Source organism: Ipomoea triloba, chromosome 11 (assembly GCF_003576645.1).
Source record: "Ipomoea triloba cultivar NCNSP0323 chromosome 11, ASM357664v1".
Taxonomy (NCBI): domain Eukaryota; kingdom Viridiplantae; phylum Streptophyta; class Magnoliopsida; order Solanales; family Convolvulaceae; genus Ipomoea; species Ipomoea triloba.
The window spans coordinates 12,732,507-12,793,454 of NC_044926.1; the positions used below are offsets into that span (position 1 = coordinate 12,732,507).

General features: G+C 36.0%; 2 protein-coding genes across 2 annotated transcripts; one reads left to right on the top strand and one right to left on the bottom strand.

Annotated features, from left to right (window-relative positions):
• Positions 1 to 13,135: 13,135 nt before the first annotated feature.
• On the top strand, positions 13,136 to 13,702 carry LOC115995932. The gene has a single exon (XM_031235081.1). The coding sequence runs from the start codon at positions 13,136 to 13,138 to the stop codon at positions 13,700 to 13,702; it is 567 nt and encodes a 188-aa protein (XP_031090941.1).
• A 10,003-nt stretch (positions 13,703 to 23,705) lies between these two features.
• LOC115996631 (ADP-ribosylation factor GTPase-activating protein AGD4-like) lies at positions 23,706 to 44,129 on the bottom strand. The gene is made up of 20 exons (XM_031235960.1): positions 43,892 to 44,129; positions 43,703 to 43,779; positions 42,894 to 42,994; positions 40,973 to 41,043; positions 40,450 to 40,512; positions 39,913 to 39,957; positions 37,183 to 37,248; positions 34,453 to 34,500; positions 34,258 to 34,353; positions 34,119 to 34,160; positions 31,954 to 32,160; positions 31,621 to 31,752; positions 30,301 to 30,510; positions 28,714 to 28,797; positions 28,359 to 28,631; positions 27,682 to 27,803; positions 26,641 to 26,719; positions 25,699 to 26,141; positions 24,735 to 24,876; positions 23,706 to 23,929 (listed from the first exon to the last, which is right to left on the bottom strand). The coding sequence occupies exons 1-19, from the start codon at positions 43,937 to 43,939 to the stop codon at positions 24,762 to 24,764; spliced, it is 2,322 nt and encodes a 773-aa protein (XP_031091820.1). The 5' UTR covers positions 43,940 to 44,129; the 3' UTR covers positions 23,706 to 23,929; positions 24,735 to 24,761.
• Positions 44,130 to 60,948: the final 16,819 nt, after the last annotated feature.

Genomic DNA, 60,948 nt, shown 5'->3' on the forward strand with positions numbered 1-60,948 from the left:
GAGCTGGAGTTATAACCAAGTCCGGTTCGACTCCCTGATGGTCTTTGATCATCTACCATTCGATCCATTAGTTTGGATGAATTTGTAAATGTCGCAAGTACCGCACGTAAGTTTTGCTCTCTATCATCCTTTGCTTTACACTCTTCCTCAAGAAGATGAACTTGCTTCTCAAGCTGGCTTATAGACTCAAGCATCTCAGCATTTTTAGACCTTAAGTCTTCGAGATCTTGTCTTTCTGCCAATAGCTTAGCATTCTCTTCTTTGAGTTTTAAGTGTGAATCCTCAATACCATCAAAACTCTTCATCATTCTTTCGAATGCTTCCCTAGGGTTTTCATGATATGTGGATTCGGAGCTATAATTAGAAGAGTGGTTTTGTGAAGTTACCTCTTCTTCATCTGCCATAAGACACATTTCTTCATCCGAGTCCTCTTGACTGAAAAGACACAGTAGTCCCTTCTCATCTTCCGAACTCTCGCTTTCTGAACTTGAGCTGGAAGTACATGACTCCTCGTTCTTTTCTCCTGACTTCTCTTCTACTGACAGAGCCTTCCTTCGTCTATCGTTCTTCTGGTTTCTACTTGGCTCTTCATCAGCATCATTTGATGCACTCTTCGGGTGGTGATATTTTCCCGAATTCTTCTTGTAGTTGTGCTCATCCTGATGTTTCTTGACGATGGGATATGGACATTCGGCTTTGAAGTGTCCAGGTTTTCGGCAGTTGTAACACAACATTTGCGATTCATCCTTCTCATGAGTTCTGGATCCGCTAGTCTTGTCATTGCCTTGATACTTCGTTCTTCTCATCTTGTCCGAGTTGTCATATGATTGATTCTTTCGCATGAATCTTTTGAACCTTCTTACAAACAGAGCCATCTGATCATCAGTGAAAAAATCAAATGAGGGATTAGTGTTGGACCTTAGTATTGATGATGAAGGTTGATCATTTGCAACTAGAGCTATATTTCTTGTTTCAGGTTCATCATCATTCTGTGCTTCCTTTTCGAACTCGTAGGCCTTCAGATCACTGAAGATCTGTGTTGTACTCGTTGTTTTGAGGTCTCTATGATCCTGCATGGCTACTACTTTCATTTCCCAGCTTTTGGGCAGTCCTCGGAGAATTTTCAAGCTTATCTCCTTTTGTGTCAGCTTTTTCTCATCAAGATCATTTATCTCCATTAATAGCTTTATGAACCGAGCCTCCATTTCAGTTATGGACTCCTTCGGGTTTAGTTTGAAATCTTCAAACTTCTTCATGGCAATGGTTAGCTTGTTCTCCTTTTCTTGCTCATCTCCATCACCTATCAGCATAAGCACATCCCAGATGTCTTTAGCGGTTTTGCACTTTCTCACTCTTGGAAACAATGATTCGTCCAGAGCTTTGTAGAGTATATCCTTCGCTATATTGTCAAGATTTACTCGAGTTCTCTCTTCGGTAGTAAGTAAGGATTTCTCCTTTGGTATCATCTCTGGTGAAGTTGGATCGGTGGCAACACGATTGGGGTTAACTTGTAGTATCTGAATGGGTCCATCAGTTATCACGTCCCACATCTCATCATGCATGGCAGACAAGTGAGCCTGCATGCGCACTTTCCAATCATCAAACTTATCCAGGTTAAACATAAGAAAATGCATATGATGTTCCATTTTAGACATAGTGCAAAGTTTTGAAAAATTTTGATGAAATTTTCAAAGAGGATCACCAGGCAATATACACAGAGTGTTCACCGTTCAGGGTAACTAGCTCTGATACCACTTGTTGGTCCCGGTGGTAATGATATGAGTCTAGAAGGGGGGGGGAGGGTTGAATAGACTCAAGGGTTTTTGAAAACTTTTTGAACAAGAGAGTTAAACGCAGTGGAGAGATTATATCAAATTTTAGTTTAACTTTGCACTTAGGTTTTTCTTGTAAAAGATGTTAGGTTTGAGTGGTGTATGCAATGCAATACGTAAAATAAAAGGAGAGAGAGAGAGAGAGAGAGTTTTTATAGTGGTTCGGCTGTTAACTAAGCCTACTCCACTCTTCTTCACAACACGTGAAGGTTTGCACTATAAACTCCTTTATAGTACAATCTCCGTTACAACAAGCTCCTTTGATCACTAAGCCCGGCAGTCTTGTTGTTGTAGGTTTTTCAACTTTCTCCAAGTTTACTCCGCCTCTTTCTACTTTACTTGTAGAGATGGTTGAAAAGTTGTGATGATTCTCCAACTTGAAATTCTTGTGATTTGCTTCCTTGATCAGCTTCTTAATCACACAAGAACTTTCAAATAAATCTGAATATCACTTGATAAGCTTATGAATATCACACTGAAAATTTTTACTTGAATGACAATATTTCGCGTGTTCCAACCCCTTTTAAAGTGAGATGGGACAAGGGTATTTATAGGTGGAATTTCAGATCCGTTGGAGGGAAAGTGAAATTCAAAACCTATTGTTCAGTGTGTAATATCCAATGGGTATTGTTTTCTCCTTTTTCAGAATGTCAGTACTTTCTAGCCGTTTGTCCACTTTTGTGTGAGGACAAAGTGTCTTTTGTTCCTCAAAAAGGTGACAATCATTAAATGCTCCTTGGGATCGTTGCATGTGACCCAAAATGACATTCAGCTATACCCATTCTCAAGGCAGTAGATAAGACAACTTATCAGAGAATGTCTTTGCCTTGGTTGTGAGAGAATGATTGTCCTTATCATTTCTCTTAAACTCCTCGAGTCAATCATACTCTTGATTGCTCGGTTATAAGAGCTTGGCCCTTCTAGATTTCGGCCTAAGATCTTAGTCTTCGGTTTTTCAACTTTTCATGTCTTCGAGTCTTCGAGTCTTCGATCGAAGTCTTCATGACTTCGGTATGTAAGACTCAAAACCCTTCGGAAACTAAGGATTCGGTTACCTTTTAAGACTAAGATAAACGCATACTCATCTAAGAAAAATTGGGGGTCTCCTCGTATAGTTTGGTATCATCAAAATCAACAACTCGGGGTTCCTAACAGTTTCCATAAGGAACAGAGGAAAAAGGATATATGTTTAAGGGTTCTACACATGCCCCTTTTCCACACTTAAAAGTGTGAACTGGGCTAAAACAGTTCTAACAAATAGACTACATCCAACACAACAATTTTAAGCAGCTCTTCATTTGTGATTCTAGAAAATAAAGCAAGCCAAAACAGCGCATTGAATCAGGATAAAAGAAATACTTACAATTTGTATCCTTATAAAAGTTTTGCAATCTGAGTTCGCCCTTTAAACACGGTTAGAGTAAAGGTAAAGAAATAAATTAGGAATTGAAATTATACCTTTCAAGATTGGTCTTTCATGGTTGTTGGTGGAGTGGTCCCTTCTTCTTCTTATTTGTGGGTTGCCTCCCATAAGCGCCACGTTTAACGTCTTTGGCTAGACGAAACGTGCAAGATAAAACATAAACAGAGTTGTTTGTAAAAATATAAACAAAAATAAAGAGATTGTCCACAATCAATTGTTCAGAATTATTAGATCACAAGTTAACATCATAAGAATTTGTCTTTTCTCTTCTTCAGTTTCTTCTTTCCTTCATGCTCTCTTGATTTCCTTGATCTCTTTTGAAATCTCATTCAACTTTTGCATTTGCTCCAAGTGCAATTGGTATTGGAAATTTTGGAGGGATCTCCAATCAGTGACCGGGGTGAACCAGCTCGGAATGTTGAAGGTAGAGGAGTTGGGGTCTTGCTCTTCAGGTTGTGGTGGAGGTACAGACGGTCCGGGCTCTTTCAGTGGTGGAGAATACATTGAAGAATCCAACGGCGAGTACATTTCCGAAAGAGACGGGGAATTGAATGACATCGGAGAAGGAGTGAATCCTAGGGATGTCATAGGTGTGTTAGTATGATCTTCCGCCATCTCCTCATCTACCCTTGTTCGCACTAGCTGTCTCAAGTGAAGTTTTGCGATGTCCTCGGGAGATAAAGGAACTATGTGTGCTCCTGGAAGCCGATGTTCAAACCAATTCATTTTCATTTGATTGCCCAGAGAGATGCATAACCTCGTCACCAAGGGGCCTATAAAGATTGCTCTGGCGGACTCTTGTTGTTGCGCAACAAGCAAGTTCCTGCAAATCGCGCTCATGTTCACCGAGTTCCCGGTGTCCATACTCCACAGCATGAACAGCTCCGCCTTTGAGACTCGGTCATATGTCTCAGGCCTTCCTTCCCATGAATGAGCGATCACCTTCCATAAAACCTTTAAATCCTCCCTTACAATCTGAGAGACTCTCACTCTTGACCCTTCCCATTCGACTCCTTGTCTTGCGATCATCGACCAATATTTTCTTGGAATGTCCCTGTCTCCAAAGTCATGTCTCAATCTCCTATACCAGTGCTTCGACTGGTCTTCCTCATTGTAGAATCCAAGGAGAACACCCAAATGGTTGGCCGATATGTTATAGTCCTGGTTGAAGAGTCTAAACTTAATGGTGGGGCTGTAGAGATCTCCAGCTATTCCATCAACTTTCAAGCTTGCGATAAACTCATGTACTAGAGGGATAAAAGTATCCTGTCTCCAGCTTAGCAGGTTGTTCCAATATGGCTCTGCAATCAACCTTTCCAGTCCATATTTGCACTCATAATCCTCCAATACTCTCAAGTCTACATATCTCCATTGCACAATAGGGTAGTTTAATAACTGCCTGTACCGCCCTAGCATGGTTGCTGTCATTAGCAGAATTTGAGTTCCGGTGGGTACTTCTATGTAAGAGTTAATTCCAGCAATAGTCCTCCGACTATTGTGATTTTCCAAATTTGGTCCTCGTCTTTTAATTTGGATGAAATAAACCCTTGACTATCAAAATTATTCCACCATTAGTCCTTCCGTTAACCAAGAGTTAAATAGACGTTAAATTAAGGGGTAAAATGGTCCTTTCCATAGCTAGTTCTCTTCTTCCCCTTCCTTGTTCGACGAGTTAACTCTGTAGGAATAAAACTAACCCTTTAAAAATTAGAGACCTCAAATCTATAATGCCTAACATCTAAATTCTTAAATTCCTAATTAATTTCCCTATCTCTATGCATTTGTGATTTGTCGCTCCTCGAAACTCAACCAAATTTGACAGTCAACGACAAAGCCAAGTCCATGGCCGACGAGTTGACGTCGCCGCCGCCCTCCCCTACGAATCTACGAAGAAGACGACAGCCGGCGACGAAGCTAGAAGATGACAGCCGACGGCGAAGCTAGAAGATGATAGCCGACGATGAAGCTAGAAGACGACAGCCGACGACGTCGATGCCGCAGCCTCCTGCCCTCCCCTATGAATCCGAATCTAGGTATGTCTTCTTCATTGAGTTTACTCACTATTCAACATCGTGACGGCTCCCATTTTTTATTCTTCAGACTGAAATATACGATATTTGGAAATTTGGATTGTGAAGGTTTCAATTTGTTCCATCTAAAGCCGCGTGAGGTCCAGCACTGTAGCAGTCAGTGTGAATTTGGAATTTTTGGATTGTTAATTTGTTATTGAGGTGCAACATTGTAGCAGTAAGGTGTAGCACTGTAGCGATGAGTGTGGATTTGGAATTTTTGGATTGTTAATTTGTTATTGAGGTGCAACATTGTAGCAGTGAGATGCAGCACTATAGCACTCTGCAAATTGGGCGGCCGGCCAAGGTTAGAGAAAGGGTAGTAGTGTTTTTAGTTAAGACTGGGTGGCCTTGAAAAGGGATTGAATAAATTAAAGCGATATATAAATGGGTCCGACAGGGCGGCTGATCGGAAAGTAGATCGGAGTGGCAGATCGGAGGAGGAAGCCGGCGAAGGAAATGGTGGATCTATGGGCCTTTCAGGAAGAAGAAACCCAACAGAGGAAATGACATTTTTACCCTTAATTTAACGTCTGTTTAACTATTGGTTAACGGAAGGACCAATGGTGGAACAATTTTTATAGTCAAGGGTTTATTTCGTCCAAATTAAAAAACGAGGACCAAATTTGAAAAATCACAATAGTCAGAGGACTATTGCTGGAATTAACTCTTCTATGTAACGAGTGTTAGCGTCCTTGGCACTGTTTTCATCTGCTGGGGCTTTCCCTCTTTGGAGCCTTTGAACAATCTGTTGTGCAAGGTCATATGGCGAAGACATCTTTCCTATAACATAGGTAACCAAAGCAACACAAGGAAAAACACTTGCCAATCTTAAATATTGATTATGAACAATATTGCACATATCTGAAGAAAAATCATAAGAATTCAGTGCATGCAACCATCATTTTGATATCCATCAACAATTCTATCCTATACATGCAAGAACTAGCTCATACCATTCCATACTCATTTCATAGTCAAAAGGTCAACATATGGTCAACTTCATCTTTTACCTCTAGACTAGCTCAAGGTTGAAAAATGGAAGCAACATGAAAGTTAAAATTGGACCAACTAACTAGTAGAATATAGCAATGGGGTGCCTATAGAGTAGGAAAGTTGCAAACTTTACCCACCATGCTCACTATATCAACAAGGATCTCATCATGACAAGAGAATACCCAAATCAAGCAATTTCAAGATCTAGTCACAAAGAGATGTTAAAACATGAAATTTCTAGTCTATAGAAGCAATGTAGGCTCAATACAAGTCTATCAAGTCATCTCATAACAATATATCTCAAGAAAAATATCATACAAGAAAAACCCATGGAGATATTCTTCAAAAATAGAACAAGTTCTTCATTAAACAAGTAGATAGCAAAGAAGAGTATGTTCATACCTTAGAAATGACTTAGAATCTTTGAGAAAAGTTGAGAGACTTGGAAGGAAATGCTTAGAAAGTGTATATTTTCAGCTTGGGAGAGTTCTTGCTCGTGGTGGGGAAGAAATGAAGCAAGGAAAGGGTTTTAAACCACTTCGCGCGAAAATTCGCGAAAAATCTGGTGCCCGTCCACGCACGCTACCACGCGTGGTGGTAGGCGTGGGAGCTCTCTGGTTTATTCCCACGCCTGCTCACACGCGTGTGGGCGGCGTGGCGGCCCTCTGGAAGTTTTCCACGCCTATCCACACGCGTGGTGGTGGCGTGGAGACGTGCTGTGCAAAGTTTACCTTGGTTTCCCTTTCTCCTTTTGCTAGTGATGATGTTTGTCAATTGATTGCGGGCAACTTATAACTCTCGGGTGCTTAGTCTGTATTTGTTAGCTCAACCGAGATTATAGAAACATTATTGAAATAAAACTAAGTAAAACATACTACATAAAACAAGAGAATCTTAAAGAAAAAGTAAGATAACATTGGAACTGCCTCCCAAGTGCGCCATGGTTTTACGTCTCCTGGCCAGACATGGTGTGGCCTATCCTTCAAGGCACACAGACTTTGGGACCCGACCTAGCGTCCTGTGAACCTTAGCTTCAAGGAATGTCCCAAGGTGTGAAACATTCTTGAATACCCACAAGAATAAAGGAAGAACAACATGCAAGGTTGGATGAATTTTAACATTAAACACCCTCCTTAACTCTTCTAGGATGGTGTCTACTTCCATTTCTTTTTCCTCTCTTTTCCCCCTAAAGATTTTCTCGTTTGTTTCAAACCATATCTCCTCACTCCCTTCCTCAATCTCGAGTGTGGTCAACTCTCTCCACTAAACTCTCTCCATAAGATCAAACGTGAAAGACCTATCATTTCCCACCATCTCTTCCTCACACTCCTTTTCTTCATCACTCCACTCTATTGGGTTAGAAAAATCACTCACACTCTCACACGAATAGAATGAAGCATCATCCCTTTCACTCACCAACTCACTCTCACCCAAGACAAAGGATTCATCTTCTAAAAAGTTAAAGCAATCATACTCATATTTAAACAAAAGAGAATCCTTACAATCATTAATCAATATATCAAAATTTTTCATGGAATCATCCTCCCGAAATTTAAAGCAATCATAATCACATGTAATGGAAATATTAATGCAAAGGGAGTCATCCACACAAGTGTCAAGGGTGTTTGCAATAAGAGCACAAGGATTGTCAAGAAAATTAGCACAAGAAAGATTAGAAATTTTACCATATTTTGGCTCTTCATCTTCCCACACTAGCTCAATGTCATCATCCTCACTTTCCATCTCTACCTCCTTTTGATTTTCAATTCGAAAATTGGAACTTCTTCAAGCACCGGGGCATAACAATCCACTTTCTCTTCAACATTCTCCTCTTCCCTAGCATTTTGCGCATTTTCGACCTCTTGTACAATCCTTGGACGGGCTTCCAAAGTGGGGATGTCATCTATGATAGTGGAGTTAGCTCGGGACTCATTCATTTTCATGAGCTCCTCCATCATAGATAGCATCTTCGTTTCAACTTTTTCTAATGGAAGTCCTTCCTCCCGAAGGGTAGCGAGATAGTCTTTCAATTCGCTCTTGATTTCGGCCTTTAGTTTAGCCGTATCCTCCTTGGCCATCCTCGTGAATTCATCAATTTTTGCTTTTAGGATTTCAATTTCATCGGTGGCCAGTGGGGTATAATCACAAGGATTTGTATGGGTATTATATAGGAAAGAGGGTGGTGTTTCAAAGGAATAGGTAGTATTGTTTTCTTTGTGAATTTGTGATGGAGGTGGGTAGTAGGTGTTTAGGTGGGAATTGGGGAATGAATTTGACTCATGAGTATAGCTTGGGTCGAGTTGTTTCATCATTTGCACAAGCTTACTCTCTATGTTTTGGGATATTTCTTTGGAGCTTAACGAGTCATTTTGATGATTGGAGTATTGTGAAGGGTAATTTTCTTGGAAAGGTGGAGGTGGTGTTTCATATGGATATGGGTGATGATTGGGTGTATGGAATGGATATGGATAGAGAGGTGGTAAATGGTGGTGTGGAAATGGGTAATGGTACGCTGGTGGAGGGTAAGTATAGGTGGAATGGGGGTAATAGGGATATGGTTGGGGTAGAGGATTTCTATAGGATTGTCCTCCATGATGTGGGTGATCATGGAGATTCATTTTAGTACTCTTTGGCAAGCTTACAAATGAATTTCAACAAGAATTTCCTGCACAATAGCTTAGCCAACAACAATATTTGCAACTAAAAGTAGTTGCAAGTGAGCACAAGATATACAAGGCAACTTAAGCTCACTTTCTTAAACAAGGAACAAAAGTAAGTAAATAAAATAAAAAAAAAAACAAAAAGAAAGCAATTCAAGAACTCTTAAAATTCTACTTCTAAGATGTCAACACTTTTCGAAACCGTTTGTCATCCCCAGCAACGACGCCATTTTGATGCTGTGTATATGGTGAGTGTGAGGGTGAAGGTGGTAAAACGAAGAGTCAAGACTCCTCGAGTGTCGTGTCTCTCAAGGATGGCGAATGGGAACCGAATTGGTGTGTTGGCATCTAGGAGGTTGAAGGAAAAGAGTTACAGGAATGGCTAGGAGTTGGATTCATTGGTAAGAGGGTAAGGTTGATAAAAGTTGTGTAAAGTAAAGAAAAGTAAAGTGGAGATTGGGGCTTTAGGCTTTTCCATGTGGTTTATCTTTGGTTGGTTTTGCGAGTGCAAGTTGTTGAATAGACTAGGGAGTTCATGGCACACTACCAAGTGGCGTCACACTTTGGACTCCCACATCCTCATTCGGTTGGGGCATTTCATCGAACACTTTGTCTACCACTCCTCTCGGGTCTTGTCGTTTCAGACTAAGAGTGGAGATGTGGGTGAGTTAGACTCGTGGGTGGCCGCTATCGCGCGCACACTCACTTCCTTTGGGTTTGCTACCTAATGTGGCCACAAAAGGCACAAAGCTTAAAGAACATCATCCACACAAGTTCAACATCCAACAAGCAAGCAATTCACAAATCAAAGCAATAATATTAAACATCCACATAGATCTACCATGGGGCCACCAATCCCCTATCTAATCTACTCTAGCATACTAAGAAACAAGAAAAGGAAAAGGAAATTCAAAGAAACAAGTATTGAATTAGAAATTGAAGAGAATGGTTACCACCCCTTGAAAAAGGGGATCTTACAACCTTGATCTTAATCCCAATCTTCCTCCTTGCCCTTGATCTATACTAACTATTAACGGAAGGAATTTTCTCCCAAGAGGGGAGAAAACCCTCTAGATCTATCTATCCTATTCTATCAATTTTCTGATCTATCCCCCTCTCCTTAGGTTTTGGGCAAAAAGGGATTTATATAGGTGACAAAGAAAAGGAACAAATTTCCCAAAATAGCCCTTGGCCCGACCACGCTTGCTCACACGCGTGTGAGTGGCGTGGTGGCTCTCTAGAATAATTCCACGCCCAGCCACACGCGTGTGAGGCTACATGGGGCATTACTGCATGTTGACTTGTTCGTCTTGTGCTCCATTTTAGCTTCAAATCCCTCTTCAACCTGTGAAATACTTCAAAACTCTTTCTAGGAAATGTTGTTAGAAGAAATTGATCGCATTTGAGCTGAAATGCATGCAATTGTTGTAATTGGATGTCAAAATGATGCGCTTTTAATCTAATAAAGACCCTTTATAAGTGCTATTCTTGGTGCTTATCAATATCTGATAAATCGGCTTCCCACACCAATTCTCAATAACAAATCTCCTTTTGAATGTCTTTTCAAAAAATTACCAACCTTTAAAAGGCTAAAAAGTTTTGGCTGTCTTTGCTTTCCTTGGTTACGTTCTTATACATGAACAAAGTTAGAACCAAAATCGATACCTTGCATTTTTTTAGGATATTCAACGTCGCAATCTGCATATAAATGTTGGGATTATGTTTCTAAACGTATGTATGTGTCTAGACACGTCAAGTTTATTGAAAACACTTTCCCTGCGCAAACCCACTTCCAGCATGAAAATAATTCTCAATCTGCAAACTTGTCCCAGTATAACACCACTCCAATTTTACAGCCTGTCTCTCCACCTCATGCTTGTCACAACATGTCAGATTCTGATAGAAATAACCCTTCTCCACAACCACGGTGTAGTCCGCACCAGTTAGCGTCACCGGATTCCGGCTCGTTTGCTGCGTCACTGGCAGCACCGTCCGAGCCTTCCTCTCCGGCGTCGAAGTCGGCCACCTCAGCGTCGAGTTCAGTCCCTTCGGTGTCGCAGTCCACCTCCTCCGAGTCACAGTCACCCTCTTTCGTGTCGTCGTCTGCCTCTTCCGCGTCTGTTCCGGCTGCAGCAAGTCCACCATCACCACCTCCCAGTCTAGTTCAGAACCCCACTGTAATTCCCAAACGATCTGCTCGGCTTCGAACAGTGAATCCAAAGTATTATGGTGAATACTTTGTGAACTCCACCACTGTGCATCCATTACCTGTTTCTCTTGAACCAAATAATATTACGCAGGCCTTGAAAGACCCTTTGTGGCGTGGCGCCATGGATGATGAGTTTGCAGCGTTACAACGAAACCAGACATGGGTCCTTGTTCCACGAGATGGTCACAATCCAATAGGTTGTAAGTGGGTTTATCGAATCAAACGAAAGCCGGATGGCGCGGTGGATCGCTACAAAGCGCGGTTGGTAGCGAAAGGCTTCTTACAACAGTCAGGGCGGGATTATTTCGAAACGTTTAGTCTTTTCATGAAACCTGTCACCATTCGGATTATTCTTACAATTGCCTTGAGCAGTAGGTGGACTATCCGGCAGCTAGACGTTAACAATGCATTTTTGCATGGTACTTTGTACGAAGATGTGTATATGGAACAACCGCCTGGTTACCTTGATGTCCAGAACCCATCCTATGTCTGTAAGCTACGCAAGGCACTATATGGCCTTAAACAGGCACCCCGTGCATGGTACTTAGAGTTGTCGCAGTTTCTGATCTCTGCAGGTTTTACACGCTTGAAAGCGGACACATCCCTGTTTATCTATGCCTCTGATGGTGTTCTTGCATATTTCTTGGTGTATGTTGACGACATCATCCTCACTGGCAGTAGCGTTGCATTTCTGGATGCCTTTGAATTGCAGTTAGCCAACCGGTTTTCAATCAAGGACCTTGGTCCTCTTCATCACTTTTTAGGAGTTGAGGTCATAACTACTTCATCTGGTATGTTTTTATCTCAGGGGCACTATCTAGAAGATATTCTAACTCAGTTCAAGATGGATGGAGTGAAACCTGTAACCACACTGATGGCTATTGACTCGGTGTTGCAAGTTGATAATACTACTCTAGTGGTAGATGCCACGAGCTATCGTCGACTAACTGGCCCTTTGCAATACCTTCTTATTACTCGACCGGATGTGGCATATGCTGTCAACAAGTTAGCTCAGTATATGCATGCACCAAACGCAGGTCACTAGCAAGCGGCAAAACGTATTCTCCGGTACCTAAAAGGTACAGTTCATCTTGGCTTGTGGTTGAAGTTTGGTGCTCCTCTACAGCTAACTGCTTTTTCTGATTCGGATTGGGGGAGCTTACGAGATAAAGGACGGTCTACTACTGCCTATGTCATTTACCTAGGGACTAACATTATTTCATGGAAGTCTACGCGTCAGAAAACAGTATCTCGGTCTTCAATAGAAGCTGAGTATCAGGCATTAGCTCATGCTGCAGCTGAACTTATTTGGATTCAGAACTTGCTACGGGAGGCACGTATTCGTCTGCGACAACCACCGTCTCTGTTGTGTGATAACTTAGGCGCTACGTATGTGTGTAAGAATCCAGTCTTCCACTCCAGGATGAAGCATCTTGCCTTGGATTATTTTTTCGTCCGTGACATGGTGGCTGAGGGTTCGTTATCTGTTCGGCACGTCTCTTCCTATGACCAAGTTGCGGATGTCTTAACTAAACCGTTGGGACGTGCTCTGTTTCAGAAGTTCAGGTCCAAGATTGGTGTAACCGATGGTTCCTCCATCTTGCGGGGGCGTATTAAACATTAATATTATTCACATGTTTAGTTTGTTGATTTAGTCTAGATGGTTATATTTTATCTCCTTTAGAATTGGTCTAGAGTTGTTGCTAGTATTTCTTCTATTTATACCTTCTCTGTACAATAGTTTGAATTATCATAATATACAGACTTTTCCCATTCTCACATTGCATAGGGCTGCCTACTACGCTGCATGACCAAGGTAATGTGTTGAATGGTTCTTTGAGTTACTATCTACGCTTAATGAGGATATGAAATGTTGGGGTTTATGGGGAAGTAGGAATAGTAAAGTTTGGAAAGGAACCCCCTTTGCATGCAGTACTATTACGGACATGGCCCTTTCGTATCTAACAAATTGGAAATTTGCGAACGAGAAGGTGATGGGGAGAATGGAGGAGGGAGTTGAGATGTTGAAGTGGAAGCCGCCGTGTCTTGGTCGTGTAAAGCTGAATGCATATGCTGCTTTTGATGAAGGAAATAATGTGATGGGCTTAGGTTGGGTCTTACGAGATGACGATGGTCGGTTCTTGGCGGCAAAAAGAATGTGTGTCCTGGGAAAGTACGAGGTTAAAGAGGCTAAGGCGGTTTGTGTTCGTGAAGCTCTCAGTTGGATGAAGGGGACAAGCATAGGGGACGTTGATGCGGAGACAGACTTACAGCTGGTTTATTATGCTTTATGTTCGGACTCTTTTAATTCTGTTTTTGGTTTTATTATTGACGATGTTAAAGATGTTGCATCCATGATAGATGGTGTAGACTTCTATTTTGTGAAGCGATCTACGAATCGTGCTTCCCACACTGTTGCTCGGGAAGTCGTTTCTATGTCAAGTTGCGGGCAGTGGTTCGACGACCCTCCTCTTTATCTTGTTGATTGTTTTCTTTCTGATTTAACGAATTAAGTTCTATTTTTCAAAAAAAAAAAAAAAAAAAAAAGCCAGTTAGGGGACATATAGCCCTAGCCCCTAGCAAGCTTATGAGTTACGAGATTGGCAGTCCTTTTAATATGAAAAAAAAAGAGAGATATTGTTAAAAAAAAAAAAAACTAGGCTTATGCAATCTTTAAGGCAAATTATATGGTCCACACGGTATTGTAATTATTTTTAATATACTATACGTACATTTTTAATATACTAAAAGTAATTATTTGTTTATTAAATGTACATTATACAAAATGTGTACTTTTCTTGAATACAAGATACACTTTTAATAAACTAAAAGTACATTATTTGCGTACTAAATATACATTATTTGATAGTATGCAAAATAATATATTTTATGTACACAAATAATGTACTTTTTATTTATGGTCCACGTAATAATGATTGAATCCTTGACTATCCGAGTGTGGGCTTCGTATTTGTGAATTTTAAGAAACACAAGTCAGATTACTTTTGTCATGAAGTTGGGAATAAATATGGGATTCCAATTTACAAGGGAACCTATGCAGAAGGTGTCCTATAATCTGATTCATTTTCACTGTGTTGCTGCCTAAGGGGGGCTTCAACTCTTACGTCCTATACCGGGAAAAAATGCGTGAGGTTCTCAGAATCGCCTCACCCCACATATTTTGAGGCAGTCCTGAACTTATAAGCATCGCATTCATCATCTATTTCAATGTATTTCATTTGGCAACATCGTTCAATTGAGGTGCATAAGGTGTCATACGCTCGTGTATGATACCTACACTTGCACAGAAGTCACCAATAGGTGCTTCGTACTCACCACCTCTATCGCTTCTGACCTTTTAATCTTTTGATTAAGTTGGTTTTCCACTTCATTCTTATAAAGAATGATTTTTTCCATGGCTTCGTCTTTGCTCTTTAGCAAATACACATAGCAAAATCGTGTGCAATCATCGATAAACGTGATAAAATATTTATTAGCACCTCTCGTTTGTATCGATCTAAAATCGCACAAAGCACTATGAATTAATTCAAGTGGTTCAGTCTGCTTTTCAACCGATTTGGAAGGTGCTTTCGTTAGTTTTGCCTAAACACAAATTTCACACTTGTTATTTGTGTCTATTTGAAACGTTGGAATATGGTCCATGCTAATTAATCTACGCATAGAATTAAAATTAACATGACCTAGTCTACCATGCCACAAATTAGAAAACTCAAGCAAGTAAACAAAATTAACTTTGCTTTTATTAATAACAGGCATTACATTGAGCTTAAACAGCCCATCAGTTACATACCCCTTACCAACAAACATTCCTAGTTTCGACAAAACTACTTTGTCTGACTCGAAAGCCATCTTGAAGCCATGCTTGTTCAACAACGAGCCAGACACCAGATTCTTTCTCAGGTCCGGAACATACAACACGTTATTCAACATCAGTTCTTCCTGAAAGTCATCTTCAGAATCACTTTGCCCACGCCCTCCACAGTGGACTGAGCAGAGTTTCCCATCCAGACCTTCTCGCCCTCAACGGTCTCAAAGGTAATGAACATCTCCCGGTTGCAACACAAATGCCTTGTTGCATCGGTGTCGATGAACCACTCAAGCGGGTTGGAGCCCACGAGGTTCACCTCCGTCACCATAACCGAAAGGCTAATCTCGGCCACTTTCTGGCTCACATCTCCAATTATGTTGGCTTCAGAACTCTTGTCTTCTTCCTTGGAGCCTTGCATTCAGAAGACTTATGGTCAAGCTTGTCACAATTGAAGTACTTATCGTGGAACTTGCCCTTGGTAACGCCACCTTTCGGACCTAGCTTCTGCTTGTCCTTCTTAGCCTTCTTGGAGCTTTGACCGTGCTCCACCACGTTGGCTTTAGCGCCACCAATGACAGGAACTTTCCCACCATTCTTCTTGTTCCCTTCCTCGACTCTGAGTCGCTGGATTATGTCCTCCAGGATCATTTCCTTTCACTTGTGCTTGCGGTAGTTCTTGAAGTCCTTCCATCTTGGAGGCAACAAGTGGATCATAGATGCCACTTGGAAGGTTTCACTAATCACTATGCCCTTGTCACAGATTTTTTCGAAAATCAACTGCAAATCCTCAACTTGACTTAGCACGGTCTTTGAATCAACCATTTTAAAGTCAAGGAACCGATCAACAACAAATTTCTTTGTCTCGGCGTCCTCGCTTTTATACTTATGATATACATCGTAAAGGGAATCGGCGTCCTCGCTTATATCCCACAACGTCTTTGTTGTGTCAATTTTACGATATACATCGTAAAGGGAATCGCAAAACCCATTCAAGATGTAGTTGCGGCAAAGGAAGTCTGAGTCCTTCTAAAACCCAACCGCCATCACGGATTGAGGATCATGTTCCTTTAACTCAGGAACCCTCTCGGTCAAGAACCGTGACATGCAGAGAGTTGCAAGGTAGAACAACATTTTTTGCTCCCACCACTTAAAGTATTATCCCGTGAATTTCTCCGGCTTTTCGGCTGAACCACTTGGTACCCGAGGTACCTTTATTGTGGGGATATACCCCTCAGAATTGACACCACCTTGTGAACCAACGTTTATTGGTGCCTAGGAATGTGCAATGTTATTGCCGTTCCCAGCATTATTGTTCTCAAAAACATTTGCATTTTCGTCCCCAACATTGACCATTGGTAACACAGGGTTCTCCTTTTCTTGAAATTCGAGAAAGAAGAAAAGGGATGAATAACGTTTTAAGACTGTAGGAAGTAGCTTCGAATTTCCCTGAAAAATGGAGAAAATAATAACCCACGAAAGGTTAAATAAGGAGAAAATAACCTACGAAAGGTTAATCAACAAGAGGACGAAAGAGGATGATATTTGGGTAGGTTGAAAGTACGACTTGAGTTGCCTCTCCTTAAAACCTTATTTACCGCCTCCTGGGGTGCTAGGAGTGTTGCGGTCTAGGTTTTCCAGGATAAAACATACTACGGTTCTAATGTTTGAGCACTCAAACTTAGAACCTGGCAAACGAGGATGCGGGATATACACAGATGGCTAAAAAGAAGGAGGAACAGAGTTTCGAAGATGAAAGCAAGTGTTTCAGTTGTGTTGGTGTACAAATCTGCTGCTCAACCTGGAACATATATAGTGGAGGAGAGGATTAGTAGCATTAATCATATGGAACATATATAGTGGAGGAAAGGATTAATAGCATTAATCATGGCATTCAAAACTTTGTTTAAACCAAGGTGTATTGAGTCGACTTTGCGGGAGGTCACTCAAGTTACGTGCGCTTCTTCAGCCGCGAAAGATCAATTAGTTCCATACTCATTTTGAGATTTGATTTGCACCCCCCCCCCCTTGCGGGGGAGAGAGAGCCTCTATGCTATACAAGTCAATATGCCATAAAAAGGCCCTTGTATAAATAGTGGTGCAAACCCACTTTCCCAACCAATGTGGGACAAAAGCTTCAAAGCTTTCCCACATGAATTTCCAACTCAAACGGGTTTACTTTGAGAACCAAATTCTCATTCACCCATTATCCATTTTGAGCGTACAATATATCAATCTCTTCATCTAACTACGAAGAACCCGAATCCACTTTAACCCGACCCAAATCGGATATGGACCTCACTTATATTTGTACCACAAAATGACCACTTAAAATGTCAGTTTTATGCTATTTTTTTCCAACATAACTCTCCTCCTTTCCTTTTTATCTTTCTCCTCAATTACGCCCCATTGCGTGCATCTGTTAGGGATTTCGGCGCAATTGAACTACATTAATTTCATCATAATATATTAAAATATATCACGGGTTTTAATTGAAGTTCCACGCTGAATTGCATTTTGTTTGAACTTATCCATGTATAGAAAAACAAAAATAGAGGTTTAATAAATAAATAAAAAAACCCCAAATAACTTTATAGATGAAAGATTGAATTTTATAAAACAATAACTCATCTCTTTTTCTTCTTCATGATGATTTCGAAAACTCGATCAACTGTAGATTGTATACCACAATGAAGTGTTATAATTGACAAACGAAAGAATGTGTTCATCACATTATGTGGTGTCGTATTTATAGTGGAGCCAAACGCAATTGTCATTTTCGTTTGACAAAAAAAATCAGCTTTGACAACCTAGCGCCAAACACAAATGGCAGTTGCATTTCACCTTGTTGGACAAACTAGTTAGACACGTCTAGGCAGCTTGTTCGATTAGAGATATGAGTATCAAAAAAAAACATCAAACGCATTTGGAAAACACAGTGGATGTATGATGTTTGTCAAACGCAATTCCCAAGTGCGTTTGACTTTTAAAATTTTTTTAAAATTAGAAAGCCAAACGCATTTGGGAATTGTGTTTGGTATTTTTTTTAAAAAAATGTCAAATGCAAATAAAAATGCATTTGATGTACAGATACAGTAAACGCATTTTTGAAATATGTTTGTGTATTTCGTCGAAATACCTCAAACCCATTTCAGAAATGCATTTTGGATTTTTTTAATTTTAAAAAGAAAATCTCAAAAGTGAAGATGCATTTGGAAAATGTGTTTTGGGTCTACTGGTCCAGTCGAAGTCAAAAATACATTATATTTTTCAGAAGTTTTCTTTGTGTGTGTGTGTGTGTGTGTAATTTGATTCTAATTCTTATATACTACCTAACAAAGAAACTATTTTTACTAAAACTCATTCTAATTACGATTCTAATTAATATTCGAACCTAACGGCTTAATTGTTCCAATTCCAATTGAAAATGTCACATGCATGAACAAAAGCCTATTTTGTTAAGTTAATTTTTAATCTTTCACGACTTGAACTAGCAAACAAGGTTACAAACTAATCCCTCTTGTCTATTAACTGGTGGTTTGATAAAATCTCTAATGTGTAATGAAAATTTTTTCTAATTGTATTCTACCGAAAAAAATTATCATAGTTGAATAGATCTTCCCTCCAAATTATCCAACTAGGGGTGTGAGTTTTGGGTTTTGGTTCGGTTTTTTTCGGTTTTGGTTTTTCGAGTTTAAAAAAAAAATTAAACCATTCGGTTTAATATTTGAGTTTGGTTCGGTTTGAAACGGTTTGGTTACGATTCGGATTTAATTCGGTTCGATTTATGACCCCCAAATTTCAATATTTCCTAATTTTCCGAACATACGCTAACATAATCACATAATGCATATCCAAAATCTAAACATTATATAACAAAATAGCAATTCAAAGTTCAAATATACTACTAAGTACTAATTGTGAGGTAAAGAACAATTGCGGCAAACAACAAAAATGCAAAGTAGAGAGCAAGCTATAAAGGAATCAAACAAAAAATTTAAGAGAGATGCAAGTTAGAATAGGAATTGAACGACAGAGTAGGCATCAAAAGACTTAGATTTACTTCTTTATTGTTGTTGTTGTTGTTGTTTTTATTATTATTATTAAAACTTAATAGCATTCGGTTCGGTTCGGTTTGTTTAAAAACCGCACCGTTCGATTTACACTCGGTTCGGTACAGTTCGGTTCAGATAAACCTAACCGAATTGCCCACCCCTATATCCAACAATTTATCATATAACTCCTTAAAGTTAACGTTGTGTTTATTAGACTATATGTCCATACAATATATACCATAACAATGTTCACATTGTATGAAATAATAATTTTATTATACAAAGATGTTTAATAAAGGGCTTTGAACTCTACACTATATAAGATGCTTAAACTTTTAATCAATTACTTGTGCAAGTCATTAGATTGTCTTGGTAAATTAAAAAAAAAAATCAATCGAAAAAAAGAGTCAAATATAATCATGAACTTTATATGAGAAGTCAATTAGACTCTCAAACTTTTAAAAATCGCAATTAAGCACATCAAGATGTCATTTTAGTGCGTCAAAATCTAAAAATCAGTTAGTGACCAGTGATAATAGACCATTAGGGTTCCAACGATGCTCCGGCTACCTCCGGGAGAAAAACCAGCGACTGGCTAAAGGTCGTCAATCACCTTCTCCGCCAAAGAACACGAAAAAGGTGACCAGTGGTTACCTTCTTCAAAAGAGGTGATAGATGATTGTTCGTCGATTTTTCTCCCAGAGGTAACCGAAGCATCGCCAAGACCCTAACAACATGGTATCACTGATTACTAACTGATTTTTGGACTTCGATACACTAAAATAGCATGTTGATGTTGTAAACGCGAAAAAATTGAATTGTATATATATTCAAAATTCAAATTATCAGTTACAAGTAGTATATATCAAATGAGAGGGGTACAATCTCTGGATGTAAGAAGTACTCTGATTCTCTACTAGAAGTATGCCAATTGGAAGTGTGCTGAATTCGGAGAATGCCGAATTATATTGGACGTATGCCGAGTTCAGAGTATGTTGAACTAGAAGTATACCGAGTTCAAAGTATGATGAACTGGACGTGTGCTGAGTTTGGAGTATGCCTAATTGGACGTATGTCGAGTTTAGAGTATGTTAAACTGGAAGTATGCCGAGTTGGACATATGCCGAATTCAGAGTATGTTGAACTGGAAGTATGCTGAGTTCGGAGTATGTCGAGTTGGACGTATACCGAGTTCAAAGTTTGGTTGGGTATTCACATGCATAGCATCCATGTTTTCGTATTTCTTAAAGGGTTTGCCCCCATTTTCAACATCATGATTCTTGTCCCCATTGTAGAAGCTTTGGATGGGTATGTTTTGTCTACCATTAGCTACTATGCTTAAGTCCATATCATGGGTGCGACTAGATAATTCCTCGAAGGTCTTAGGCTTGAGTCCTTGGAGGATGTAGGAGAGCTCGAAGTGCATGCTTTGGATGCACATTTCAATCGCGGAGCTCTGTGATATCTTTTCCTTGTAATTTAAGCACAACTCCCTCCATCTTTCAATGTAAGAAACCACACGCTCACCCTTCTTTTGGTTGGTGGTAGTGAGTTCTAAGAAGCTGACGGTCCTCTTTGTGTTGTAGAAGCGGGTCAAGAACTCACGCTCCATATCATGCCAGCTATCAATGCAGCTGGGCTCCAAGTCGGTGTACCAATTGAATGCAGTGCCTTTCAAAGAGCGAACGAACTGCTTGACAAGAAGATCTCCATATGTCCCATCGTTGTTGCATGTTTCCATGAAGTGGGCAATGTGTTGTCTTGGATTGCCTTTCCCATCGAATTGTTGAAATGTGGGAGGTTGATAGCCAACGGGGATTTTTGCAAATCCTCTATCCTTTGGGTGTAAGGCTTGGCGTAAGTGTATGAGGGGTGTCCTTCCACGAGCTTGCCTTTGATAGCTCTCATGATGAACTCCTTAAGCCGATTTACTGGTATCATGCCCCGGTGACTAGAATGCTCATGTCCGAAGCTGGTATGTGCGAAGTTGATTCCTCGTGTACTATAGTTCGCCCAATGCTAGTTGGTGAATGTGAGGTCTCTTCTCCTCGAACCTCGGGTTGTTTCCCAGGAACTAGCTAGTTTCGCCATTCCTTATGCTCTCGACCTTTTAAGCCAAGTCGTTGATTTTCTTTTCTTGATTATGAAGGAGGGTGGTCATCCCTTCAAGAGCCCTAGTGATGCACGCAAGCTGGTCCTCTACAAATGTCGCGCTTGTTGTTATAGCTGGCATGACAGTATAGGCATGCGTCCATTCAGGCGTAGCCTTCCATAATGGATTTAGCGGAGATACAAGGGAAGTACTCTTGCTTCTAGCATTCCCTTGCATAGATCGGTAGCTCCCTTAACAGAAGGTAAGCTTCCAGCATGAATAGTTGCTTTTGGGGCAATTGGGGCATTATCGAGCCTTTGAACCACTCTTCGTTCCATGGCATGAGGTTCAAGTAGTTGGACCCCCAAGCTCTTTGCGCGATTCTTAGTCAATGGGCCTTGCGTTTTCTGAGTAGCGCCAGAGCTAACTAGAGGTGCAGACTTGGAATTGGTAGCTTGGGCATAGGTCCTCCTGAACATGGAGTTGTTCGATGTCATTGGATGAGCAAGTAGAGGTAGTGGGTATAGGTAGTTTAGTAGTAGAGAGACGAGAGGTAGAGTTGTCCCATTGGGCGTGCCAAAATATGTAAACGCGAAAAACTTGAATTGTATATATATTCAAAATTCAAATTATTGGTTACAAGTAGTATATATCAAATGAGAGGGGTACAATCTCTGGATGTAAGAAGTCCTCTGATTCTCTACTAGAAGTATACCAATTGGAAGTGTGCCGAATTCGGAGTATATCGAATTGGACGTATGCCGAGTTCAGAGTATGCTGAACTAGAAGTATGCCGAGTTCAGAGTATGTTGAACTAGAAGTGTGCCGAGTTCGGAGTATGCCGAGTTGGACGTGTGCCGAGTTCAGAGTATGCTGAACTAGAATTATGACGTATTCCTCGACGCAGATATATTGCAGGTGTGTTCTTGGCGTAGATATACTGCGGGTGTATTACTCGGCGTAGATATACTGCGAACGTATTCTTCAGCGCAGATATATTGCAGGTGTGTTCCTCGGTGCAGATATATTGCGGGCAAGATGCAGATCTTCAGAGCTTCAAAGTCTTCAAGGGGTGATTCAAGATGACAAATGAGGGTTCTATTTATAGTGGAAAATGTAACCACTATCCCTCAACAAACTCCCTAAACATTTATCTAACTTAATTAATTAAGAATATGAACCTTGCTAAAATCAAGTCCAGGTTCATCTCATTCAAATTCGAATAAAACTATAATTATCAAATTTAAATAAATTATATTTAAATTATAATTATAATTAAATTCAAATATGAATTGAGATTGGACCAATTAATTAATTAATTCAATAACCCAAAATCAAGTTTAATTGGGCTAATTAAATCATTTTAATTATCATGACCAATAATTAATTCAATAATCAATCCCGAAATTAAGCCCAATAATGATTTAGTCGACCCATTTTTCGACCTCGAATTTTCTGTGTCTACAAATGTACTTAATTTCAACTTCTAAAAGTTTAAGAGCTAATATACTTTTCATATAAGGTTCAGTGGTGTATTTGACCATTTTCTTTTTTTTTTAAAAATCATATTTTTATGTTTCGTAACAATTTGTGACCAAACTTCTTAAATTTATATAATTTTAGTAATATGGGTAGAAATTAAAACTACACCCTCAACTCGTTTTCCATCAATCTTCACGTGTTTGAGTCTGTTGATAAAATCCAACCACAACCAATTACGAACTGTATCGGTGTAACTAAACCAAATACATGTAAGCGTGTTGCACGTATGAATCGGAATATAAATCAAATACTTGGTAATTGTATAAATTTTTGTGAAACTGTGAAAGTATTTTGCATGTTTGATAGTATGGTAAAATTAGAATGATTACTAATATTGATATTTGGTTATGTATAACGTGACGTTATAATGGGAATAAAGGTTTTAAAAATTAAGGCAATTGATCATAATATAATGGCATCCAAAGTACTAATATGAATAGAAAAATCAAAACAAAAAATCTAAAAGCACTAATTCAAACTTAAAATCATAATACCAATAACATGGAATGATACATTTTTAATTAGAAAAAAAGGTTTTTAATTGAAGGGATAATCAAATCACATAATTATGTTTTAAAAAATTGTCAACCAAATACAACTATGATTTTTTATTCCCATTCTTAATGTGTAAATCCATGAACCAAACACACCCTAATTTACAAAAAAAAAAAAAAAAAAAAAAAAAAAAAACCCTAATTTTGTTGCTTCTTTTCCTTTAATTTAAAACTTCGAAATAGAATTTGTGATTACTTGTAAGGATAGCCCAAGTGGTAAGTGAGTTACACTTGCAATTGAGAGGTCGAGGGTTCAAACCTCAAGTCCTTGGGTTTGAGCCGGTCCTTTGTCGGCGAGGGTTTACTCATTACGCACATAGTCAAAAAAGAGAAATTATATTATGCATCATTTAATAGTTGAGTAGTACAATATAATCTTAAAGGTTTTGGGGTAAATTAAGAAGCAAGATGACATACTCTAATGCCACGTGAAGGTTTAGTCAAATATCACTCTAAAATTTCTTAGCTTCAAAAAATATATATATATATATATCATATAAGATATACGATGTTTACAACATTGAACTATGTTTATATTCAGAATTGCAATACAATAATGAGGGGGAAAAAGTAAGGCAAAATAATGATGTATCATTACAAATAATCTCACTTCGAGTTGGCTAAAAATTAATTCTCTCTTCCAGCCTCAAACTGCTTTGGAGAAGCGGGACCTGAACAACGTGCAGACTTAGTTTTAATAAAAATATGTGTGTGCATGTTCCATGCAGACAATAAGGATAAAGGCTAAAAATATATTGTCTAGCATTATAAATAAAATAGAACTAGTCTTCAAAAATAAAAAATAAAAATAAAAAAATAAAAATAGGACTAAGGACTATTGATATTTTTGTAAATAAAATGAAAATTATTTATAAAATGTAACTATTCTTTTTATTTATAGAAATAGACACGATGACTTTTTGTTAAGATTTTATAAGAATTGAATCAATTGATACCATTTTTTATGCTTCGACCGACATTTCTTTTCTCCCAAAAGATTAAATCCCCAACCCTAAGGTTCCCCCACACCCCGACTGACAGAGCATGTGGGAGAAGGTAAATTACGGTAACTCAATGGCTCAACAAACAGAGCCAAAGAATCTGCCCACTTCGAACATAATTCTCACATTGTCGCTGCCGAGTTTCAATACTGCCTGCTAAACTACTAAGCTAAGTCCGTGCGGACTTCGACTAACATTTCTATTGTGCGGGCTTCGACTAACATTTCTATTTTTAGTTCTTGACAATCTATTTGACTAAACTTATTCCCTTACACATTTCGTTCAAGATGTTCAAAATACCCCCAATTTTTGGACATTTGGAAAGAATTGAGTTTAGTCAATTCAAAAAGTCAAAAAACCAAACTAATAGTTAAAAGACTAAAAAGTAATGATTGCACTATGATGGAGAGATCAAAAATAGTACTGTATTTATACATAATAGGAAGTGAATGATAGGGCATAAGAGGAAACTTACAAGTCCACAATAGCAATCGCGCCCATTTCAATCACTCTCAGCAAGCAAGACAAAGAGTTCTTCATCCTTGATCGCACCCGTCTCCATGGTTCTTTCCAGTATACTGAATCCCCCAGCATCCTTGATTGACGCTCGGGCACCCCTGGATAAGGATAAACACATGTTATGGCAAGGCAAAGGCTGGGTATTCGTGTAGGAACTAAGTCCTTCAGCTTTCACTATTAGCTCATTGGTTCGATCTTTATTAGAGTTTACGACCTAGCACTTACATATGCAAGTTTAAAAGTTAACAAAAAACATGGAAAATCCCAGTCAAGATGGCTAAGGATACAAACTTGTAACCACAAGGTCACAAGTTCGAATCCCAGCCTTCTTGATTTGAGCTGGTCAGTTATGGTCTATGAACAACTTAGGCTGGTTTACCTCCTTGTGGAGTTGTGGTGGCTACAGGTTTCCCTTGTCACCCCAAAAGTTAACAGAAAAACATATTGACTAAGTTTAATGTTCATAGATTAGAAACACAATGTCATACATTGGTTTGAGCTGGGGATCCTTTGTCGGCTAGGATCACAAGGCGGGGTAGCCTGTGCACACCCTCAGGTAGTGGCTGCAGGTTTCCCTTGTCACCCCAAAAGTTAACCGAAAACATATTGACTAAGTTTAATGTTCATAGATTAGAAACACAATGTCATACATTGGTTTGAGTTGGGATCCTTTGCCAGCTAGGGTTATAAGGCAGGGTTTACCCAACGAACACCACCCTCGGATAGTAGCTGCGGGTATCCCTCGTCACCCCAAAAGTTAACAGAAAGCATATTGACTGAATTGAATGTTCATAGATTAAAAACACAATGTCATGTGCCATCTCATCTCAAGTGTATAATAAATAGGGTAAAAAAGAATATTCAAACATGATTTGCTTCATAGTAGTTGAATGCTCATTTGAGGTGGATATAAGATTTACCTTCTAAGCAAAAATTTTGCCAATTTGTTGTTCCCTGTGGAGACGCAATGCTGCAGAGCGGTCCTTCCATGGAAGTCACGCTTGTTTATATTCGCACCGAATTGCAGCAGCAGTTCAACAATTGTAGGATTGTCAGTTTGGCATGCCAGATGTAACAATGAACAGCCTTGAAGACACAACTTGATATTCTCACAGGTTGCTGGATCATGCTGTTTCTTTTCAGAATCTTGAAATCCTATTTGAGGTTCATGTTCGGTAACGTGATGATACAGTGTCATACCAGCCACCTCATCGTAAGTGGCATTGACTATGTTAACATCTGACACTACGATGAATCGATAGACTTCCTTTAAATCGTTTGCCTTCACTGCTTCCCAGATGCTTGTTACATCATTTGTGTTATATGCAAAAGCTTCTTTGTTGATGAACAACTTTTCTACATACTGGATCACAATAAGCTTGAATCAATGTTTTCCAATAACTTTTAAGTGTCAATCTAAGGAACAGTTACGTGCCTTTTGTTGAAGGTTTCCATAATGCAAAGCATGCATACTATGAAGGCGAAGTAACTTGTAATAACAAAATCTTTGAATTGAATTCATTTAAAGAAATATCTTGAGAACCGCTATCATATTCCATGCTTGGCATTTTATATAATATGTCGTTGATCTCGATAAAAGCATCACTCACATATTCATTCCATACTCTTCATATTTTGTTTTACTGAAAAAATTGCAGAAAACTTATGTATCCATTATCCAAAATCACCCCTTCTTAGGATATATTTAGAACAAGGAGCTACATAAAGATATAGGAAGTCTCTACAGCAGAAATAATAGAATCAATTTAGTTACTTCAGGATCTGGGAAATATTGGCCAAGAGATACAGAATGGATATCAATATAGAATATAAAGAATAATTTTCAGGAGAAAGATATGCACCTTCGCCAGAATGTACTTCTCCTTTTGGTGAAAAGCATCAGCTGGGTTTGGTTTAGAAACAGAAACAGTGCTCGTCGTCCTGAATGGATGATAATTTAGAAATAGAAGGGGCAAGTAGTACTTCAAAATTGGAAATGCTATGTATAATTTCTTTCAACCACTGCACTATTAAGTATGGAATTTAACATAATAAGCAGGTTAGCAGGAAATATAAATTTTCATTTGTTAGAATGGAATTACCAATAAATACAAAATAATAATTAAAACATTCTAATGCACAGAGTTCCCTATTTTGATTAAATTTAGCCTGACCTAAAAATTTATGCATATTAGCTGGACTGTTGTTCAAATATGAAATACAAACTAAGGGTGTGTTTGGTTGGAACATGGGAATCGAAATCGAAATGGGAATCAAATACTTGGTAATTGGAATTGGTTTTGGTGGAAGTATTTTGCATGTCTGGTAGTAGACTAGATTTGGAATGATTACCAATATTGTTGTTTGGTTATGTATGACCTTATAATTGGAATAAAGGTTTTTAAAATACAAAAACAAAAAATCAAGGTAATTGATCCTAATATGATGACATCCAAAGCACAATATGAACAAAAAATCAAAACAAAAATCTAAAACCACTAATCCTATGTAGTGAGGAGACGATAAAATGAGGGATAAGGTTGAATTAATGGAATGATACCTGATTTAAATTAGACAATGAGTTTTTTAATTATAGAGGTAATCAAATCCTATACCTGTGTTTTAAAAAGTTGTCAACAAAACAATGTGTATGACTTTCATTCTCATTCCTTGTATCTAACCCCATGAACTAAACACACCCAAGTTTATTACTTCTTAAAAGAATTCCCTGATGAGAAATTATTACTTTTTTCATAGTACCTGTTCAACCTACATAAAAATGGTTGGCATCAACACCCTTCAACTTATAGATTACAAGTATATGACAATAAAGGCATAGCAAATAGCAATAAATGCCAAAAAATAGCTTGCTAGAATAGTAAGTATTTCACAAGGAAACATACTCATTGTTTGGAAGTGCAAGCCGCTCCTCCCACACGGAGTTACAATAAGAATTACCCAATGTTTGAAACAAGTCCACTACAGTAGGTTCCCAAACTCTGACATCTAAAGTTATGGACCTTACCTGCAGTTAGTAGAGTATCTTGACAATCAATCAATATCAGAGATTGAGAGCAATTTAACTACTTTCATTACAGTCATGCATTCATTGCAGGTATCAAAGACCAAAATGTAGTATGAAAGATGTTTGAGGGGGGCAAAAAACATTCACCATATAATGGTTACCACTTGGGGTGCATTTGGTTCAAGTAATCTGGTAATGTGAGGAGGGTAATATACTAATATGATATAAAAGGTTATCAAGTAATCTCAAATCGACGGAAATATTATATTACTGCCACATACGAAACAAGGTAATATTAATGACATTGTTCTTAATCCTGCTTGCTCAACTTACACTCTTAAAATAGCCAACTGTTATCAGATGTATTATGCTTTCAGTGAGATGTATAATAAATATGAAATATGAAGGCTTGAAACATGGTATTTAAACATTTTTAAAATGAACCTTGACACACATCATCTACATACCAGCAGGCAAACAAGTGTTATAGCAACCTCAGCCAATTGCATTTTTTAAGTCAACTGGATTAATTGGGTCAAACAGTAATTTGTGTACCTTAGAGATATGAACACCGAGATTTCTATGAATGCCAGAGCACTCTATGCAAATCAAAATGCCAAGATTAAGAGAAGCCCAATTAGGTTCAGAAACCCCACACTCTGCACACTTGTCATTCCCAGGAATTTCTCTAAGAATACTAGACACGGAATCAACTTGACCGACTCTCATGCTAGGCAGTGAACTTTCAATGTTTTCAAGTGACTTATCATTGATGCAAGCACCATAACTGTCAATGCCAATCTTGACATCACTTTGAATGGAATCTAGCTGCAGCAGACAAAAGAAATCTTAACAGACTTTATCAGGTAAGTATTTTACACAAGAGAGATGAGGTTTTCAAGAAATCAACCTGATTTAAATGAGAATTCAAGAGGGAAGCAATAACTCCTGTGATTTTATTCATCCAGTCAAGCCTATCAGCTTCATTTTCAGCCTGCCAAAATCAAGGAGAGAGTTTGAACAATTACTAGAAACACATGGATCATTACAAATGTTACAAATTTTTACAGCAACACACACACCAAATCTAGAACAACTTTAGCAAACAAAAAAGACCTTATTGCTAGTTTTAATAAGATCAAATGCAACCATAAATGATAAATCTTTTGAAACAATGCCTACTAAAGTCTAAGTGCATGTCTTTTAAAACAATGCCTATTAAAGACTTCACTCCAATAATTAAATGCATAAAAAGGTTTTGAAGTTTTTGCAACATAAATTATTCCTTTTACTACACCATTCAGGTAGGCAGATTTAACCTTTAATCAATTAAGTTCAAAAGTTATAAATCTGGCATGCCTTAACAACAGATAAAGCATAACTAACAAGCTTAGCACAAAGCCACCTGTTCTTCACTCACACGACTTGCCCAAAAGTATACAAACCAAAATATGTATTTCCTATATTTACAACAATATCACTGCATATCATATCTTAGCCAAAAGTGAAACAAAAGTGTTCTTTTATGCATGCTGATTGCTGATTTTCACAGCAGGGCGTTGGTGGATGGAATATATAATCTTCCACATAAATGTTACTGCTTTTGTGTCACAAGTAAATCTTTAATTTCAAAGTATTCAGGCTAAAACTTTAATTTCAAAGTATTCAGCCTATCATCAGTGATGTGAATTTGTAGAGACATGTTTGTTAATTGAGATTGAAAAGGGGAAATTAGGAAGAGAAATCTTCAATTTTCTTCCCAGAAGAAATTTGTATGATGCTTTGTTGAACCGATCAGTTTTTCAATTTTATTAGTTAATAGAGGATCTATACAGTTCACAAGTCTAACAAGGCACTCGTGGCACAAACACAACTGTAATGTGCATAACAGGGCTACCATATTTGTTCTGTCAATCAGCTATAAGGCAGAAATTGCATGATACTCCCTCTGCCCCACTATTTTGTCTTGCTTTCTATTTTTGGTAGTCCTTTTAACTTTTCTCCTTTGATAAGTTACCATTTTGTTTTTGTATATTAATTTTCCTATTGTAATCTTCTACCATTTAAAGTGACAAGACAATATTGGTGCACCTTAAACCACCAAAAAGGACATCATAGGCACATCATTCACTGCTTAATAAGGGAATTGATTTAACTCAAATTTGGAGGCAAAAAGGAGGATAATAAATTGCAATGGGCAGAGTAAAAGAAAAAGTTTATTGATAACAGCCACAGATAGAGTTCTGTTTTTAACTGGGTTGCAAGTAAATGGCCCCAGCCAAATTCTTCAAAAATACTTTTTGTTTTATTAATTTCCAGTGATTTACTGTATTTGTCATTCTCTTCCTTCAGTAAAACCCCAAGTACACAAATCATATTCATATACAGTAAAATAATTATAATTATAATAATAATAAAAATAGTAGTAGTAGTAGTAGTAGTAGTAGTAATAATAATAATAATAATAATAATAATAATAATACATTTGTATTTTCACCTGCAACGTGTAAGTTTTTGATGGTGATATTATTCTGAAGCATAGCCGCAAATCTGTATCTTCAGCATCAACTTTTATTATTGAAGTGCGAAGATCAACAGTACGAAATCCCAAACTGTCTTCACCAAGAGATGGTGACTTCTGATACCTTGCCCTAAATCTACTAAATACCCTACTATTGTGCTCTGTGCCAGGGGGTGGTGGAGATCCCTGGGAGAATAACAACAATGAAAAGTTGATTCAAAAGATTAAAGAAGACTAACAGTTGAATACCCACAGCATGCATAAGCATTATATCAATGATGAAAGGAATATTAAAGGATTTAAAGCTGGTACAAACAAATATGACATCCTTTATCAGAACAGTTAAACAAAAGATCCATGGAAGGATAACTATTAGAATTTTCTCAAAACAAGGAGACATAATCTTTGGGTAAAAATGCTTTTTAATTAACCAGAAATACTATTTGGCAATTCCACCAATGAACAGGAAGGTTTCAGGTAGGAATGCGACTAGCCTTGAATCTAACAGATGTGGAAAGAAATCATTTGAACATAAAAAGGTCAGACTCCATGTGCAAGGCACCCACATCATGCAGATCAGAGGAAGGAAGATGCATGCAACCTTAGCTCTAGTTTTAGAGAGGTTCATTCCGACACTTGAACTTGTTGGCTAAACAGTCAACAAGTCAACACTAGGCCAATTACCAGGCCCAAGTTTATATTTTAAGGTGTACCAATTGTTAAGGTAGTTAGACTGTCAGAAGTTGAAAGACATCTAACAAATATTGCAACATTTTACATTTGTACTCATTCCATACATGGTGCAAGCACACAACATGAAAGCACAATTTTCCATTTTATTTGCCTGCCATATAGCATGCATTTAATCACCATGTGATGAATTGAAGGAGTAGACTAGACTAGTAGTATAACTGAAGTTGTAGGAACCATGGGAAAGGCTGCAATTAAAATTAATTAATACAGGACTTGATTTCAGAGATGCAGTTGAGGGTCCTCTTTCTTTTGAAATCACAAGAGAAACAGATGTTAGAAACTAGGTTTCCAATGGCCCCAATTGCTTCCTAGAGGAATAATTAGTTGGGCATCACTTCTCAACGTCACCCAGCAGAGGGGTCAAATGCAAAGCTACATACAATAATTCAACTTTACCAATAGGAAAATCTTCTGCAGAAACATGATTCATAGAGAACACCCTCTTCCTAGACAAGGAATGGCTAATTGATCAAGTAGTCTCAAATTTTGTTGGCATATCTATTCAGTCATCATATAAGATAGCAAAAGGAATAATTAGTATACCCCAGATCTGGGACCCCTGTGCCTATAATAATATAAGTTGCCAAGACTGTCAAGAACAAAAAATCTCCTCTTCCAATCAGCCCTCAAACTTGAAGATCTTTTCAAAAGATAACCCTGCTTGATTGTTTGAACCTGAAAGCATAGAGCATATTCAATTTTCAATGCAGAGGGGCCAGTGTTCATAGTCTAGCATAAATGTAGTTTAATTGAAGTGCAGTATGTCCAGAAATTTCTTTAGACACCAAAAATATTATCTTGCAGAGGTAGATTTATCTGTAGCGTAGGAAGATATTGATATAAGAAATAGGGAACATTTTGAAAGGTATTACTTACTTCGCTAGACTGCATAATTGCTTCTATATTTTTGTAAGAACTCATACCGACCCCATTTGAGCTAAAAGTACTTGTTGAAGTACTGATATTACTAGATGCCTGCATACGATCCAGCTCTGATTGTGTCCTGAACTCCTGAATCCTTTTGGCAAGCCTGTCTTGTTCAATTTTAGTCTGTTCCTTTGACTGTTGGGCATATGTCAAAACCTGATTATTGGAACAAGAAAATAGTAAAGCGCATAGAAACCACATCTAATATGCTATGCCAGTGATGTTAAATTATGCACTCAAGAAACATCTGAAACACTATTGACAACAAAAGCAAATATCCTTTTGCAACCATCAATGGGCAAACTACCACCCTCTTATCTTCCAGATGCAGGTCAGGAGTACTGGGTTCCCACCCCAATTACGTAGGAAATCCCTTTACCAAGGATGATCTAAGAGGCCTACAATTACCAAACAAGGGCAAGAAAGAAAAGCAGCACACAATCCCATCAACTACAACCCAAATATAGCAAAAATCTGATCAGTTATCCACATCATTCATTTCATTATAATTAGCTCTGTGAAGCGTGAACCATTCAAAACAATGTTGGTGTTATTGTGCATATGGAAGTGTATATTTCAACTCCATTCTGCCACATATTGACAGTGGGGTAGGGCTAACTTGGATCTAGTTTAGAACAGTGTTTATAGTCTGTATTTTTTTATCTGGTTCTGTAGGTTCAGTGCATTGCATTTCTTTGATGTTTTAAGTATAGATAGCATTTCTATTGGTCTCTATTATTGCATGTTTATCTTTATTCTTGCATCCTTTAGGAGAAACTAATAGTTAATGCAGTTTAAAAAAAAAAAAAAAAAACAAATTAACTTAATTAAATGTACAATTGAGGGCCAAAGACCTTGTGGTCAAGCGGCATAACTGTGGCCTTCCCAAATGAGAGGTCACAGGTTCGATCCCCTGTGAGGGTGTTTGCTCTTTGTGCTTCAGTAGGTTGAGAAAAGTATGTATGAACAGATACTACATTGTAATAGAGTCAATAGTATTCAAAAAAAAATGTGCAATTGAGGCAGGGCCATTAGATTTTAAATTTCACTCAATTTTATACGAGATAAGCTGTCTGAAACATTCTCAAGCACAATTAACTTCTGAATGAGGTCGATACAAAATTCCATAAATGAAAATTTTCCATATTTCTTGGCTGGAAATATTACTTGTCCTTTGAACTTCATGTCTACTAAGACCACCTTCATGGACCACTCAACCTTCTGAATTTATATATATAACAGATATTTTTAAGTCATATCACTGTCACATTTTTAATTTATGTGCAATTTTTTTCCATTTCTGACAAGATTTTACAAGATGAAAATATACATAATGATATTATTTGTAACAAATAATAAATACAATTGCTCAAAGTGGAATTACCCCTAAAGAAATTATGAAACATTAAAACCCATCATAATAATGCTTTCTTTCAAATCAAGTTTTCCCAAACATAGAATATGAACAACTTTTTCTTTGGCTTGGGAAAGCAACTATAATTTATTTTATTTCTAGAGAGAATTGCACCTTTGGTCCCTAATAATAGGGTAATAGTAGATTTAGTCCATGTGGTGTAGGTGTCACTACTTTTAGTCCCTTTGTTGTAGTAAAGTAGCACTTTTGGTCTTTCTGTTAACAATTTTGTTAAGATTTACTATTATTTTTCAAAAATCCTAGTTGCCTAGAGCTAGTAATAGAACTTTACCTCTTGTTTATCTCCTTCCACCAAAAGCACAATTCAACTCCATGATTTAGTGGCTAGAAACAAAAAAGTGTAGACCATTGACCTCCATTAAATTAATAGAAAATTACAAAATATTTAAAAAATCAGCGAAATGAAGGTCAGTGGTATGCGTTTTTTGCTACTAAAGTGTGAAGTTAGATTGTTATTTAGGGGAAAAAGAGAAATATGAGGTAAAATTTCATTAATAGCTCTGGTCAACTAAGATTTATGAAGAGTAATGGAAAACGTTGATAGATTTATTAATGGAAAGACCAAAAGCGCCACCTTGTTCACAATCCAAGGACTAAAAGTGGAATGAATCTGCTATTACCTTATAACTCAGGGATCAAAAGTGCAAATTTTCCCTTATTTCTAAAGGAAAGGAGGTACCTGATGAATGAAAGGCTCCATTTGGCTCAACAAGTCATGTCCCTATTTGGGGAGCAAGAGGAAATAAAATTTGTCAGCTTGATGAATGAGATTTGAATTTGCTATAGAGAAAGGAATAATTAATAAAGGAGAGACACACCAACTTAAAGTATCTTAGGTGAGCATCCATAATTGCACTAAAAGATTCCAAAAACTCGTACTTCTTTTTTGCCTCAACATTCATGAGAGCATTTACCTGAATTCCTTACGATCAACAAGGCAAAAAGATTAAAACATAGTGGTGATGAGTTTCAACAAGGTAACAACCAAATAGTCAATAATGCACTATACATACTAAATTAAAGCGGCTTCTTTCGAAAGCTGACTTTGAATTGTGCAGGTCCTGTGATAGGTTGAGCCAATAAGTTAGTATAAGAAAAAATGAATATTAAACAGAAATGTTCAACCATAGAGTTGATTGCAACTTTGACCACTAACATTGAGTTCAGCATTTCCAGAGATACGAGCAAGATATGACATGATAGTCATCATGGACTTTGTTATGGAATATAGATATAATATATGGAATCTCTATAGATTAGGCAGTCTTTAGGGATTTAGGTAGGTAAGCATATGGAGACTTAGTTTCCTATTCCTATTAGGATAGATTTGGTATCTAGTTTAGTATATATAGAGGCATAGAGAACAATCTATTGTACTCTTTCATTATAATATATTCATACATTCTATTATTCTCTGGTTTTCTCACATACTTTGCTTCCGCCTAACTGGCGGGTGGTTGTTATTCTCCACCCGCCAGGTCTTTCAATCCATCAATTTCAACATGGTATCAGAGCCTAAAACAAGCCCTAAATAAACCCTAGTTGTTCAAGGGAGTTCGTTGCTTGTTTTGTTGTTGTCAACCCCTTTTTGATGCTCATTGTCGTTTGGGACATGCTTCCCTTTCGTTGGTAAAGAATTTGTGTCCTCCGGATTGGAGTTTGTCTTCTTTACCTTGTGTGTCCAAGCTTGTATGGTCCATGTTGTGTTCATCCGGAGTAGCGGTATTGGTGGCGTTCAAGCTTTCGGTTCGGGGGAGTCCAATCCCAAGCTTGTTCGGTCCATGTTGTGTTCACCCGGAGTTGCGGTATTGGTGGCGATTCAAGCTTTCGGTTCAGGGAAGTGTCCAATCCCAAGCTTGTTCGGTCCACGTCGAGTTCACCCAACTGTCCGTAGGTATTGATGGCGTCCAAGCTTCTGTTGAAGGGGGAGTGTCCAATCCCAAGCTTGGTCGGTCCATGTCAAGTTCACCCTACTATCCGTAGGTATTGGTGGCGTGCAAAGCTTTTGTTCAAGGGAAGTGTCCTAAATAGGGTTGAGTTAGTTCGTTATTTAGTTATTTTGGATTATCAGTGTAACAAGTTGGGCATGATTAGTATCTATGCTCCAACTTGAGGGGGAGTGTTATGGAATATAGATATAATATATGGAATCTCCATAGATTAGGCAGTCTTTAGGGATTTAGGTGGGTAGGCATATGGAGACTTAGTTTCCTATTCCTATTAGGATAGATTTGGTATCTAGTTTAGTATATATAGAGGCATAGAGAACAACCTATTGTACTCTTTCATTATAATATATTCATACATTCTATTATTCTCTAGTTTTCTCACATACTTTGCTTCCGCCTAACTGGCGAGTGGTTGTTATTCTCCACCCGCCAGGTCTTTCAATCCATCAATTTCAACAGACTTTAAAGAGATCTGGTTGACTAGACTGTAAATGTTAGCTTATATATACCCGCCAAGTCTTTCAATCCATCAATTTCAACAAACTTTAAAGAGATCTGGTTGACTAGACTGTAAATGTTAGCTTATACATACTCTTTTGAGATCACAACTATGAATTTGTTATGTGCTCCCGTCATGGGCAAGAAAACATAAGGAAAAAGAAAGAAAGAATAATAGTTGGAAAAGGAAAAGAAGAAAAGAAAACATAAGGAAAAAGAAAGAAAGAATAATAGTTGGAAAAGGAAAAGAAGAAAACACTGGGTTTGCTTGAGACCCAAAACTCCGTTAGACCCTTTTTGGGATTGAATTTCTGGCTTCCTTTCATTAGAATTGGTTCCCCTTTTTATAGGGTAAAATACAACTCATAGGATGGCTAAATAAGCTAAGTAATATGCTGAAATCTTCCAATTTACTTCTAAATAATTAAACTACCTAAATTAATTCAAAGACTAAAAATAATAAGTTAAATAACTATTTAGTAATTTCTAAATAACTACTTATTAGTTTCTAAATAATTATTTAGTAATTTATTAATATCTAAACTATGTAATATAATAAAATAAGACTTCCTCAGCATGTATCAGAATTCAATAGAAGGGGGGAACACTTTGCATCAAAAGGACAAGGGGCCATACCAAATATGCAGTAGGTATGGCAATTTCCATGCCCCAAACCTGCCCCATCCTACACTTACCTAGGCCTGCACCACCCTGCAACTACAATACTTCAATCTCACAACTGTCCCTACCCCGACCCACACATCTCATCCGCCCTGCCACACCTGAGACTTTAAGGCCCAACTCACTAGTAGAAACTTCTTTTTTCATTTCTTGAAACCAATCTCTATTGAGTTTCTTAGCAATTTAATCCCTAATTGACTTAAACATTATACTAATATTGTGTATATAAACACAGCTTCTAGTACTACCAACCTATCACTCCCTATAACTAAGGAATGCATAGGCCTATGCTAAGCATGCCCAACCAAATCAACCTCTAGTTTAACTTCATTTGGAATCATTCGTACCTTAACTTCAAAAGTATGATTCTTGAATTCTCACACATTAGCATTTCATTTTAATAACCCTTGAAGTTTATAGCACACTAATCAATAAAAATAAGCAAACCTAATTACAATCAAACAGCATTCCTATCAAAACATGATCATGTTTAGTTGCTCTTTCCAACTACTTTCATGTAGTAAAGATCAGATGAACAATCATGTCAAAAGTGAGATATACAGCAACATACAAATATACAGATAAAAGTATAAAGTAAATTTGAGGAGAGCATACTTCTTCGAGTTCAGTAATAACATCATCGCGTGCACTCTTCTTTAGCGAGGCAAACTTTTCACGTGCCTGGCAATCCATTGGTAACCAGAATTTGTTAATGTAACCTTAAAACCCCAGGAATAAGGTAAAGAATCCAGACAAGAGTGCTGTTCTTTAAAAAATAAAAACAATAAGATGAACAATAAGTCATGTAGCTTTTTCTGTTTGGTAGTAAAATGAAACCGGAATCATTACTTAAATTGTTTGGATATTGAAAACTGTGGAACCGAAATCAGAAATCAGAATTATAAAAATAATAAAATTTTAAAAAAAATTTAAAAATTAAAAAAAGAAGAAATTCACCATAGCAATCAAATCACACTCTCTTTTTAGTGGTTATGCCAATTTGAGAAGGGAATTTTGCATAAATCTTAAAGGTTACATAAGTGTTTTAAAAAATTATACGGAGTAAAAGTATATGTATGGGAGCCTAGAGTGCTGTTCAATCATCCCAAAATAAACTATTACTGTGTAGTAGCAGTAGAAAGTAATAACTAATAAAAGAATATTTAAGTGAGGAAAAATTTAAAAAGAAAATTAGAAATACACCATTTCTCATCTCACTCTCACAAGGCCTACAGAGTACAACCACCATTTTTCTTTTTCAATTTTTTTTTTCTGTCTTCTTATTCTAGCTAGACTCTCTTCTTAAATTGACACTTTTTATTCCACTCAAATTAGGTTTGTTTCTTCCCCATGATATTGATCTAGCTTTCCCTGTAGTGAATATTCAGCGGGTTCAATTTTCCATTTAGGGTTTCTTCAATAGATGCATACAGTTGTATGAGTATGTTTCTGTTAGTATGTGTTTCTTGAAGCTGCGAATGAGTTTAATAGTATAAATTTGGACTCTTTGCATTTCGATAGAGGAAGAATTGCAAAGGAGGAATAGGCTTGAGGAGATGGAGAGCAGAATGAAACCTAACAAATGAATAGCAAACATATCTAACACTTTTGCTTCCGATTCCATCCTCAAAGTGGCAAACCAAACACCCCCTAAATGTTATTAGCAGTTTAGCACATGCTTGTTTTCAACAAAATGGAATATTAGATCTTCTGATGATCTGTAGTTTGCCTTGCACATTGATATGGAATTTTGAGGCTCCTGTTCTTTCTGGTGTAAGGAGAAAGAAAGCGTGGTTTTCAGGAATTTATGAACTGTTTGAGCTCCTTGCATTTGGAATTCCTCAGAAACAGAGGAGCTGCATCTAAGGGTCTGGAAAGTGGAGACCTGAAAAATGACTTCCAGTAATCATTTTCCAAATTTTCCAATGTGTCCAGGGAAAATAAAATCAAAGGAAAAAAGGTCCAATTTGGTGGAAAATGTCTTCCTAGAATTTTAGTCAAATGACGTTTTCCGAATTCCTTTTTCTCCTCTATCTCTCTCAGCTCCCTCTCTCTCTCTCTCTCATCTCTCTTCTCTATTGCAACCTTATGAAACAATTTTGAGCTGCAACATCACAAAAAAATGGAAAACTAACTACAATTTGAAAATTTGCTTGATATCGCAGAACCCAAACTCGATATGTTATGTGAGAGCATAGAACTACATGACAAAGTTACGCAGCACGCACACCACCCATTGAAGCCATTTGACAAACAAGTGGAAGTCAACCAAAGATCAATACGTAAAGTAGGAACTTGACCTGGGTTGTTCAATATGCATGTACACCACCCATTGTGACAATTCATCGAATGAGTGGAAAAAAAAAAAAAAAAAAAGAAAATTAAAGATTAAGGACACAGCAGTGTCCTTGATAACACCACTCATTGTAGCAATTCGTGCAGCAAGTGGAAGTATATTACAATTACTATTATTACATAATTAATATTATATAAGAAATAACTTTATAATATATTTCTGTTCATTTTCCAAACAGAAAAATGACAGTTTTTTTACTTTCAATCAAAAAAAAGAAAAAAAAAAAAAAAAAGAAGAAGATAGTTCTCTAACTTTCGACCAAACAGCAGAAAATCAAAATGTTTCCCAAAAAATGAGTTATTTTCTGAAAAACATTTTCCGAGCTTCCAAACAGACCCTAAGTATAAAATTTTTCAAGCAAAGCCATCCAGTGAACCATAAACTCATATTCAACAAAATCCAAATGGTACAAAAAGAATGTAAAAAGTCCATGGCACAAAAAATGTTGAGGATAAGCAAAATTAGACTTATGTCTTTCCCAAGTGAAAGGAAGCACCCTTCAAAGAGTGATTTTTAGATTTGGCACAGACAGAATTTTTATTTGTACCAAATTTGATGATTCCTTTTCATTTTGCAGGGCTGTGAGAAAGGCAAAAAGACTTCTTTCCATCCTTGTATGTGCTTGAACTTTTCATTAAATATCATTCTCATAATTTGTAGTCAACAATATCTGCTGTCTTAGAATAAGCACCAGTAAGCTCTTTCTTTTAAGTTACTCCTACAAATCCTTACCTTTGAATTTAAAAATGTGTGGAGTTATTTAATATCATAAGCTCACTAAAGTGTCATTAAGTCTGAAAGTTTTATTTCCCTGCACTCCCTTCAAGGGACACCTTTTCACTTTCCACTAGTAACTTGAACTTAGCCCCTCGAATCAAAATCATAACCACCCATTTCGAAGTCATTTTGAGATGGCTAAATCCAAGTCCATAATCCAAATAAAACAAAATAACAAAATTTATCTTCGCTCTTTATTAAGCCATGTGCACCTGGTCATAAGCAGTTGTAGCTTTGTCAAATCTGCGACGAGATTCCTGCATTAACAGAAACAAGTTATAATTAATCTAGGATTGTAATTCGACTGGTTCTAACTTGGGTATCAATATTAGCAAAGTGAAAGTAATATATTGTCAACAAATTGGTAAATCAAACTAAAATACCTATCTAATAGCGCTTCTTACTCATGCTAAATTCAACAAGAAATCTCCATTTTTTTTTCTGGTAAACCAGGAGGATGTTAACACACTTAAGAAGCAATTATTATAAGTCAGTTGCTGAAACCAGACATACGCAAAACACTTCTTATGAATGTATGGGGTGATTGTATAAAATCTATGAGTGGTGTTGGTTTATAACTATTAACGCCCATTTGTCATATATGCTATCAAGGCTTCAAAATCACCCTCTCCTTTTCTTTCACAAGCTAAAAATATTGATGACTGTTATTCTTTGATCACATTATATCACCAAAAAGGTATATACTGTCTTTCAAACAGCAGAAAAACAGCCCTCATGTTCTGTTTTACCTTGACATCTTGAAGACCAACAGTCAAAAATTCAGCCAAGCGATCAACAAGTACATGCTCCACCTACAAAAGAGAGCTGGTCATATTTTCAATAGTGCATGAAACATTAAAACAAAGTCTGCAATTGATAATAGAACCTCCAAAGCATGCAAACTTTATAGACTATGATATGAAGTTATGAAACATCTCATATTGGATGCAATCTAGATATTATTTCCTAAATTAGTAAATTGTATCATAGGCATCATAAATTTCATGAAACAAAGGCACAGCAGACAGCCATGCATGGATAAACAAATAAAGAAGTACCTTTTAATTAGTATTAAAAAATAATAAATAAAGAGAGAGAGAGAGAGAGAGTGTGTTAAAAAGAGAAAAAGAAATCAGAAAGTTATTGGTGAATATTTAACAAATAACTAGCAACCGTATGGCAATTAATCAAAGTAATTTCACAATTGTATACTCAGACTCAGTCTAGCATCTGTTCCTGGAATGCAAAGGAAAGCAGGATATGTTGCTTTACCTGAGAACGGAGAAGTTCCTTATATGTAGCAAGCTCTCGAAATGCAGAAACAAATTTTGACATGATTGGGCCTGGGGGAGAGAGATAAGCATTGAAATGAGTCATAAATTGTGAGTTTCAGAACTATGAAAAATAGAAGCAGCACTATTCCATCTAGAAATGTTGCATATACTATTAGTTACTTTAAGCCCATTTATATGTAGCAAAAAGAAGTAAAAAAATATGTCATTGAAATCCTAAGATAGCAAAGTGTGCTCCATTAATACAAATTGTCAGACATGTGAGATATGTGTTCGCTAAGATGTCTAGAGGATCATAATTTGTCTTAGCTGTAACCAAACAAGAATACTAAGATACATAGAATACAGTGTAAACTTCTATTTAGGAGAAAATAGAGAGGAAGTATATGACAGTTGAGACGTATTAACAGAGGCATACGGATGCCCATGGTAGTATTTAATAAAGAGAAAGGAAAGGAAGGATAGTCTAAAACTTATTTGTTTAGTATGTATTAAGAAATATGCTAATGCATGGTCTATGGTAGGCTTTGCACTAGAGAGAATTTATTGGAGAATATGCAGAAATAGCATCCATATGGCAGAACTCAACTAGATTATAAGGCCTGGTTGAGTTGAACTGAATTAAGACCATTAGTCCACAAAGATCAATTTCAACAATTTAAAATATTATTTATCAGAGATGAGAAAAGCATTGTATTCCTAATATCCAAGGCTTTTCCTAGATAGCAAACCCTCTTCACTAGCAGGGAAGAAGGGGGAATAGTTTTTATCCTTGCAAGGTAATATGAAGCCTGCACAGGAACTATCTTAGAGCAAGAGTTGTTATTCCTAAACTTGGCTGCCTCATTTTCTGTTCTCCATCTTCCACTATACAATGCTTGATTCCTCAAAAACTAAAAACACTAAACAAGAAATGCCATATTTAGATACCACCTTATAGCAAAGAAGTAAATGTCTGCAACTACTCTAACACCTTAAATCTTCAACTGCCAACAATTTAACTAACATATGCAAGGCTTGATAGCTCCGCAAGGGCATAATTTCACTTCAACCCACTTGTGTTTAAGAAAATAACTGCACCTAGACCCCCTGAGTTTTTATTCTCTATTTCACTTTAATCCATAATACATTTTCATTTCCATTGTAACCCTAGTATTTTTCTAATCCATAATTCATTTTCATTTTCATTTCCACTGTAACCCTAGTAATTTCATTACCATCTTTGAAGAAATAATTTTCTTAGTGAAAAATAGGAAAAACAACTGTTTTATTGTTGACAAGGGTCCGGGCTTAATTTCTAAAAAGGACTTCAAGTGCTGCTGGCCTAAATCTTACATGATCCATGTACAGTTCACCCTTCCTCCTAAGCAAAATTGCAAAAACACTAACCTAGAAGATCAATGATTCAGATAACACCTTATAGTGAAGTACAATATTGCATCTTCACTTGACTTGCAGCACATGAAACACCACCTTGTACAGAACTCTTTGCAGCAAGGTGCTGTCAGTATACAAGCAATTTCTTTGGTGTTATTCCTGGTGTGGGGGTCGGGGATGGAGGGATGGGAGAATGGAAGGGCAGGCATACAAAGAACCTTGATAGTATGATGCTCATATCAGACAAAAACTTTGACACATAAATATGAAAGCAGTTTTAATGCAATTTTCAATATCATTCATAAGGTGCATCATTCAGATATATGATTTTTCAAATTTTACAACATTGATTGTTAAAAATCTTAATTCTTAACCAAAGAAAACATATGCTCTTTTGCAAGGGGAAAAAAAAAACATATGTAGTAAAACGTTTTAAGGTTTACAGAGAGGAGCTAAGATAACATGCTTATTACAAGAATACCATATCAGTGATAGAAAACACGCAATAAAACAGTTCAAGTCACCTCCAATTGACACACTGACAGGATCATCGTGGCCTCCACCGAATACCTCCAATGAATCTGCAAAGATATTGTCACCATTGTGTGCTTCTCCAAGAGTGTCACTGATGACATTAACACACCATCAAACAGATTGAAACAGCAACCCCCACCCCCCAAACTTCCTCTTCATCTAAGCCAGAGGATGTAGTTCAAACTCGAGGATACAGATTTCCAAGATGAAGAACAGACATTGAAGGAAGTTGAACATTTTTAACCTTCTAAAAGGATAATCATATTGTGCACAGAAACAGACATTAAAAGTTCCTAGTAAACACCAGGCATAAATCACCCTAAGGACAGGAGCAAAAACAAAGTTAGAAACTCACTGATCACTGTAGGACATAAGTTTCAAGGGTAGGTGGTTTACAATGATTTATCATTATTGGTATCTATTAAGGTTCAGGTAATACCAGAACATGGATAAACCACCAGAGAACTAGCAATGCCCAACAAATCCTTCACTGAACCCTCAATTCTTAGATTACCAGACAAAGATAAAACTTAGTATGGCATTATCATTTCCCACTTCCAATCAAGCTTTACTAACAACTTTAACATCACTTCTAGTAAAGCAAATGAGTAACCACATGATTTTAGTCTCAATTACTCAAAGATTCATATTTCATCCACTCAACAGACTAAAGCAAACAAAACAAAACAAAAACAAAAACAAAACAAACAAAAAAAAAACATTGTGGAAAAATCAATTTAAAAGAAAAAAGGTTTAAAAACACAGTATTATAAAAGCAAGATTGGAATTTGATACTGACGTGTATTTCCTACACCCTTTGTATAGCTTTTGGCAGCGGTCTCTCAGCTCATCTGTAGTCTGTTCCAAAGATCTCACCTGAAAAAGAAAACGAAATTAAAAAAGTTGAAATTATTATTGAGGTAAAAAGAAAGTAAATAAAGCATGGAGAAATAAGAATAAAAATGGAAGAAGAGAAGGGAAATCCGACTTGTTTATGGAACATAGGAGAATCCTCCAACTTCATAAACGCAGCCATTGTGCTGTGTCTTGTCTAGGATGCTCTGTTCTGTTTGGGAGCTACAGGGAAGTTTATTATAGTTTCAGATCGAGATATGGAGATGGAGGCATGCTGTCATGGGCTTTTATGTCATTTGGATGCCACCGGTGGCTCGTCAATCTCATTAGAATAAAATTTCAAGTATTCCACATCCGGACAACATCAAACCAGATTCACATTTATTTTCACTTTTCATCCCTCAATCTATATATATCTCTATTACGCACTTACGCAGTACCAACAATCGTTTTCTTCCCCACCCAACTCCCATGGGTTTTTTTTTATATACAAAATTAGAAATAGGTATATTTTATTTTTAATTGATCTACATAAAATTAATAAAAATTCAAATCTAAAATCTAAAATAAATAAAAAAAAACTCATATTCGTAATTTTTCCAAAATTTCATTTATGTAGATCAATTAAAAATAAAATATAGTCAAACGCATTTGTCAAATTCATTTTTTATTAAAACGACCATTGTTATTTTGTCATTAAACGAGTTGAGTTGTAGACAAATGAATGAGTAAGTATCATATTTCAATTATAAGTTTTACGATGTTTATTATTAATAACAAATAAATTTCACTATTATTGTGTTTTCCTCTCGTTATTTTCACGGGCATTTTTCTTCTTGTTACTTTCATGAGCTTTTCATTTTCATTAGCATAAATCGTTTAGTTTGGTTTCGGCAAGTGGTGATCTTATCCTGGGCGAGCAAAAAAGAATGATGACGAAGACCCAGATCTTTGATGAAGCTATAAGCTCCCTGAATGAGCATAGCTTCTTAGTTATGAAACAGTCTGCGATTCAAGTTTTTTATAGTATAGTTAGAAAAGTTGTTTCTATGTCTGATTGTAAGGAATGGTTTACCATTTCATTGATCGTTGATATAAACGTTTTATGTTATGAATGAATGGAATAGCTACGTTTACCTTTAAAAAAAAAACAAATAAATTTATTTTAAATAGTATCACAATTTTACATATAAGTATTACAATATCTATCATAAATAAGTACTCAAAAAATATCTATCATAGAGTAACCGATTATTCTTAATTCAAATTTGTATTAAACTTTCTACAACAAAATAAACGTTAGAATCTTATTACTAAAAAAACTCTTTGACTAATTTTATCTAAAAAAAATTATTAGATATTATTATACACATGGACTTTATCAAGTACTAATTATCTAGTATAATTATGAATATAAACAAAATTCTCAATTTTAACTTCCCGTCCAAAACACTCCTATACTATTAAGGTTTGCGTAATATTGTAAAATATGGTAATACAATTCATATTCGTTATACAATTGTACATTAAAATATGGTAATACAATTCCTAATAAAATATATTCTTCCTTACGTTCCTATTCGTAATTAAAATTACTAATCGTAATAATACAGTAGATATATTTCTCTTCAATGCAATCTATCTAATATCTATACTATTAATAAAAACAAAATCCTCAATTTTAACTTCACGTCCAAAACACTCCTATACTATTAAGGTTTGCGTAATGTTATAAAATATGATAATACAATTCCTAATAAAATATATTATTTCCTACGTTCATATTCGTAATACAATTTTAGATTAAAATTATTAATCATAATAATACAGTACATATATTTCTCTGCAATGCAATCTATACTATCTATACTATTAATAAAAAAAAAATTCTAAATTTTAACTTCCCGCCCAAAACACTCATATACTATTAAGATTTGCGTAATATTGTAAAATATGGTAATAAAATTCTTATTCGTAATAATTGTACATTAAAATATGGTAATACAATTCCTAATAAAATATATTCTTCTCTACGTTCCTATTCGTAATACAATTCTAGATCAAAATTACTAATCGTAATAATATAGTACAAATATTTCCTTGCAATGCAATCATATCTATATCTATATTCTATATTTTATTAATAAAAACAAAATCCTCAATTTCAATAATGTGTAAATACAATCGGTGATATTATGTTTTTTTCCAAGATGGAAAAATTGCTATATATCTACACAAAAATATATCTTCCATACATATAAATTAGAATAGCAATTGATTCCTATAGGCTATAACTGAGTTACTAGAGAACAGGCATTTATAAAAATCCTAAACAATGATATATAAAATCTCTAAAGTTCCAACACCGGATGCGTATATCTACACATTAGTTATTAATTAAGCAATTATTTGCTGGAATTCAAACAAGGATAACATCAGAAAACATAATCGATCCAAAATATATCTTCAATTGCACTATATAATATTTGATGTTATAATTTATATAATTATATATCGATCCAAATATATTCTTAATATATTATAACAAATTCATTCTGTGCATCGTACGAGGTGAAAATACTAGTTATCTATAATAACAAATCAATTTCAGTTAAATAATTTTACTATATTAATAACTAGATTAACCTTCAAAAACAAAATTACTCTTGAACACTGGATATTACAATTTTGGGACTCATTAAATTGCTTAGATTATGTATAAATTGGTCAATGATTAATTTTTTACAATTATACAATTTAATGGGTCAAATGTTATGTTGTTTGGTGCATTATTGTATAATTTTTTCAATAAAATCATATTAATGTTATATCACAAAGGCATCATATTTAATAGCATTCATCATGTATATATTCATAATATTTGTTATATATGTCTATAAAGTATAAATCTAGCTAAACTTTAATGTCTATAAACATTAAACTAAATGTACATCATATATATTTCCATTTACTTTATAGTAGGTTCATAATGTTCACAAAAATAAATATTAATATGCATAAATATTATAGCATCATGCTTAATAGCATTTATCATGTACTATATTCATAATATTTGTTCTATATGTCCATAAACCTAAAGCTTAGTGTTCATAAACACTAAACTAAATATACATCATATGTAGTTCTATTCAATTTATAGTATGTTCATAATAATCATTATACATCTTCATAAAAACAAAGTTTAACGTACATAAATAATAATTAGAGTAATGATTTATATATCTATAGGTTTTTTTTAAAATGTATCAATATGTGCGTAATTTAAAAATAAAAATATGTATTAATAAATAGTAATAATACATGATGATGATGTTAAACAAGGGAATCTGTTGTGCACAAAGAGAGGGGGGGGGGGAAAGGCGAAGGAAATTCTATTGTGTACGCAGAGAAGGGGAAGCTTGGGGCAGAAAAGTTGTTGTGCGCGAATGGGCAAAAAAATGTGAAGTAAGCTAGTATGCGCAAAGAGGATTCGAACCCTCGACATATGACTCTGTTCATCTACAATTTTTCCATTCTCCATTTGGAAAAATAGAAGAATGGAAGAATACAACATGGTTGGAGAATTGATTTTAGTAAACAAGTTTTCCATTTTTCATTTTTTCACTTTTAGAATTTCCTATTTTTCTAGAAAGTCCTTCAATTTTTCACTTTGGTAAACAATTCTTGATTATAAGTCATAAAAGTCCTTCAATTTTTCACTTTGGTAAACAATTCTTGATTATAAGTCATAATTGATTGAGTACTCCGTAGTTGGCCACCTGAGTATTCAATAGTCAGTGAAGTTGTTCTACCAAAGCCTCCTCAATCAGTTTTGGGTCCATCTTTAACACCAATAGCTTCATAATTTTCAGGGCTTTCTCATGAGTATTATTGGCCCAATAAAAATAATGAGAAAAGGGAAAAAAGAAGCATGAACCAAAATATTAGAGAAAATGCAACCAACAAGATTCAAATCCACGACCATGAGCATAACATCACTAATTCTACACCACCAAGCCATTCAAAATCTTGTACATTAAAGGGTAGGAAGGTCCACTTATGCATGGGAGTGCACTGGAAGCAAAGTAGTGGGGGGACACGTGTGTGGCCAAGAATGAAGGCTGCCAGATGTTGTCCATTTGTCAATGATCCGTGAGTCCTACAACAATATAAATAGGCACCCTTCCCTCCCTTTAAAAGGCATCCCCTAGCTCACCAAACACTTCCTGGTCCATTGGTATGAGTTTTCTCTCTCCTACTGGCATGCTAGGGTTCGAGTCATGTTGGTAACATATTTAATTTTGTTATATTTGTTAGTCCTTTAGCTTGTGTTATTTATTTATTATCGGCTGCACTTTTGGGCCCTATTCAATTCCTTAGGACTATAGTATTTATTTTTTATGTATTCTTTGGGCTGCCATTTTGGGCCAATATCTAGGACTTTGTACGCACTGTTTTGGGCCTAGCGCCCTGGGTAATAAAGCTGCTTTCTTCTTACCCCTATTGTATACCCCTATACCTGGTTTATAGTGGACCCGGTCCCAATAAAACCATCAAGTATGTTCCTGGGTCAATAATTTCATAATAGCAAGTCTGTTTGATTCAACCATTGCAAAGGTTTCAAGGAAATGAAACGGAGAAGAGGTATACTATGAGAGAGAAGAGGATGGGTTTAAAATATAAACTTTTCCTTTGGAATTCAAGTTTGATGACTTAATGTAGTTGACAAGGTAGTGATGGTCTTTACTGTAGCAAGCAGAAGATGTGATATTTTAGGAGAGGGATGATGTATATGAAGATTATCTCTTAAATTTTGGCAATATCAAGTTGATATCACGGATTTCTAAGCTAAAACAAGGGATATTTAAATTTTCAAAAACTCTTTATAAGGGAGGTAAAAAAAATGCAAAGAAATTAACTCGGTCAATACCATACATAATATGGTCAATAATGGTAAGACCTGACCCTTGGCCCGCAATTTGATCTAAAAATCCCTTCGATAGACGCCCAGAGTTGATCTGAGTGTCTCAATTTGGTAGGTATCAAGTGGCTTAGTCAGAATGTTCACCAATTGTTTTTCTGTCAGACGATATTCTAACTTTATCTTCATGTCTTCCACCAGTTCTCTTATAGAGTGATTGTTTCCATCCAAATCAGCATCACAATATTCTACCAAACACAACTCACTCTCCTTTGAAGAACATATCTCATAGGCTTCTATTCCTTTCATATATTTAAGAATTCTCTTAACTTCAATGAAATGTGATTCCTTAAGAGTATATAGATTCCTTGCACATATATCAACACTATACATATCCGGTCGACTGACAGTCAAGGATGGGAGACTCCTAATTAAACTTTGGTATACTGTCGGATGGACTGGCTGATCAATGAGATGCTACAGATTAAGATCATCAACTTTGGTTTGGTAACCCATCAGATCATTGATCAGGATGTAACAATTGTCAAAGGCTCGGATTCCCTCCAATTCCTTCATCAATTTACCTTCTCTAGCTCATACCTGATTTATCAGATCTTCCTTCACAACTATGGTCGTGTTCAACTTCTTCACAGTGTCTTCATATGCCTTCAACTCATCAGACGATTTGTAGCCATTTTCTTCATATTCTTAACACTTAGTTCCTGGAGCAAAGAACGCCACAAAGTTACCAATGAACTCTTCGGCTCTTCATCATTTTGGTCTCCATCGTCATCATCATCTTCACTCCGTTTGAAGCTTTCATGCATTTATTTCACTTAAGATACGTAGCACATTCTAATTAAATGTGTCTATATCCCTCACACTCTCTACATTGTATTCGTTTGTTGGAGCCCTTCCTAATGTTAGATGAAGCGTTCTTCATTTGACTAGATCATGATGTTTGACCTGCCTTTGATCCTGCTGTATCAGATGTTGTACCAGTCCCTTGTGAGGTTTTTTTTTTTTTATTCTAATTTGTCATTGTCCACAACGACCACACCCTTTAAGGATTTTATTGAAATTTTCTTGTCAGGAATACAAGGGTTTCGTCATCCAATTCTTCAGTGTCTGCATTAGTGGTTAAAGCAACTGACTTGCTCCTTTTGGATCCACCAAGATTGTCCTCGGCAAGAATTTGCAATTCATATGTATGGAGGCTTCCCACAAGTTCACTAACAGTTTTGTTTTCCCATCCCGTGTTCTCCTTGATAGCAGTAACCTTCATTCGAAACCTTTTAGGCAAAAACCGAATGACTTTCTTTACCACTCATGATTCAGTGAAGGGTTCACCGAGAATAGAAGCACGGTTCATCAAGTCTTGGACACGACTGTGAAAATCAATGATGGTTTCCTCCTCATTCATTTTTAGTCTTTAAAACTCAGACAACACCATCTATAATTCAGATTGTTTAACATCATCAGTTCCTTCAAATATGGTATGAAGTATCTCCCATGCCTTCTTGGCTTCACCAACACCAACGACTATAGTGAACATAGACTCATGAAAAAGAGTCAACAATTGAGTTTATAGCCTTGCTATTGTAGTATGAAAGAGTTATCTCTACTTCTGACCATTCTCTTTATGGTTTGATGACGGTCGTGTTATCTAGACCAGGGTTTGTGGGACGTGTCCATCCAGTAATCACAGCACGCCAAACTCTTGTTTCTTGGGCTTGAAAAAAGATCTGCATCTTGGCCTTCCAGAACGAGTAGTTGGTGTCATCCAACTCGGGAGGTTCATGTTGCTCTCCATCTGTCACAAATGACTTATACAACAGTTTGTGCTCTAATAAATAATTTTATCAACACACACAAAACTACAGAAGCTAACCCCCCTTCCAAATCAAGTCACTATATAGACTTAAAAACTCTAATACCAAGTGAACTTTTTGTATTCGTGGTATATATTATGTCTAGGTTATATTTCAGTATTGTTATGTTTGAGTTATTTGTCTTATCACTGATTTAGTATACAACTGTGAGATCAGTTGATCTAAGTCAAAGATAAGACTTAGTGCGGAACTAAAGCAAATAGAAACTAAAGGCATACGATATTGTTTACCCAATTTGATACAATAGTATCTATATCTGGGGGGCCACTATCAGTGAGTCCAATCCACTATCTCAACCAGTCAATCATACATATGGTAGAGATATCGCAATCTCAACCCAATGCGTGATATACCTCACACGGTAAGTACCCAATCTGATGAAACCTATAGAGGATTGTTGAGGCAGATATCCTTGCAATTAGCAGTCCAAAGAGTCCCTCGTTTGGAGATCCGGGCTTAAGTTATCCGGCTCACTGACTCACTAACCACTGCACCACAGTTGTGTGGGATACGGTCCACAATTCAGCACAACAAAAAAACTGTCTTCTCAATATGTCTCCTTAGCTTATAATATAATTGTATTGAGAAGATAATGATCCGAAGAATAAACTGTTAAACACTCATAGAAGGTGTCTCTCTCAAAGTAATCTCTCGTGTTTCAAGTCTCAAGGTTACAACATCCTTCTATTATATAGAGTTTCTTCGAATCTTGATCAATAAGTAATCTCCTAGGGATACCTTGTAGACACGGATCACTTGTCATTCCTCTATATAGGAAAATCTGACTTCATTAATCATGGTTTCCAAAAGCATCAATTATGGAATCTGTTCTGTCAAAATCAATTATTAACAAGTTTCTAAATCTTCACAGATGCAGAACCTGTTCTGTCAAAGCCTTCATCAGTAGCACAATCTTCATAGGTGTAGAATCTGGTATTGTTAGAGACGTCTTCAGTAACTTAAGGCCTACATCTATCTATTTGCCACAATATAACTAGTCACTTGTTGGGGTTTACAATAATTAACACTAACAAAATGATTTACTGACAGTTCATCATATAATGGCTTAAATTTATATGTCTTTAAAAACTCTATTTTCAGTACGAAGATTATTGGATCGCTATTAAAATTGTTGGAATAGAGAGTTGGTCTGATTGGGCTACAATTCTTGCATGACTCATGGGTGCAACAAGAAACTTACACCTATTAATGGTCTATATGAATCTTACAAGTGTAAAAGGAGTTGGGTAGAGAGTTTTAAGATTTAGATTGAAAGTGCGAGTTGTAGATAAGGATGGTAATGCACCATTCTTTTTATAGGATAAAGAGTGCAATGAACTGTTAAGCATTACGCTAGTACAAATAAAGGAAAAACACCTACAAGTGTGTTTACAGCTACTAATGGTTTTTATTTTATATGAATGGACTTACCCAAAAAAATGACTCTCAAAATTTATCTCTTGTATAGGTAAGTTCAAAAGTACCAAAGGAGATTGAGTCCTTGATTGGTCTTGCAATGGTATTTTAAATTGCAGTTAAGAAATATCAATTTGATAATCTACATAACGCTTTTATGGTTATGAAAATTATCAATGATCATGCATTAGTTGATGCTCATTGTTCTAAAAAAGATAAAACCAAGACAAGGACCTAATATCTAAGTTACAATCCAAAGAAAAAGATGAAGAATTTGATGAGATGTAATTGATGTGTGAACTTGTATCTTTTTGTATATAGTCCACATTTTAAAAATTATAAATCTTTACTGTATATGTTTGTCATTATTCCAAGAATTCCAAGAATTTTATTTTGAGGACGAGACTGAATGTCCTTGTAACACCCTCATTTTTCAACATCAAATTAAGACCAAATTTTGCTTAATTTTTTTCTTAATAATTCACTAATATCATCGCAGAAACTTACAATACGTAACTGAGGGTATTACCGCCACACCTAACCCTACTTGGCTAGATGCAAGGCTAATCCAAAATAAATTCCTTAGTTTACAAGTCTTTTTTAAAATAACATAAACAATCCCCTATTACATAATTTCTTCTTAAGCCTTAATAGTCCTCGGGATCTCGGTCTACCGCACTCTCACAGCAAACCACATCAAACATCTCCTGCTACTCAAATAGAAATCACAACATACAATAGAAGTAGGGGTTAACAACACTTGCTAAGTAAGGGACTTTCCTCGGGTACTAGGACACTATGGTGTGTTCTGTAAAGGCGGGGTCTATGTACCTTAAATTACAGGGTAGTCAGTAGAAACGTTGTCCTGGCTACTAGGGCTGGTAACTTCCCGTAGGGGTTTGGAATCCTCATTCGGGGTTGTGCACACTTAAGGTTAGAGTCCGGTTTCCAATTGAGAATGGGGAGTTGTGTGAAGTGTTCAGCATAAGTTCTGTTCACTAGGGCCTAAGTATAAGGGATCCTTTCCCATTATGTATGTTGTGCTTCCATATTATTTTATTATCTTATGATATCAACTAATTTTCTGAATAAGGGCAATGCAGCTGATTTTTCTGAAGTTTGGTAAAAGTATTACTACCCTTTTTCTAAAATATTTACATGTATTATTATTATTATTATTATTATTATTATTATTATTATTATTATTATTATTTTCTTTAGGGGGTAGGCAAATCCCTTACTTAGCATGTTTTGCTAAACCCCTTTCTTTGTTGTTTTTGTTATTTGCTCTATTTGAAAAGCAGGAATTAACTTATGGATATTGTTGTGGAGAGTGCACTAGGATGATCCACAGATTGAGCTTGAGACTTAGTTTTTTTGTCATGAGTTGTGGACTTTAAAACAATATTACTATAAGACTATGTTGAGGATTGTAATTCTTTTTATTTTGGTTTTGTTTAGTTAGCCTTAGCACTTAGGTCTGTTGGTTGCCTAAGTGTGGCGGTAACACCCTCAAATAAGTATGTAAAGCTCCGCATTCTAAATGAGTTTTAATATTTTTTTTAAAAAAGGAAAATTTGGTCTAAATTGGTATTGAAAAATGGGGGTGTTACAGTCCTATCGAAATTATTGATTCTAGCAAGAAGGCCAATGAGAATGAAGGTGGTGCAATGAAAAGATGTATTTTAGATAAATTTTCTTTAATGCAGAGCTCGAAGAAGAAAAGATAACAAATGATTAAGATTGAGAAAATTTGCAGATGTTAAAGAGTGATGTTTTTAAACAATCAAGTGTTTAAATTTTATGAGCTCAGTCTGATGGTTGTTCTAAGACAATTATGCCATAGATGACATCCAGTTATTTGACTTTTTATGTATTATTTTTTTATAAGTTTTTAAAAATCTTTTAGTCATTGATACTATTTGATTTTTTTTAAAAACTTTTTTTTGTTTGTTTTTTGTTTTTTTTTTGGTGTTGACTAATGGGTACTTCATTGTTCGCTTTGTCGCTTTTTTCGTGTTGTTTCAGGTAAGAACATGTGTAATCAATCATTTTGGAGGTTTACAACTATTGTGAAAAGTACCATCAGTCTTCAAGTCAATTGATTGTGGGCTATGAAATCCTTAGTTTGTTAGGATTAAAATGTAATAATAGTTTTTTAGGTTTTTATATGTTAGTTTATCATTTTCAGCCCTTCTGTGTGTACATGTCAAAAAGCATAGAATATATAGTTTTTATTATCAGTTAGAAATAGCAATCCATCATGTCAACATGAGGTTCTTAACATCAAAGTTTTGTAAGTCTATTTTTTAAGTTGATCAAAATGCGTTATGTAATTATAAATTCAAAAAGTCTATAATCTAAGTACATTATTACCACAATTCCAGTTTACCGTGTCATGTTATTAAATCTTGTTAGTTCCATTCTTTTTATTAGACAAACCAGACTCACTTTACGCCATCAGCATTACCAATTTTCTTTATAACTAATAAATTTAGTAAGGCAAACACTTATAGACACCAACAAGGAAACAATTAATAGATGAAATGGCTTTGCATAGTAATCCCATAAGGTTGCTATAAATTATTACTAGACTAAGTGTTGCACTTAATATATAATCTTATAAAAAGCAAAGAGCTAAAAGTGTTGCCCATAATATATATCATTGTATTACCAAATCTGTATACTGTTTTTGTTTTAAAATATTTACATAATGTGAGAATACTTAGATATAAATGTCACAGTGCTAACATAAAAGTGTAAACGATATAAAATTATAATAGCAAATGTGTATAAGGGCAACAGTTAATATATACCATTATATTAACAAATTTGAATACATTTTTTTTAAAAAAATATTCACATAAAGGGACAATATCAGATAATATAAATGACAGAATGCTAAATAAAATTTACAATACAAAAAAATTGCGAATTGCAATGAAAAATTGCGACGAAAATTAATCCATCAACATATAGTGACCGATTTTGCGACCAAATAGCTTATGTTGACACACACACACACAATTTTGCGACCGAATAGCTTCTGTTGACACACACACACACACATATATAGAGGATCAAATGAGGACCTATAGTTAGGTGAGGACCTTGTGGACTTATCTGATCATTTGATTTAAATAATTCAAATGTTGTGATTAATTATATGCAATAGATTTAATTTCTCGCGCTCAGTTTGTTGTGCATTCGTACTCATTTTGTTGTGCATTCGTTCTTAGTTTGTTGTGCATTCGTTCTCAGTTTATTGTGTATTCGGTCTCAGTTTGTTGTGCATTCATAGTGTGAATGTTGTGCATCTCGCCCACTTTGTTGTGCATTTGCATTCATAGCCCTTAGATCAGTCTAAATGGATGATCTAGATTAGTCCACAGGGTCCTCACCTAATGATAGGTCCTCACCTGATCCGGAACCTCTATATATATATATATATATAGACACACACACACACACATGTATATGCATATATATACAGGGACAAAGCTACAGTGGTGGCCGCAGCCCACTCACCCCACCCCCACCCCCACCCCATATATAGTTATTGTATTGTATGTATATATGCATATATAGTACAAGTTTTACATATAAGTATAAGAAAACAGATATATGTAAACAATTGGATAGTGGAACGAGTTGGTAGATATGTGGTTTTGCAAGGAAATGTCTAAGGGTTTGAATCCCTTTCTCAATACTTTTTATTTCAACAGCTTCTTGAAGGCTTTTTGCTTTTAATGTTGTGACGTAGTGTTATGAATATGCATGCGGTCCTACAGTGCACTACTCACTTTGAGATTTTGATAAGGCCAACAAAAATTTGGAAATTATATTTATTATATTACCAGACTTGAACTTGATGATAAAGTAATAAAAATATACAATTAATCAAAATAATTAGAATTAAATTAAAGGAAAAATTACATTTTTCGTCACTAAATTAAGACTTTTTATTTCAATATCTTTTTTAATGCTTTTTTTATAATGTGTTCTCTATTTGAATTATTTTATCAAATTAATCGTTTATAAAGTTATGATGCGCTTTATTTTTTCGCCTCTATCCAATAATATTTATGACTATATTTCTTAAGTGTTTAATTTTTTTTTTCAAACTATTTCTTTTGTTTTAATGTTTCGCCAGTTACGAAAATCCCGCATAGGCACCGACTAATTGGCGCCTAAGCGTTAGGCACCGGCTAGCCGTATCACTATAATCGGTGGTCTAGGAAGCCGCACCAACTAGGCCACCTAGTCGGCCGCATAGCTATTGCTCTTTTTTTAATGGATTATTTCACTCAAAACGATATCGTTTTGAGCGAAATAACCATAAATTGTTCAAACTATAGATGTTTTTAGGTTAATATTTAATATTTTAGTATTAACTATTAAAGTATTAAATAATTTATAATTGTTAGTCTTAAAAAATTTATAAAATTATTTTTTTTTAAAAAAGTAAAATAAAAAATACATATGCGCCGATTATGAGAAGAAAAATCTAGCTTTGATTTAATTGGAAAAGTTGTTAAGATTATATAATATGTCTTTGAAAGATTTCTCTCCCATGCTGATACTGAATTTATATAATACAAGATTAAATGAAAATAGATTGTTGTTTGAAGAGTTATAACATGACCGTGAAGCACTTGCAGAAGAGAGTGATAACTTGACAAGGAAACTAACTAGTGAACAAAGGGTTATATATGAAACAATAATTGAAAATGTTTCGTCAGATGGTGGTGGTTCATTTTTTGTGTTCAATTACAAGGGAACCAGTAAGACAATTTTATAGACGGCATTGTCTTTGACATTGCGGTTTAAAAGTGATATTGTTATCAATGTTACATCAAGTGGTATAGCTTTTTTGCTTATACCAGGTGGTAGGACTGCACACTCTAGATTTGCAATACCCATTTCTCTAACTAAAGACTTGACGTGTAATATTAAACTAGGGAGTCACCTAGTTGAGTTGATTGTGAAGACCAAGTTAATAATTTGGGAGAAACTCCAATGATGCATAAACATTGATTTGAAGCGTTGGACAGAACAATGAGCGATTTATTGCGGTTTATGAATCCTTCAAGTGTGAATAACACATTTGGTGGTAAAACGGTGGTCTTGGGTTATGATTTTAGGCAAACATTACCTATGGTTCCTATGAGTACAAGACAAGATATTGTATCTGCAACTATAAATTCTTCATATTTGTGGAATAGTTGTAGAGTCTTTAAGATTGATAAAGAACCTTCATTTGAATAAGATGGAACCTGGTGCTGAAATGCAACAACTTGAAGAGTTTGCTAATTGAATTGCAGCAATTGGGGACAGGATAATTGGAGGTCCGAATGATAGCTATGTAGAGGCGGAAATCCCAATAGAGATGTTATTGCCCTCAATTGGTGACCCGATTTCCACAATTATGGAAAGTATATTTCAGATGTTTAGGAATGGTGATTGTGATCATAGTTATCTTGAAAGTTGGGCGATCTAGCACCAACACTTGATGTGGTTAATTCTATAAATGACTACGTGAGTAGCCTACATGTGGCAGAAAACATGACATACTTTAGTTGTGGCACAGTTTGTCAATATGAATTGAACAATGGAATCCTTGTAGACGTTCACACACATGAATTCTTAAATGGGTTGTGAGCATCCGGCATACCTAATCATTCATTAACATTAACTGCCTGATTGGTTGGATGCAATTGAATTGCAAATACAACATAATTTGTTGACACATAAGAACACATAACCGCATTATTATAGCATGTTGTTGTTACTTCATAACTTTACTAGGCAATTTCTAAGTGTTGATCCATTGCCTATTGGAGAATAATTGTGGTGAGTTTGTAGGAGTAAATGATGAACCTGGTGAAGATGATGAGAACATAATACATACAATTAAGCTCTTGGATGCTTGGATGAATTGGCGAGTGAAATTAACAATAGAAGTGTTCAATGAATGGCAATCATCTAGGCAACATTAGGGTTCTTATCTCTCCATTGTTTTATTATGACTTCTAATATTTGTAGTAAAACATTGTTTAATTTGATAATGTGAACTCTTTACTATGATGTAATGAGTGAATTTATTTGTTACTGTGAACTCTTTGTAAGATGTAATGAGTGAATTTATTAATTTTCATGTTTGTTATATATAAACTCTCTTCCTATTTTAATGTCTTTATTAACTTTTTTCTATTATAAAAAATTATGGCAACTAGTGACACAGACAATTCAAAAAACAAGTCAAAGAGGTGGAGCCATGAAGAAGATGTTGCCTTAGTTTTTTGTATGGTTTACCTCAATAATTTAGGAGCAAAGAATGTTGACACTAGACTTAAAGGTGGGTATTTGTATGAGCTGGAGAGGATGCTAAAAGCTAAATTACCTACTTCGGACATAAAAGCTAAACCTCATATTGAGTTAAGGATAAGAACTTTGAAAAAAAGACTAGAGCGTAGTACATGATCTTTTCACTAGTAATAATAGTGGTTTTGGATGGGATGAAGAAAGAAAGATGGTCACGACTGAAGACTATGTGTGAGATTCTTATATAAGTGTAAGTATTTTTTTCATTATAATTATGTTAAAACTTTAATTAGTTTACACTTATATGAAAACTTCATTTATTTAGATTCACAAAGAAGTTGCTCAATTTAGAAGGAAAAGTTTTCCTTTCTATAATGAATTCAATTCTATCTATGTAAAAGATCGTGCAACAGGGATGGATGTACAAACTGAAAAAGATATTATTGAAGAAATGGCTAATGAGGAAGATATATGTGGGATCAATCTAGTTAGTGAAGATGAAGATGTTGGTTTCGTATGCCAGATATAAATTTTAGATTTACCCAAGCCTAATCTTCATCAAGTAATAGGGCACGAAGTGAAACAAACGATGAATCATTGTCTAGTGGTGCAAGAATGAAGATGAATGTTAGTGATAGAGATGAACCAATTACTTCACAATCATTTCATAATGCTGCAATGATGTTGAGTGAAACATTGGTAATGGTTGGTGATAAACTAAGTAAGAACATTGGAATTGAATTAACTCTTCCAGCCCGTTTGGTTCGCTGGAAAATATTTGAAGAAAACGGAATTCAAATTCCATGGAAAACAAATTACCAGGAAAATAGATTTCATTGTTTGGTTGGTAGAAAAGAAATTACTGGAATATAAATTCTATTGTTTGGTTGGATTTGGAATTGTAATGAATAATGAGTATAAAGACAATTATACCTCTACACGATAATAACAACAATAATAATAATGGTAATTAAAGAAAGTTAGTGAGGGCATAATTGTCCTCCTTGTTTTCCATGGAAAATATTTTCCTTGGAAAACATTTTTCATCTAACCAAACACCTCCTTCAAGAAAAAGTGCAACAGTTAGATAAAAAGTTAATTCAGATTGATGGATTATCAAATGAAGAGTGTTGGTTTTATCTCCAACGGAATGGTCGAACGGCGAGCCAACAGCATCGGAAAATTGACTAACACTAGATCGGAAAGCAGAGTGACTTTTCAGCCCTCTTGATATTATGAATTGCCTTTGAGTACAGTGAATTGCTTATGCCCCTCTCGAGGCTTAGAACCCCTATTTATACAAGCTAAGAGCGATTTCTCCCTTAGGAAACTTCTAAACTATCTTAGAAACTCTTTCCTTATTACATTTAAGCATTTTCCTAATCCATCTCGACCTTCCTTCCATATTCTTTGCCTACCGCCGCCTGACCCTTTTAGGAAACTCTTATAACCGTCTTTCCTGCACCGCCCTTCCTTGAACAACCTTTCTTGCCTCGGCCTGCCTCTCGGTCGGTATGGAACGACCCATCTCCCCTTCGCTCCTTAGCTCGTCCTGTTTTCCATGGTAATTAATTATTTCAATAGCAATGTTCAATCACTCTGAGTCTAAGATCTTCAGCTGCGTTGTCACTTCTTCAATAATTCCTCGACCGACCGATTGATCATCGGCCAACCCACGCCACTTCATCATCCCTTCCTCCGAGTCCTCTTTCCCCTTTCATCGGTCGTCCTTTCTGCCTACGCCGAGCTCCTGGTACCGAGCCTTAGGGTTTGTTTGGTAACCCGGAAAGTCCAGGTTTTTGGTGTTTGGGAACATATAGAAAATGTGGTCAACGAAAATCATTTTCCGTTGACCACGGAAAATGAACCTACTTTTCCGGAAAATGACTTCCAAATCAAAATTCCGGAAGTCATTTTCCGGAAAGGAAAATGGCTTCGTACGTAGAGAGGGACGACCTGGCCGCCGTCCCTCTCCAGTCGGAAACCAGTCCGCCGCCCGGCTGTGGTTTCCGGCCACCGGCCTGGCCAGAAACCTAAGCAGTGGCAGCAGCGTCGACTGCTTTGTGTGTTTTTTTTTTTAAAATTTATTTATAATAAATATTATTAGTTTATACTCCCTCTGTCCCATTTTACCTGTCCTATTTACTATTCATTGGTCAAACCAACTCTTTCTTCTTTGTTTATTTTCTTTAGTAATTTTTTATTATTTTTAAATTTAAATTTTTGTGTTTAATAGTACTTTTAATGTAGTTTCTAAATATATAAATTTTATATATTAATGCTAAACTTAATGTTATGAAAAATTGGATTAAAAATTACTTCAATCATTAAACGAATCAGACAACCATTTTGGGACGGAGGTAGTATATTTTTATATTTTAAATAAAATAATAAAAATATATAATTATACATTTCTACTCATTTTCCACCCATTTTCTGGAAAATGAACCAAACACACAAAAACAGTTTTCCAGAGTACATCCAAACACTAAAAATGAAATCATTTTCCAGAAAATGTTTTCCAAAAGTCATTTTCCTGATTTCCAAACACACCCTTAGTCTATCCCCCATCATCTAGTCCCTCATTTCCCTGAGCTACGCAAAGCACAACTCGAGGAAATGCGTTTGTTCCTTTTT

Bases quoted from the DNA above. Each gene is read 5' to 3' on its own strand.
- LOC115995932 (XM_031235081.1), top strand. From the start codon at position 13,136: ATGGCCCTTTCGTATCTAACAAATTGGAAATTTGCGAACGAGAAGGTG.
- LOC115996631 (XM_031235960.1), bottom strand. From the start codon at position 43,939: ATGGCTGCGTTTATGAAGTTGGAGGATTCTCCTATGTTCCATAAACAA. The intron at 32,161-34,118 runs GTACCTCCTTTC...TCCAATAATCAG, and splicing joins TGGAGCCTTTCATTCATCAG to GTTTTGACATATGCCCAACA. The intron at 26,142-26,640 runs GTGCATATCTTT...ATTGTGATCCAG, and splicing joins AGAAGTACATTCTGGCGAAG to TATGTAGAAAAGTTGTTCAT.